The 61489-nt window shown below is 44.1% G+C and overlaps 2 protein-coding genes across 2 annotated transcripts; one reads left to right on the plus strand and one right to left on the minus strand.

Moving 5' to 3' along the window:
* Positions 1–4220: 4220 nt before the first annotated feature.
* LOC143829393 (uncharacterized) lies at positions 4221–48556 on the plus strand. The gene is made up of 4 exons (XM_077320189.1): positions 4221–4319; positions 22655–22720; positions 41607–41743; positions 48066–48556. Exons 1-4 carry the CDS (start codon positions 4313–4315, stop codon positions 48201–48203), a joined length of 348 nt encoding a protein of 115 aa, XP_077176304.1. The 5' UTR covers positions 4221–4312; the 3' UTR covers positions 48204–48556.
* Positions 35767–59567, minus strand: LOC143829392 (carnosine N-methyltransferase 2-like). Its single transcript, XM_077320188.1, has 9 exons — positions 59391–59567; positions 56118–56246; positions 55933–55991; positions 47149–47302; positions 45099–45151; positions 43956–44063; positions 43739–43869; positions 40123–40216; positions 35767–36311 (listed from the first exon to the last, which is right to left on the minus strand). The coding sequence occupies exons 1-9, from the start codon at positions 59414–59416 to the stop codon at positions 35956–35958; spliced, it is 1110 nt and encodes a 369-aa protein (XP_077176303.1). The 5' UTR covers positions 59417–59567; the 3' UTR covers positions 35767–35955.
* Between the last annotated feature and the right edge of the window lie 1922 nt (positions 59568–61489).

The raw sequence follows: 61489 nt of genomic DNA on the forward strand, positions 1-61489 counted from the left end.
ACAGGGATAAGACACAGAGTGGTTTTTCTTATAGTAACTTCCCCCAGAATAATCCCAAACCTAATAGAGATTCTGCCCCTCAGCAGCAGAATAAAATTAGTGACCGGATTTTTCTGTGGCGGGAACTTAGAAATGCTGGAGCAGACATGTCCCAGTATCATGACAAACCCACATCTGTGCTCATGTGTGCTTTTGTAAAGGTCATTAGAGAGAAAAGGAACAGAGACATACTTAGATATGAGCTACAGAAAACTAGCCCCCTAGAAAGTTCTTCTGAATCCCCTAAGGATTGGCAGAAGGAAATAGAGAAATTTAAAACTCTTACCCAGAAACAAGATTTAGAAATTAAGGATCTTAATGAGAAAAACAAGGAATTCCGGGGTGAACTTTTAAAAGTAAAAGCACATTTGCAAAATGTACTGGATTTCCAAAGCCACACAGATAGTAAATTGAAAAGAAAATACAGCAGATCCAGTAACCCAGCTTCACCTCTTGTCTTTAAAGAGAAGGAAATATTCTCAGTTCCCACATCTCAGAGTCAGGAAGGAAATCCTGCCTCTGAACCTGTACAGAGTTCCAAAATCCAAGTTGACAGGGAAGAATGTGTTGCAAGGACAACATTCTTTTTCAATTTACTCTTAGCTTCCCTCCTTCCAGTTAATGTTGCAAGCAAAGTTAACAGATTTCCAATTCAATGAGATAATCAGCTTATTTTCTCAACTTCCACAAATAGTTCCAGTGCCACTGAGTTAATTTACACAGAAAAATAATTGTTCAACATGTGTGCTTCCATTTTTACTTTTAAACTTCCAAATTTTAAATTTGGCTACAATTGGTAGAGCCTCCACTGATAGTTGCATTCACACTGAAACAGCCACTATTTTGCAACCTTAAAACAGACTCTCTTTGTCTAACTGCCTTCCTAGGCACTCAGGCCTATGACTCATGCCTTGCTCTCCCCCAGGGAAGCAAATAATCTACATAACTAAGGAACTTTAACAGCACAGAAAGTATTCTTTCTTAAATCAGGAAAGGAAGAAGTTTTGTTTCTTTAAAGACTGACCCCCACCTCAGGGAAGCAAGGGGGGGAAGTCACAGATCCTCTTTGGGAAATGCGTCCTTTACAGATTTTTCTTCCCTTTTACATTTTGTCTTTTTATTTTTAAATGGCAATTAGAACATATTCTTTTTGTCATTTTTTTTGTTTTGAATTAAAATCTAGCTTATCAGGCAGCCAATAAAGACCTTCTGCCCATGCACAGGAACAGTCTTTCCCTTTAGGGATACCAGGTTGCTCTGCCTAAGAATGGGAGCATCTGGTTGAAGTATTTCCATTGTGTCCAGTTCAAGGAATGGAAAGGACAATCGGACAATCCTCAGGAGGATTGCGCCACTGAAGAGCCCCTGGAGGTCAAACCTCCAGCCCCCACCACAACAGTGGTGGTCAAACAACTCTCACTGAGCAATTCAGGTGAGCCTGCTTTGGAAGGTGTGGCAGAAACCTTCCTCCAGTTGGATCCAGGGTAAAGGGAAATAGGGACAAAGACCTTGCCCACTCTCGGACGCGAGGGGGGGAGAATACCTTACACAGCTAAATAAATGTATCCATCTGATTAGCCCCAATTGGCATGGATGCTTCCCTGATGGATGTAGAACTGATGCCACCTCTTGACTGGCCAAACCAGTCCAAAATTCTCTAGATATTGTTGTAGAAGTACAGCACTCCATGAACGCAACGAGTGAATGTTTCCCTGGCACTTGCATGTGCGCAGGCTCACTCTATTAATTTGGCCCTAGTCACGAACTAATCAGACCTAAATCTGAGGGCCACATTAAGTAAAGCAGTTCATGATGGCAACCTTCATGCCGAATGAAGCTGCCCTATTTGATTGGTGGGCTCTCTTGCATGTCAAGATCGAGCCGGGATTGCTCCGCCTGTTCGTGGTGACAGTAGTTCCACAGGAATTTTTCCAAATTCACCCTGTAGTTCTTCTTGGACTTCTAACTCAGTCCGGAGACATTCTCTATGTTAGCCACTGGGCTAGGATCTCTCTTCTATGGGTTGGCAGACAGTCAATGTCCAAGGTTGCCAATACCGGAAGAAATAAGGCCTCATCTGTGACAGTGAAGCCCTAGAGGCACATCACCCGTGCCTTGCCCACACCAAAAACTGATCAGGAAAAATGCTCTTTTGGACGTGACCCAAGAGCATAATTCGGCCATTGGTTATCACCGGATCCAGCCCATGGCACCATTATTTAATCACTGTTTCTGTAAAATGTACTCAATCCATGAATGGGTCTTCGCTTACACCGCTCTCCTCTGGACGAAGCAAGAGTTCCCATATCTCTCCTGTCGTCCTGGGACTTGGTATGGAACCCCTCCACAACCTCCTCATGCATCCTGCTCTTTGGAAAACCCTGGAAGCAGTGAAAGCAGCTGGAGATGCTGCCATCCTGACCGTCACTCACAAAGGTACCACTTTAGCCACCAAGACTACTAACTCGAGACATCACCAATGGTGGGAATCCCTCCTAGGATGGTCAAGCAATGCTACCGGTGCCTCAACCTCAAGATGCACCCCATCATCATGATCATCCTCATCTACCAGATCACCCTGGTCATTGCCCTTTTCTACCTCTCCTGCTGGGCAAAGAGACAATTCAACAGACTGTACCTGATTGCCTCGTACCCATAATGGACCCTTGGTCTACTCTGCGCCCTCTACTGGCTGCTACTGCAATTCACCTCCTGACCTGGAGTTGGCTTTGAACTATTATGCTTCCTGCTTTTCCCCTGCCTGGGTATTCCAGGAAGATACTTCATGCAGCCCCAAGGACTATGGACTCTGTTCTGAACTGTTTTCTGCCTTTCACCAGCATGGACAGGATCCCTCCATTCCACTGCATTTTTCTTGTATAGCTGTGGACCTGCATCACCTACAGCTGCCCTTCCTGTCTACCAACTCAAGATGGTGATGGAATTAAAAATTCATCTTTGATTGGAAAAATTTTGACTCTAGCCTACACATGGACTGGACTGACTAGCAGCAAAGCAATTGCAGCTGCTAGACCTACCGGATTGGACATTTGACCTAAAGGGAAAGACACCTAACCCCTTTCCCGCCATGAGAGTTATGTATTTTATTTCATTTACTGTTATTGTATTGTTTTATTGATGTGTTATGTGTATTTCCCATTAGGATTTAAGCATTTGAATGTAATTTTCAGTAATGATATTTAGAATAATGTTTTATTATAGATTGTATTTGTAAGGTAGATTGCTGCCCGCATGTTAGAAATAACTGCCCGCACCTGTCAAAAGGAACAGTTTTCACTTTGCCAGCATATCTCCACAGTCACCTAAAAGGGACCAGCCCTTAGCTCCTAATATTATTTTTGCTTTTAATTTGGCTTTGATAGAGTAGGAAGTTTTTCTAGTGGCAAGAACTGGAAACCTACCTCACCCTCCCAAAAGTCTTTCTGACTATTTTCTTTTGTGGACAGTTTATCTTTGCTTACATGTGTTTTGGTCATTTGTGAACGTTCCAAAGAGTTCCACTCTTTGTAGTTCCCAAATGAAGGGGGGGATTGTTATGTGGGCTGTCGCCCCTCCATCAAAGGCTGGCACACCCGTGTCAACCCTTCCTGACACTCCTGAGCAGACCCTGGCACCAGAGAGAGAAAAGCCAGGTCAAGCCTTGCAAAGCATAATGGGAGAGAAACTAAAACCCACTTCTGGCTCTGAAGCAGGACTTGGAGTTAGGCTTCCCCCAATCGACTTGCTTGCAAACAAAAGAGGAGTTTGTCAGCACACCTGGCAAGTACAGAGAGACAAAGGCACCCCACCCAAGACTCCCCTCCAGCCAGCCAAGCACATTGTCTTGTAAAGGGAACTGGCCACTCTTTTTCAACACCAAATCTAATCCAAGATTTGGTCTTTGTCTTTTCCCTTACCACTATCCCCAGGCACAAGCAATCATCCAGGATTTGCCAGAAATGGGCCATCAGCCCTTCTAGACAGGATGTCTTCATATTCCCAGCAGCTAGTTTCTTTGTCTCAACAACCCATTTCTTTGTTGGGACCTGGCTACAGTCGTTACTGGCCATCAAACTCTTTGTCCAAGCCCTGGACAAGATAGGATCTGCCCCCTATCACCTCAGGTCACAAATTTCCTTTAAATATTGGGCTCCCACAGCCACAAATTGCAGTCAGTTTCCAGGCTACAGAAACTCTGTCCGACGTTCGTCTTGGTCCCTCGTCCGTCGCCCCAAATTGCTTCCCTGGACCTCCGGAACTCCGCTCCACCCAGATGACAGGTAGATATCACTTCCAATCAACCCTTAGTATAGGTTCTTCCCCTATAAGCCTTTTCCTTGTGTGCTAGTGGCTAGGAATGTACATTTCTTTGCTAGAGTACGCATGTGTTGTCTTTTATCTAATTAGTGTTTGTTAATAAAATCCTTCCATGTTTAGATCATTGTCTGCCTTGGTTCTATCTCAGTGACATAATTACCCAGTAAACTGTGCAATACAAGGTCCCACGTTACGCCACGCTGCCTCTTGCTGGCTCTACTAGCTGATTCCCCACAACTAAATTTAGACACGTGTCCTTACAGACACGCATTTGGCGTAACAACTTGGGCTCAGAGTACTTTGCACCTAATCCTTATCCCGCTGCAATTCAATTAGTCCCCCCCCCCCATTCTTTTCCTGGGTGGTCAAGGAGCCCTCCTGGACACCAAGGGAATGGTGGAGAACCAGCAAAAAAATGTTGCCCTCTTCCACCTACAGGAGTGTTATTCTTCTACCAGCAGAAGAGCTCCTTTAGATCCAACCCATAATAATGTCTGGCTGACAGTCTGAATATCCAAAGGGTGGATTATATATGTGGTCATTTCAATGGAAGATTATTAATTAATTAATTAAGAGAACTAATGTGGACTGAAAGTTTGTGAGGAGTGGCAGGGGTAGTCAAACTGCGGCCCTCCAGATGTCCGTGGACTACAATTCCCATGAGCCCCTGCCAGCAAATGCTGAGGGCTGCAGTTTGACTACCCCTGGTATAGGTAATGGCTTTTGGCTTAGTTTTCAGGCAGAAATTTTCTGATACTAAAAGAAGAATAAGGCTTAGAGTTTGCATATCCATCTTTTTATTACCCAAAGAAGTTCCAAAGCAGTTTATGGTCACCTTCCCACAACAATCACCCTGAGAGCTCTTGGAGAGAACTGGGACTGACCCAAGGTCATCCAAGCTGGCTGCATGGGGAGGACTGGGGAATCAAACTTGGTTCTCCAGACTAGAGTCTACTGCTCTTTAACCGCTACACTAATCTGGCTAATCAGGTCTACACCGACGTAACTTCCGTTTTATTCAATGGGATATACACCCAGGAAAAATGGCCACAACTTGAGGAAGGCACTTGAAAGGAGCTCAAAGCCAGCATCATGCTGTGTCTAGCCAAACATTTGTCCTTTTATTTAAAAAATGCAGTTCTGGCTATGGCCACTCCCTAGTTCAGGGAAATCTAGAAAAAAACACCCTAGGGTCCACTAGGCTTCCCTTTTTCCAAGACTGAAGTAAACTTGCTTAACAGATTATACAACCAAGCTAGCACGCTGATAGCCGTCTCAGTAACTGCCAGCCTGCAGGTTATTTTCTCCAGTAGTCTAGCCTTCCTCTCTTCCTTTCCTTGTACCCAACTGAGCCATATTTTGCTAAGCAGTATTTAAGGGGTATTACGACACACCGGTAAAAATAGCATTAAAAGGTAAAGGTAAAGGTATCCCCTGTGCAAGCACTGGGTCATGTCTGACCCTTGTGGTGACGCCCTCTAGAGTTTTCATGGCAGACACAATAATGACTCAAAAATAGCATTACGTAGCACTAAATATTATCGCGCCTCCCAGCCCCTCCTCACCTTTTTGTTGTCTCACTCTTGTCTGCCGCCTTTTTGCACTTCTCACCCTCCACAACTGCTGCTGGAAATGGTGGAAGAGAGCAACACGCTTTACACGTGACTCCCTTCTGCCTGTCAATCAATCCAGGCAACCAATCCCCTTTCTCAATGTTTTAAAAGGGCAAGTGATGCCCACTAATTTGTTTTTAATTAATACGTCTTCATTTAAATGCTTATGCATCTAATCATAGATGCATAATACTTTTTGAATGCCACCCCTTATGGAGTCATGAGTCTTGATACTTTTAAAAATTAATCTTGTTCCTGATTTTTTTTTGGGGGGGGGACTTTAGAGAGGCATGCTTTGTGTTACAACTTTTGGGGGAAAAATTATTTATGGTATTGCCTGCATGCTTATCCGCCTATTTGTTGCTCCAGGAAGTTACCCATTTTGAAAAAGACATTCCTGTTCCCGGGAACAAGGGAGAGGGAGGCAGGTGTGAGGGTGGGATGAGGCTGGTGCCTTTGAGCCGCCATACCTCCCCTCTGCTGGTTGCTCTCCCTTAGCTAGGTTGGGGAATCCACTTTATGCGATTCCCCAACAAGCACTTTAAAATGGTGGATATAGCCAGCTGGTGACTGCCCAGATGCTGGATGTTGGCGATGTCATATGGAAGGCACTGGTTCTGCTGGGCTTCCAACTGCCCCCCTCACACACTTGGAATGTGGTTCTGTGCTTGACATCAGTAGGCATTGCTATAATGATACCTGGTTTGCTGGGCACAGTGCACTAGTTCTGCTGGATTCCCCCCCCCCTTGTTTTAACTGTGATTCTGTGCTTGACTGACATTGCCATGATGTCACAAGAGTCCTGCTAAGCACTCTGTGATTGCACTGGTCTTATTGGGTAATCTGTACACTGCACAGATTCTACTGGGCTTGCAAAAATGCCTTCCTAGCAGTTTCTATTTTAGAGATTCTTTTTTTTTCAAACAATGGTGGATGGGGGCACCTTCTTTGGGTTTTCTAACATCCAGTCTAATGAAGCTTGGGTCACTATTTTGTGATGCTTTGGCTGGTGTTAATTAACAAAAATTAGTACAAAAACAGACTCGTAACTCTCGAATGGAACATTTAGGAATAATCAACTCTTGACCTTCAAAATGGAAAACAGAAGCCCTCTCATCGCACTAGTGGTGTGATGGAATTTATTTTTGCTGCTGAGTCACAGCTGACTTATGGCAACCTTGTGGGATTTCCAAGCCAAGAGACGTTTGAAGAAAGTTTGCCATTGCCTGCCTCCATGTCAGTCCTACTTAACTTCTGAAATCTGACAAGGCTATCCTGGGGCTATCGAGGTCATGGCTAGGCTGAGTGTAATGTAACTGGGTCCAAGGTCACTGAGCCAGCTTTCATGGCAAAGTGGGAATTCAAACCTTGTTTCCCCAGTTCCCATTCCAGCACTTTAAGCACTACACCATCTGGCTCTTGTGATGGAATAGCATGTTGGGATGTGAAATTTATTCCTTGCACAATTATATATACAAAGTTAATAAAAGAAATTTTTCACTGTCTGCATTTATTTTCTGGTCATTCAAACAAAGTTTGGGTCCAGTGACACCTTTGAGACCAAGATCTCAAAAGTGAAGCAGAGCTGACATGGAGGCAAGCAATGGCAAACCACCTCCCAATGTCTCTTGCCTTGAAAACACTATGGGGTCACCAGAAGTCAGTTGTGACTTGATTGCCCCAAAAAATGAGGATGGGATGTTAAAAATTATCCATTATGCACCTAAATCCTTCTGTTTTAATGGTGATAATAACCATGTTAGAAAAGAGGAAAGTGGATAGATGGTGTGTCACATGCCATCAAATCATTTCCAACTTTTGGAGACACCAAATCTATCAGATCTTAGAAATTAAGCCAGTAGGCCCTGGCTAGCACTTGGAAGAGCAATCTCCAAAGAATACCAGAGTCATGACATGGGGGTTGGCAATGGCAAACCACCCCCGAACATCTCTTGCCTAGCTGACAACTCTAAGATCTCCTGGCTACATTACACACATGCCCTACAATAAATACAAACCATCCTAGCATTAACAACCTTATTCAGGTCTTGCAAACTGAGGGCCATAGCTTCCTTTACCGAGTCATTCCATCTCATGTTTGATTGCCCGTTTTTGCTACTGCCTCAGTTTTCTCAATTTATCTTCTTGGGTGGGTCTCCCTATATCCTATTTCCCTGTTTGCTCCTGGCACTACTCTATAGCCTTGTTTCTCTGTAGGCAGCTGTAGCTATGTAACAATGTGTCCCTGTGGTACCTGTAAAGCTGAACTCAAAGGAAGAGTCTATTGATCAGATGGTTGTTGATGCTTTCAAAGTTGTTTTAGGCTATTGGCTGGTTAGCTTTTCTCTGATCATTGCTGCAATTCACATCCCATTTAGCTTAATATGAGTGCTCTGGAGTAAAGGGGCTATGGATTGATCAGCCTAATCACTTAAAGAAAGTATTTTCAGTATACCATTATAGGTGACTTTTTTCAGAATAGTTGATTAAGGTAAATGAGAAATGAATTAACAAATGGATCATCTAGTGGCTGGAACATTTTCTTAAAGGCCTTGCCACTCTCCAGAGGTGCAGATAGAATGTTTACAACAGTGCCTTCTACAAACACCTTTCCCTGGTGGGCATTATTGATGAAAAACCCACATTTGTAATCTGCATTTAAGGAATTAATCCATTAATCGCATTAGTTAATCTTACAGCTTTCAGCCTTAGCTTTTCTGTGGCTTGTTTTTTTTCTTTGTTGAAATAAACATAAAGTATGCATTACTGTTCAGTGTACAGCTTTATTGCTGACAATAGTTGCATGGTAAATTTGGGGCCTCCTTTATGCCCACTCACCAACCATGCGGGATTGTCCCACAGAGAATTGGCTCCCATGCTTCTTGTCTGAGATGCAAAGTATGGAATCTGTTCCCTCAAACAAAACTGACTGTTTGGCAGCTCTGATCATCCCTGTCTACATACACTCTAAATTGGCCACTCTATGGAAAGAAACCTGTTTAAAATAGGTCCTTAACGGTGTTGTCAAAAATGGTCACCTGGGATTCCATATGAAGGTGGATCATTCAGAGAGCCCCCTGAAAAATCCTTCTACAGCTCACCATGTGGCATAGGAATCCACTTATTCCCACCCATGTAGTTTTCTTTTCCTGGCATTTCTAACATTACCTGTGATTACTGATGCAACTCCAAATTGAGCTGAGCACTTACTGGGCTTAGTAACGACACACAGCTTCCACATGGTTCTAAAGGGGATCCATTCCAACAGATTATGGTCAGCATATGTATTACGGGTAATATATCTGCTTTAATCACTCTTGGGAGCAATTAATTAGAGAACCAACATTGATAACCCTGGAATATGAAGCATGTCGATGAGAATAGTGAGTGCACTTGCGCACCTTTGGATTTAATTCTCTCCATGCCTTAACCAATGATAAATGCTGAAATTATTTAGTGCAGATTTAGGTAATTTAGCACCATGCTTTTTGTGTGATTTATCCAAAGACTGGTTTTGAACCTATTAAAACAATCTCCATATCTAAAACACTTAGGTTTAGATATGGAACCCTAAGTGTTTTAGAAAAAAACTCATCATAACATGTATCCTTAGAGTTTTTAGAAGCATAAATGTTTATTAAAATCAGATCCCTCCCCCCAAATCTGGCAGCTGAATCTTAAATGTCAGATAGTGGCCTTCAGGATCTTGCAACAAGATATCAGCTTTGATATTTGGATTAACCAATTAAATTGCCCCGACCCTCTTTTTAACTGTGGCTGAAGCTAGAAAAACTTTTCCCAACCTTTTGGTATCTAAAACTTTCACATTTTTTTGTTTAACATGAGTCTCTTGTATACAAATGGTCAGCCCATGATTTTTTTAGCTAGTTTAAACATTTTGTTCTCTTAACAGAGGCATTCAACCCATTAACATTTACTGAGAGTAGTTTCTCCATGGTCTTAACCTGCGCTGGAATCACTCTGATCAAGTTGAGGTTAAGGTTGTCACTGATCTTGAGGAGCCAGTTGACCAGGCTCCTGTGAGAGTTGATCAGCTAGATCTTGTGCTTGCTGGAGTGTTTTGACAATCTTTCTTCCAGTAGGCAAAATTATTTCCAAAGCAAAGGGAATCTTCCAAAAGTACCTGATCTCTTTTTATATGAGTATTTGGCATAAGAAATGGAACTGAGGTCTTTTATGTAGAGTACCAGGTAAATCTTGACATGTCTTCACTTCCTGGCCTGTGATTTTTAGTGGATCTATATGGTTTTTCTGCAGAATTATGTCCTGAACTATTTTGCTATCAAAGCTTACCAAGATGTCTCTTGGAAGTTTCTTTTGAACTGTAGCTCTGGTGAAGACTCTAGGGTTGGGTGCTTCGGCACCCAAAGTGGCTGTTTACTCCTGCGGCAGCCAATGCCATGCCGTGGGGGGGTAGGCACAGGAATCAGCACGCCGGTGGGCGCACACACCTGCATGGGTGTGCCTGCCAGCACGCCAACACCCATGCCTCCCCTCCCCCTGTGGCATGGTGCTGGCTGCCACAGGAGTGAACGGCCACTTTGGGCACCGAAGCGCCCAACCCTACTGAATACCTTATCAATCCGAATATCTTCATTGGAAATATATTCTTCCAAAAAGGTCATTATTTCTTGCCGCAAGTCTTGTTTATCAAAATCTCCTGAAGCGCCCTTAATTCTAAGGTTCCTTGTCCTTGTTTGGATTTCCAATACCTCAATTTTTTCTTTGGTAGATGCTTTCCAATCCTGCAGTTCTGCCACATTGGATGCAACCTTTTGAACTTTGTTATGTTCTTCAATGCGCTTAGTGTTAGATTCCACTGTTTTATTTAAACCATCAATCTTCTCCAAGAGCTCCTTTTTGCAATCTTTTATCTCTTGTCTTACTCCTACAATTTCTTTGTGTAAGCCTTCTATAAGCATTCTCATTTCTTTGCTGTGTTTGTCCATGCCACACAATATTTGTACAGTGTCTGGGACATTTTATTCCATCTCTTCTTTGCCATCTCTCTTCTTGGTAGTTTGTTTAGAATAGGCCATCTCCTTCTTATCCCTTCAGTAAGTGATTAGGTCTGTGACTTCTTTTTAGGGGATTTAAAAAAATGTCTCAGTTTCACAGACATCAATTAAACAATGCTCAAAATCATAAAAATCTGTCAGTCAAGTAATTAATGTATAGGCAATCACATACAACAATCAGAAAAATAATTCAAATGTAGCTTTTTAGTACAGGTAAGCTAAAGTTAAATGTTTGACACTTACTAACAACGTTTTATTTCTGGGTAATGCTTTAAAGTTCCTTTGGTCCATGAATGTGTCAATTTATTAGACAAGAGCTTATTACATGCTATTTAAAGTTTTCAGTTTAATGTACGTTGGAGTTCCTAAAACGTGTACCTGTGTCACATCCACTTCTTAAAGAGAGTCTTCACTAGCCACAGAAAAGAAGCAGAGAACTGGAAATCTTCTGCTGGATCTGAAAATTGTAGGCTGGCATAGGGAGTAGGGTGGCCAAACTGAAAATTTCTGCCTGAAAACTAAGCCAAAAGCCATTACCTATACCAGGGGTAGGGGCTCATGGGAATTGTAATCCATGGACATCTGGAGAGCCACTGTTTGGTCACCCCTGGAGTATGTGATCACAGGCAGAGGAATAGATTTGATATCAGGAGCCAAGTAGTTGACTCTGCATTGCCAGGGCAGCTCTCCATAAGAGAGAGCCACTGATCTGCCATGCACTATACCTGAGCGTTATAAGGCAGCTAATTCACTATTGCAGCTCCTCATGCTATGTACTGGAGAAGTATGCTGTGTGTACAAAAAAAGAGGAGAAAATTAAAAGGAACAATGCTGGGGGCAAAAAGAGGGAAGGCTAGTCAGAGAGGGCAGCAATACTGAAAAATATCATTCCTTGTCTATGTCCAGATTGCTATTCTTAGGGGCAATATCTTCCTCCATAGGACATCTATCTCTCTATCATCCAGTGATGTAGCTAGGAACTTGTCTATCTCTCCTCTTTTCTATCAAGTATGTTAGTTCCTGAGTAAAGCTGTCGCTGCTCTTTAATCAGTTTGTGTGCTTCTGTTGTAATTACTCTGACAACCATCTACAGTAAAAACTCTCCAAAGCCCTCATCACACCAATTTCCTCATTTCTCCTCTTGGTGTCCAGTCCAGTACACTTATCAATATGGTTTGAGTAATTATTTCCAGTTAGGCTTGTTGGGTCTTTGGCCAGAGACATTATCCTGTTAAATGGACTGAGGTTCTCCAGCCCAAAAGAAATAGCAGTTGCTACCAGATTATTTAGGGGAGGGGAGTAAGTGTGCATTTTAATATGTGGCCATGTTAAACTGCAAATCAGGAAAATTAATAGGAAAAGAGACAACAGCAAGAATCACGTTTTAGGCCATATTGCCATCACAAACAGATCCACCCTTCATTTTCCACTGAAGAGAATGAACATTTTTGTTCCTCTCTAGTCTGGTTTAGAAGCTCCACACTGAACCTGCAAAATGCACCAAAGATCTCAAACAGGTTTCACTCATCTCATGCAGCAAGATAGTGAGACAAATCAGAAAATGATCTTTATCTCTTTGTCCAAAAGAATCCGTCAACTGGTCTATTTTTAAAATGGAATAAACAGAACAATGCTGACCTCTGCTGTCTACCAGTGGAACTGATACTTGTCCAGAATCTGTATATTTTCCCTTTTGGAACTTATTGAAAGGCAAAATCGAAGCCAATAAAGGAAGCAAGGAAATGATAACGGTAACTATGCTATGTTGAGAGAGGGATAGTATATAATACATATTATTGGAACATAATAGTTGATTCTTTATTTCCTTGCCCCCATAAAGGCATACTTTTCCTGTAAACATTCTAGAGTGATCTGTTGGCCATAGTTCATCCAAATGGTTTTCAGACACGTTCATCTGCAGTCCCTCAGGCTGTCTACCTTCCCTCTTTTTAAAAGTGATATCACAGCACAATCCAGCAATGAATTTCAGGGATTCCAGTCAAAGAAATCTGAATGCCCTGAACTCCCTAATTGAAATCAGTGGGACTTAACAATGTTCAACTTTGGCAATTTCACCAAGTTATATCCCCAAGAATGCTTGAAATTGTGGCAGCAACAATGTTATACATTTAATTTTCAACCCGGCCAAATCAGAGGATGTGTCGATACAGAGACTAGAGATACAAATGGGAAGGAAAAATCTTTCTACAAACCTGAAAAATGTACCAGATTTGCAGGGGGGGGGAATCTGAATTCTACCCCCCCCCCGAAAAAAAACCAAACCACACACCACTAATTAAAAAAAAAAAATGATAATAAGAGCCACAGTAGTTTTAACAACTGGACACCCCTAGTGGCCATTGCTAGGCAAGCATAACAGTTTTCCCAGCACAGTAGACTGGGTTTATGTGGAGGAGGGAACAGGACCTTTGAGGGAAGGCTCATTGGGACTAGGCCTGGCAGCATCGACCACAGCAACATTATCGACGCAGGCCTGGCTGTTTGCTCCTGTTCAATAGCATCTACCCAACTAAATCCAGTGTGGTGCTGTGGTTCGAATTTCCAGCTAGGATCTAGGAGGCTTAGATTTGTATCATCACTCACTGGGTGACCTTGGGCCAGTCACTCTCTGTGAGGCTAGGCTGCCACACAGGGTTGTTGTGAGGATGAAGGGGAATTATGTCAGCTGCTTTGGGTCTCCATTGTGGAGAAAGGCATTAAATAAACATTAAATAAAATGTAATAAACAATAAAAGTAGCGGAAGACGGAAGGCAGATAAGACAAGTGAGTAAGTGGGAGAGAAAAGGGAATGGTTAGGCTCTAGGTGTTGCCATGAGGAAGGAAAGTGGAAATAATGTGTGACATGGAATACAGGAGGAAATGAGGTGCATTAGGCAAGTATTTTCATGGTGCCTTCTGCACAACTGGACTACAGTTTTCTCAGGCAGTAGCTATGAGGGAGGGGAAAGAAAGGGTAGCTGAAGACAAGGGGGAGCCTCTAATTTGGAGAGCTAGGTTTGATTCCCCACTCCTTCACATGCAGCCAGCTGGTTGCCCTTCAGGTAGTTATATCCTTGTCAGCAGTTCTGTCAGAGCTCTCTCAGCCCCACCTATCTCATAGGGTATTTGTTTTGGGGAAAGGAAGGGAACGTGATTGTAAGCCACTTTGAGACGCCTTCAGGTACTGAAAGGAGGGGTATAAAAACCAGCTCTTCTTCTTCATATAAAGATGAAAGGGGCTGATGATGGAAAGGAGGGAAAGGAGGAAGAAAAGGCTATGGGGGCTTTCAGGTAAGGAAAAAAAAGAAATAGTAGGGAGAGAAAAATGAGATGTCCCCAGCAAGTCCTTCTGGATCTCTTGCTTTTAATAAGTATTTCTATAATCCAACTGGTTCAGGCAAGGCTTCATTCGTAAGTATACTTTCCAGTGATTTAACCCCTTGAACTCAGTGCAACTTGCTTCTGCATAGGCATGCACATTATTCTATGTGAAACAGACTTAAGTGACATTGCTCTGTAGACTGTGCCAAGTCAAGATATTTGTACTGTCCAGAATAGCCTGTAAATGTGTACTCCTCACAACACTATAAACATTATAAAGTTGAAGTTGCATATAGAAAACTTACCTGATTGGCTGTCCTTGAGGTGTGCCACCAATAGGGAGAGTGAACGCTGCCAATGAGGGCCAATCAGTTCAAATGACATGTAGAGAACTCACTCCTAACCTGATTAGCCCTCCCTGAGGAAGTTCCACTAATAGGGAGAGAGCATTCTGCCGATGAGGGCAAATTAGTTCAAATTGCACTCTGCCAATAAGGGCCAGTGACTTCAAATTGCATGCAGACAACTCACTCCCTGCCTGATGAACCCTTCCTGGGGTTGTGCTGCCAATAGAGAGAGAGGACTCTCCCAATGTGGGCCAATTGTAGGGCTTATCCTCTTCTTTCTATTTGCAGAGTTTGAGAAGTGCTAGCCTCTCTTAAAGGCCCTGCTGCTGGTAAGTTGTCCTATCCTCAGCCTCTTCCCATACTCCATCTCCCCCAGGCAAGAGAGAGAAGCCAGCTGCTTCTTTTGCCTCCTGTGTTGGTCTCAGGTTTCAGCTCTCTGCTGGAAGGAAGCACAGACAAGTATCAGTATTTCAAAAACAGAATGCCAAGGATAGATTCAAATGAGTAGCTGTGTTGGTTTTAGAATGCCAAGGGACAGACAGAAAGCAATGAATGTCTTAACTCATTCCAGTGAGTCAAGGGTTCATTCAGGCCATCCAAGGGCATCAGCAGAAATAGCAGTTGCACAACCCAAGCCTCCCAGCCTCAAGTAAATATAGGCTGTCAGCAGCCTCCCCATCCTTACTATGTGATGACTCATAGCTGGCATTGCTTAATTGGCCAAGTGAGCAACAAGGCAGAGAGCTGCAGCTGGAGGCTGGGCAGAGAAATGAGGAGCTCCTGCAACAACTTTGGAATCTAAGCCTTGGCTTGTCTGCAGCTCTATTCCCTCCTGCTGGTCAGAACTCTGCCTGTTGAACATCTGGCTGGGCTAAGTTCTCATCCAGCTGAAACTCGGGTGAAACTGAGAGCTCCTGGCAAGGCTTTTCCTTTGAGGAGTTCTCCCTAACAGGACCTAGGCTCACATCACCTCCCCATGGTTCTATAGCTGGCCATCAGTGCACTCTTTGCTTTTCCTCACCCTCAATCTCCTCAGAGGGGCTGGGGGGATACAGCAGCCTTCCCTGTCCAGCCTGGCCCTTGGGAGATATGGGGAGTGGGAAGGAGGCAGACTCCCACAACCTTTCCTGGCTGGCCTGGCCTTTGGGAAATGGGGGACAGGAAGGTGACAGCCCACCCCTCAGTGACCTGCCTGCCTGGCCTGGTCTTTGGAAGATGTAGGGTTTGAGTGGAATGTGGGGACGGTGGTAACCTGTGTAGACACTGTTTTATGAAGGTGGGGGTAGGAAGGCCAGTTCTCCCCCAAAGCACCTGTTTCTTCAGGAGAACTTAGCTTCCCTTCCCTTTTCCCTTCCTTCCATCCTCTTTCTTTCTCTGTTTCTCTGTCTCTTTCTCTTTCATCCTGTCTTTCTTTCATCTTAATGAAGGTTTCCAGCCCCCCCCCCCAGAAGCTGGCAACCAATCTGGCTGCATGTGGAGCTCTTGACATTAGAGTCTGCTGGTCTTTAACCACTTCAGCACAATGGATCTCAACATGAGTGGGGAGTGGGGTGGGGGGAGGAGGGCCAGAACCCAAGAAGGTCACATTGCAGGTGTATGTGCTAGTGCCGGTTGTGTTTCTGGGTGCAACAGTCTTTGCCTCCAATTTATATTATGTTTCTAGCCAGTTCTCATGTATGACTCTGTTCTGAAACCCTCCGTGCTTTAAAAATAGCAACCCTATACTACTGGCAATTCCAAAGTATTACTTCAGAATATTTTTAAAATATTGCTGTACAACAACAGCTGTTTTAAGACTGAGTTTTATTAGATGTATTGGATCAATGCCCAAAGTATGGATTTTTTTCAGCAATTTTAATATTCTAAGGAAATTTCAAGGAAACTGCTAAAAGTTTTGGGATTAATCCATTTTTTTTCAACCAGTAGTTGATGGATGTCAGCCAGGCACGGGTTTCTACCCTCAATAGGTAGGATTCATGGCATATTACAGCATTCGGTGTAAAGGCAGGAGAGAGAACATACACCTTACACTTGCCTTGCCCACCCCACATCGTCTCCTCAGCCACCACCAGGATTTCCCTTGCTTCCCCTCTCCTCTCCCCTCCCCCCAACCACCATGAGGCCTCCATGACTGACTGAGGGAAAGAGATCAAGAAAGAGGCTGGCTGGCCATCATGGCCATTTCTCTCCCTCAGGTGCCACCGCCTAATCGTTGTGCACTGCCTCAGCCACTGTCACCTCCTCCTGCTTGGCAGCAATGTGAGCACACTGGAGGGCACTGTGACGCGTGCCCACTCCCAGCAGCCAGTGCTTTAAGAGGTGAGCCATCACCAATACGGCTTGTCTTTTATATAGTAGAGGATGACAAGAAAATCAGATTAGTCCATTTTCTCTGTTACCTATTTTCCCCATGAATCCTAGGCAGAATGCCACAGCTCTTTAGGCAAATAATCAATTCATGTTCAAGGTGTGTGGATTTTCAGCTGATCAAAAGCAGACCACACTACCTCTAATGGGATATGCTATTGTTGCACATTAATATGCTAGTGACAACTACCAGAGCTGAGGCAATGTAGATTTCCATTAGTTCTTCGCCTTTAGTTTCTGGAAAGTTCCTGAAACTCATTTTTTTGTTCTTTCATACTTTTGGATTGAGGGTGTATTTAAACAGCTTGGACAATTCTAAGAATTATGAACATCATAACCACTTCCCACCAGGGTCCTTCTTACATATCTTCAAAGGAAAGAACGGGCTTTGATTTGGCTGACCTAGAAGAACTACTGCAAATCACGCAATGAGCAAGCACAGACTACTTTATTAAATTCCTGAAATGAAAGCAAATTGAAGGACAGAGCCAGAGAGCATAGCATTTCATCTTCCACCCCAACGATACTTAGCCTTTCTGGAATTGCTACACCTTATTTTTGTTTTTGTTTTCACAATACACCTGCCTCCTCTTAAAGAGTATCAATATATCTGAACATTTTAGCTGGACCCTAGACTGTGTTTTTGCTTGTGCAACATTTTAATCATGCTTAATTCAATATGGAACAGCATTTATGTTGCATTTTACTAGAATCATGGCAAGTTTTGTTAAGCGAATGGCTCTTTCAGACCTCCCCTTTCCCTCTGCAACCCATTGTCAGGGCTGTCATATCCACTAGGTAGAGATAGGAAGCAGCTTATGGCAGCAGTATTAGAGGAGCAACAGCCAGCACCATCTCTTAGCTGCAGCCAGCCATGGTATCAGTGGCTAGCTGTTAGAGACCCTGCTCCCTCTTTCTCCCCTGGGCCTCGCTACCCTACCTCACCTGGTGTGGGGTTAAGGATGGCTGGCAGTGTTGGCAGCTTCTCACCACAGTGCGGTTTTCCTGCCTCTCTGCCTCTACTGGATGTAGGGAGGGTGGGATGACACTGTGGCCATTCAGCCAGCCACCAGAACAAGGAGGGCAGGCAACATCTTCCTGCTTCCCCATAGCCCAGCAAGGAGAGAGGTGTTTGGGAAGACACTACATTGTGTCTTCCTTGTCTGCTGGGGGACAAAGAGAGAAGGCACCATTTTCCTGCCTCCCTGCAGCCTTATTTTTTCAGGGAAGGGGGAGATGAAGGTGGCATGAACTGTCACACCTCACTTTACTGACCTCTAGGGATGACAAGGAGCTTCTTCCTGTAGTGCAGGTGGGAGTAGGGAAGGCACAATTTTCCTTCCTCCATATCAGGGAGTAAAGGACAAGAAGAGCAAACAACATCTTCCTACACCCATGTGGTGGAAGGTGGTGGCTTGGGCATCCAAGCCTAGGGTGCTCAAAATCCTCAGGCTTGCTCCACCCAAACTTCAGCTCCTTTCCCCCATGAATCCAAAAGGCTGTCCTTTAGGAAAAACAGCTTCAGCATTGAATCACCTTTGAGAAGGGATTGATAGTTGGAGGGAAACACTGAAGGAGAGTTCAGATGAACAGAAAAGAGGAAGATTTGCCATAGCTTTCCTACCAAGGAGGAAACGTCTTTTAATTTCTTTGCTGCAGTCCCCATCTGCAGTGATCTTGGAGCCCAGGAAAATAAAATCCGTCACTACCTCCATTTCTTTCCCATCTATTTGCCAGGAATTGAGAGGGCTGGATTCTATGATCTTAGTTCTCTTGATGTTGAGTTTCAAGCCAACTTTTGCACTCTCCTTCTTCACCCATATCAAGAGGCTCTTGTTCCTCTTTGCTTTCTGTCATTAGAATGGTATCATCTGCATATCTGAGTTTGTTGATATTTCTCCCTGAAATCTTAATCCCAATTTGTGATTCATCTAACCCCGCCCTTCTCATGATGTGCTCCGCATACAAGTTAAATACGCAAAGCGACAGTATACAGCCTTGCCAAACCCCTTTCTCAATTTTGAACCAATCAGTGATTCCATGCCCGGTTCTCACTGTTGCTTCTTGACCTGCACAAGAGACAGATAAGATGCTCTGGTATTCCCATCTCTTCAAGAACTTGCCACAATTTGTTGTGCTCCACACAATCAAAGGCTTTAGCATAGTCAATGAAGCAGAAGTAGATGTTTTTCTGGAACTCCCTAGTTTTCTCCATGATCCAGTGTATGTTGGCAATTTGATCTGTAGTTCCTCTGCCTCTTCAAAATCCTGCCTGTACTTCTGGAAGTTCTCGGTCCACATATTGCTGGAGCCTAGCTTGTAGGATTTTGAGCATAACTTTGCTAGCATGAGAAATGAGTGCAATGGTGCGGTAGTTTGAACATTCTATGGCATTGCCCTTCTTTGGGATTGGAATGTAAACTGACCTTTTCCAATCCTGTGGCCACTGTTGAGTTTTCCAAATTTACTGGCATATTGAGTGTAGCACTTTTACTGCATTGTCTTTTAAGATTTTGAATAGTTCAACTGGAATGCTGTCACCTCCACTAGCTTTATTGTTGCTCAGACTTCCTAAGGCCCATTTGACTTCACATTCCAGGATGTCTGGTTGCAGGTCAGTGACTACCCCATCATGGTTATCAAGGATGTTAATCTCGCTCTTGTATAGTTCTTCTGTATAATTTTGCCACCTTATTTTAATCTCTTCTGCTTCTGTGAGGTCCCTACCATTTTGATCCTTTATCATACCCATCTGTCCCTCTTCATAATTAATTAAGGGGTAAGTAGGTGGAGAAAGGAGCAGAGCCTTTCCGGATCAATCTGATTTCTATGTTGACCGTCTGGTGTTGTCCATGTGTAGAGTCGTCCCTTGGCTTCTTGGAAAAGAGTGTTTGCTATGACCATTGTATTCTCTTGAAAACATTTTACCAGCCTGTGCCCTGCTTTATTTTGTACAAGGCCAAACTTGCCTGTTATCCTGGTTATATTTTGGCTTCCTACTTTAGCATTCCAATCCCCCATGATGATAAGCACATCATTTTTTGGCGTTGTTTCTAGAAGGTGTTGTAGGGCTTCACAGAACTGGTCAACTTCATCCTCTTCCGCAGCAGTGGTTGGGGCATAGACCTGGATTACTGTGATGTTGAATGGTTTGCCCTGAATTCGAACTGAGATCATTCTGTCATTTTGGGGATTGTATCCCAGTACTGCTTTTCCTACTCTTTTATTGATTATGAAGGCTACTCCATAATGCTTGCTAAAGATTAGCAAAAATCCAGATGATCTTGGGTCAATAAGCAGCAAATGGTGAACGTACATTGGTAACAAAGAAGATATTAAGCTAAGATCTGAGACTCCCAACTCATAACTTGTAGACTGAATCACAGTATTTGGAGCTATACATAAAATGTGTAAAACCATATTAGGAAAAATTCCAGTGTACACAAACTTGATCTAAGTTTCTAGATGAACAGTCTTGGTTTGTATCTGAACAAGCTTGCTCCTTTATTGTAGCACTGTTATAGATTTGGAAATCACACCTATGTGTCCTGTACTAAAGATTTTTAATTTTTAAAAAACCATACAATAAAATCAAAGGTTTGCCAAGGAACAGTGGCATTTAGATCTTGTAAAAAGGAACTGACAAAACCCATAAGCACAATGGAGTCTACAGAGCAGCAAGTGGCATGAAGCTACCTTCAAGGCCTGCCTTGGATATACAAAAGGATGACACATCCCCAGCTTTCAGCACCGTTACACAATGTTTGCTCCTTAAAAGTCAGAGACCTTTCTTTTCTACTTAGTGAGATGAAAGTAAGAATAGAAGAAAAAGCTACAAGGAGTAAAAGAGACATACTACTGAATGGACACAATAGCTATTAATGTAGGGTGTATATCCCATGAACAGGGCATTTAAAATAACCAACTGTTCTTTCTTTCAGATCAAAGGAAATTGCGAGAAATTAAATTATAGCTTTTTTTCCACAAAAGGCAGCTGAAATGATTTTGGGTGTCATATTCTTAAAGAATGGTTTCTTTTCTCTGCTGGTCATTGTGACAGACAGAAGGTTGTCCTGCCACTGAAGAGAAAAACAACCAGTCACTTGAGCCAATGGCAATGCTACTCAAGCATCCGATCACCTTTGAGAAGTAGGATGGAAGGCTGGAGGGGGACACAGCAGGAAAGTTCAGGAGAGAGCAATGAGAGCCCAGATCTGGCTCAGGAAAAGACAAGATGAAGGGTAGCTCTTCTTGGTAGTGTGGCAGAATGGTTTGGCTCTACTTCTGAAATACAATAAATACAATATCCAACCATAGGACCCATCTCTGGTAATGAGCAGACCTTGTCCCATTGAATCTGACTTTGGGGAAAGGGCATGCTGCTGTGGGTGGCATCCTGTGAGTGTGTTAGGATCCAACCTCGTAGACAGTTAGTAAAAGCCTGTTGATGCTTTAAAGTATTAAAGAAAATTGAAACTACTCTCTACATTACTATGCCTCAGCCAGGTTTTTCTTTTGTGAAGCTGAAGTTTTGTGCTCCTGACTGGTTCCTGGAAACTGACCTTTAAATGCATATATCTTCTTTGTGGTTAATTCCTGCCTCCATAACCTCCATATTCTACTTATTTGCCATGAAATTTACTTCACAGTAGTGGGCCCAAAGTTTATCATAGAATCATAGAATCAGAGTTGGAAGGGGCCATACAGGCCATCGAGTCCAACCCCCTGCTCTACGCAGGATCAGCCCTAACCTATATACTCACTATCTTCAAAACAGGGAAGGTTTATAACATAAAATAAAGCTGAGTTCCTCAAAATCAACTGGGTCCCTACAGATGATAGAAATGACTTGTCATAGTATTCACTGCTATCCATTTATTCTGTGTTGAGATACAGTTTGGAAAAGTGAGTCTTTATTATGGGTATATACTTAAGTAAGCAATGAGTACAACAAAAATAGAGTCCAATAGCACCTTTAAGACCAACAAACATTGATTCTAGGTGTGAGCTTTTGAGTGCATGCACTCTTTCTCAGACTAAAGGTGCTATTGGACTCTATATTTGTTGTGCTACTTCAGACCAACACGGCTACCCACTTGAATCTAAGCAATGAGTAGTTTCTTCCAAGAAACAAAGTTCCAATGGAAAACAAATTTCATGATGGAACTAATGCCTATATCTTAATCATTACATGTTTGGGAGTTGTTTTCAACAATTAATTTCATGCTTAATGAAAAACATGTGACTATACTGTACTGTACTGTACTATCCACTTATTTCACCAACTTACATGACACATTCCTCAATTAAATTCTCCACTGTCATGGGATATTTGAATAGGTAGATAGTCCATATAATAACAAGTAATAAAAGATGCCCACTCTAGAGGTAATGCAAGGCAAAATACAGCATTGCAGGCTTGCTTACCCTGAAAGATTTTACCAAATAGGTGGATTTTCTTACTTAATTTCTAATCTTCTTACTCAGCCAGAATAGACAATTCCTGAAAATTTAGGAGGTGATACTTGGGGAGGGTATAATTCATGAGGGGAGGGAACTCAGTAAGGATATGTCATGAAAATTACCCTCTGAATCTGCAATTTCCTACAGGGGAACTGACTACTATAGTCTGGAGAAAAGCTGTAATTCCAGGAGAACCCCAGGCCCAACCTGAAGGTAGGCATCCCTTCCTTGTAAAGGAATGCATGTGAATATATAAAGCACTGTGGTTCTGAAGGTAGAACTTTTCTTGATGGCAATATAGATCAATGTTGTCCTGCCCCTGTGGAAACATTTTTACCATTGTGAAATCCCTGAGGGAGAATTAATTGACTATCTAAATTAACTACTTGCACAGTAACTACTACTAAATTAACTACTTACTAAATTAACTACTTGATGTAGTCCCCAACAAGACACAGGATTGGGTCCAATGGAGTGTTTCTGTGGACAGAAAGATGTCTGTCCATACAGAGTGATTTTCTCACCATCTTCTCCCAATGCAGCCCCCAAAGGGCCCTTGAAATGCTGCTACTCCTGCCCCAGGAACAGTTATTGGGGCTACAGTGGGAGGACACAGGCAAGGAATATGTGCCATGCAGTTGTAAATCCTTCCATTCACAGAAAAAAACAACAATCCAACATTGTGTCCATTCTCCCTTTGTAGTATTTACTATCTTTCTATTTTTACTTTGACAATGGTAAGTGCTCAAGATGAAAGGCCCATGTGCTTGGGTTTATTTTTACAGTGAGAAAGGGGGGGAGGAAGCCTTTTTTTTTTTTTTTTTTTGACAACAGCAAGGCAGAGCTTCCCAGTCTAATCTTTTCTGAGTCAATATCTGTCCCACTCTGTTGATTAAGAATACAATAATAGTTCTCTTGGATACAAATGTATAGCCTATCTAGGCTATATATAGGCCTATCTAGGCCCACAGAAACCAAGGCTAATTGGAAAATGTCCATACCAGATGAGTTACCTGATTAGACAATCTCACCACAACTGAAGAAAGATATAGAGAAACTGGAGCATCTCTAGAGGAGAACTACAAAGATGGTGAGGGGTTTGGAGCCCAAGTTGTATGAGGGAACTTGGTCTGTTTTGCCTGGAGAGAAGGCAACTAACAGGTGATATGATAACCATCTTCAAGTACTTGAAGGGCTGTCATAGAGAAGATGGAGCAGAGTTCTTTTCTGTTGCCCCAGAGACTCAGACCAGAATCAATGGGTTGAAATTAATTCAAAAGAATTTTCAGCTAGACATCCGGAAGAAGTTCCTGACAGAGCGGTTCCTCAGTGGAACAGGCTTCCTTGGGAAGTGGTAGGTTCTCCTTCTTTGGATGTTTTTATTCAGAGGCTAGATAGTCATCTGACAGAAATGGTGATTTAATGAACCCAGGCAGATTGTGAGTGAGTGGGCAGGAAAGGATGTGCCAGTGTTTGTCTCTTGTGGCCCTTCCTTGCATACCCAGGAAATTGCTGATCACCACTGTGGGATGGTAGGTGAATTCCCTTCAGGCCAAGCTGGATTCTGGAGATCTTTGGTGGGAAGTGATCACTTGGGCATGAAATTGGGGTCACTGTGGGTGGGCAGGTAGTTGTGAAGTCCCTGCATTGTGCAGAGGGTTGGATTAAATGACCCTGGAGTTCCCTTCCAACTATGATTCTATTCTTTGATTCTTCACTCTCTCTGACAGCTAGGCACCAGAATAGCAGTCAGATCTGATGGTTTCCAGATATTAGTGATATTTTCCTCCATCCACGTTATATTGATATAGAGAAAATAATGTACAAGGGAGGGTTTATTAATATTTGTTATATTTGTTTACAGTCTGCCTAATTCAGATCTCGATAGCCCAATCTCTTCAGATCTCGGAAAGTAGACAGGGCCAGTACTTGGTTGGGTGACTACCAAGGCATTCTAGGCTTGCAATGCAGAGGCAGATGGTGGCAGACCACCTCTGAATGTCTCTTGTCTGGAAAGTCCTATGGGCCCAATCCTCACCATACCTGGAGGGCAAGTAGAAGAGTGACAACTAGAGCTCCCCTTTGAGTTTGGTGTCTTTAGCATGCAGGGGTGGAATGTTCTAATGATATAAAATAACTGCAACTTGATGGCAGAAAAATTGACTTTCTGGCTGAGACTCAGGGTAGATTATAAGAAATAAACATTCTAAAGTTCCCCATGGTCTGTTCATTCTTCTACAGTTCTGATGTCTTTTTATAAAATGCACTCTTGATCTGAATCCACATCCCCAAAAATCAGACCCATCCATTCTATCAGATCAAGCTGAATCCAAACAGAACTTGGCACAAGCTATTTCAAATGAAGGGATGTACTGCTGATCTAAAAGTTCACTGGAGAGGCAAGCTAGACTTCAATGCAGGTATTTTTTAATATAGCTTGCAATGTGGTGCAGTGCTGCGTATTTTACCCTGAGCGGAATGACAGTGCAACAGCTTCTAAAGAATTCTCAATCCACTCATAAAATTAAAATGTAAATTAGAATAAGAACACTATAAATAACAGTCCTGCAATGGCAGATAACACAAACAAACAGATTTGCCAGATGTTAGCAGAAAACATTTTCAATGTCATATTGAAGAGGTTGGTTTTTTCCTTCCCTATAGAATTAAAACTTTCAGTGAAAGGGACTTTTGATGACTTTTCCCTAGCTTTGTATATACCCCAAGCAGCACACACTCAAATCCTGTGTGGAATAAGTATTGTGATTAATCTAATATTTTTTTATTCTGCATAAAGAGCTATATAAAACTGTATTCTCTGAAGTCCGTACTTGTAGGGGCTCTCAGCATTCCAACAAGTAGAGATGGGGAGAATAAAAGATTGAGTCCCTGGGAAGAATGGAAGTAGTCAAATTATAGGAAACAATCTATCTGGAAAGGGATGGGCATAAACCAGCTCACAAAATAAAGTAGTGATGAATTTTTGTCTGGTTCATGAAGTGAAGTTTGTGGTAGGTCAACCAGCATGAATGTTATGCAAACTGTCAAATGCCTGTGGAGGTTTGTGCTGGTTCAAGAATGGATATATTTCCAGACCGTCTCTTCTCAATCTAAATGTTTATCCAATGCACATCAACTTGGAGGGCAGGAAGAAGAGGAGAAATCTCTTGTGAGTATAGTATCTCTAGATTACATAGGATCCATTCTATACATTCCTGAACCTGCTCCTGTCAAAATAACCGCCTGTCACTGAAAGATGGTCATTTTAAAAGGCACCAGTTCAGGATGTTCAGGAATGTATAGAATGATCCTATGTAAGCTAAAGATACTCAGGAGATTCCTGGCAAAGTCTCTTCCCTGCTCTCAAAGTTGATGAGTATTGGATTCATGGGGTCTGAGTTACAGCCCTCCAAAGTGTGTGTGGGGAACCTGGGGCCCATCCAATGCTTATCAACTTAGAGCAGTGGTCCCCAACTTGCGGGCCGCGGCCCGGCGCCGGGCCGCGAAGACCATGGCGCCGGGCCGCAGCTCCCTCTCCCCGCCCCCCCCCCGGCAGTAAAAAACTTCCCAGGCCGCAAGCTTGCGGCCCGGGAAGCTACTTACTGCGGGAGGGCGGCTGCGGGAGGGTGGGAACAGGGAATCAGGGCCGGGCCCGATCCGTGGGTGTGGCTCGCGGGCGCGGCCCGATCTGTGGGCGTGGCTTCCGGGCGCGACCCGATCCGCGGGCGCGGCCGGGCGCGGCTCGATGTGCGTGCACGGCCCGCGGGCGCGGCCCGAAGCGTGGGCGTGGCTTCCGGGCGCGACCCGATCCGCGGGCGCGGCCGGGCGCGGCTCGATGCACGGGCGCGGCCAGAAGCGTGGGCGTGGCCCGCAAGGGCGCTGTCCCCGCGGGCGCGGCCCGATGCCCTGCCGGTCCCCAGCCTAATAAAGGTTGGGGACCACTGACTTAGAGGTCAAATAGAGAATATCCAGGGCTCTTGAGCTGTTGCTTGCTAATGGTTGCTCGGAGACCATTGAGCAGGTTGCCAAGTTTTTGTCTATGGCGATGACCCACAGGTTAAAGAGATAGATGCCACTGTTTTTGTCTTTTTGTGTTTGCTGCTCCCTTGCCTGCTGTAATTTTCCTTACAGCTTTTCTAACTTGTATTATAGAACTGATTTGTATATTGTTTTGTATTGTGGATGCCATTAAAGGTTATTGTATTGTATTGTTGAATATCCAAGTCAAAGGAGACGTTTCCTTGAGAGTATGATGGGCTACATTTCATTGGATGGGCAGCAAACTCTAAGAAATCTTTCTTCCCAATGGTGCTTGGAGCTTTATTGGACTTTATAGCTAGAGAATGGAAGACTGGCGTAGCCTATTCCTCTGCAAAAGACGAAGCATATGTGTCCATCGCACATGATTCTTCACAGGCATTCTTGATTTCTTTCTTCATTGTTCAACTGTCAGGTTAAATATTGGTGCTTCTTTTATCATAGTCCACTTTAGCAGTGATGAGAGAATCCACAGCAGCAAGAGAGAATCCTGATTTCACTCTTGCTATCTAGGCAATGCTCAAAGTTTATTCTAAGATTCCTCCTCCACCATCCCCATGGGGCCCAAGCAGCTGGGGATCCCACACACTGTCCCTCCCACCTCCAAGCTCTTCGTAAACAAAAGAATAAAAGAAGGAGGGCGGAAGGGAAACTGAGAAACAGGCAAGAAGAGAGACAACAAGAAATAATGGAGGTTCCTTGAATACAAAGGGACACTTTTCCTCAGATTATTTTGGACTGAGATTATTTTTCTTCCCTAATTTATAGTTGGATGAAGACTGTCCTCCCACAAAATACAACTGATGGACAAAAGGAAATATTACTTTATACAGATAATAATTAAAATATGGAATTCACTGCCACATGATGTGTTGATAGCCACAGGAATAAACATTTTAAAAAGGGAATTAGATTAATGCAGGATAGGTCTATCAGTGGCTATTAGCCATGAGCAGAGATGGTTTTCCATAGCCTGCTGTCACATAACAACCCAGGACTTCCTTGGCAGTGGCCCATCCTGCTTATCTTCTGAGATCCGATGAGATGAGGCTAGCCTCAGCCTCCCAAGTCTGTGGATATCAGCATCAAATATATAATTCATGTAGATTCCTCTCAGCCTACACAGTCCAAACTGGAAAGGCTTAAAGCCTACTGGACTTAGCTGAAGCCTTGTCTTAACCTGGTAGTCTATGATGTTGCTTTCTGAAGATCTTGGGTTGAACTGGGCCTAGACATCTAGTTATGCATTATTTTTTTTCCAGGCTTGTTTCTCCAGGACAGATCAAGGACAATATTAATACTGGCAAACAGGAACAAAGCCGCAAGAACTGTAACATGATGCAAAAGAGACCTGTTGTTGTGTTTGAGGAATTTAGAAGGGTTGGAGAGGGAGAGACAAGGGACCTGCACAAAAATCTGGAAGGAGAGTTGGAGGCTAATTCCAGCAACCTGGTGGAAGAGAATAAACTGATGCTGCCAGAACTACTAAATTTTGGAGATTGTTAACCTCTGTGTTCTCCATAATCCCTCTGAAAAGGAAAGCAGATTTGTGCAGTTAAACACTGAGGAAGTCACTATAATTCACGTATTTTAATTGCATGCATCCATCGTTGCATTGAATTCAGCAAGTATTTCAAAACACATAAGATTTACTTGAGGCCCACGTTCCATTAAAAAATCTGCAGTGTCGTGTCTCTCCTGCCCACTTGTCACTGCAGTGCCATCCATCCTGAGTTTCATGCAAGAGAGGATCCTCAAGCCTCAGAGGAAGGGGCAAGGAGGATATCGCACCATAGCCCTTCTCCCCTCTCATCCGTTGTCTCCCTCGCTGCTTCAGGAGATGTGTTGAGTTCTCTCCTCCGTGGCTGTCACAGGAGCCTCTCTTTGATTGAGTAACCCCTGTCACCACTGTCCTCCCATCCCCATTGCCCTCTTGTCTTGTTAATCAGCTCCTGGGCCTCATGGCTGGCTGTACTCCCAGCCACCCCACCAGGGCTTTGCTGAGTTATTAAGCCTGGGCAGGCACAGCCCTGTTGGATTTTCCTCTGCCTGTGTCCCCATGTCCACACTCAACATCCTCAGTCAAGCACCCTACTTTCATTGCCCAGCCTCCCCACAGCCCTGTCAGGCCTCCATGACTGCATACGGCTCTGAGCCTAATGTGGCCTGTGGGGGTAGGCCTGCAGTCTGCTTGCATGCTCCCAATCTCCAAGGATCCATCCATCCTGCTCCCTCTCAACACGGTCTCTTTCCAGCCAATCACTCCCTTGGTGCTCTCCGGATGCCTGGGTAGCTCGTAGGGTTCCGGGGAGTTTGGCCATAGGGCTAGTTGTAGGCCTTGGGAGGGGGGCTCCCAGCTTGCTCTGGAATTCCTTGCCCAGGAAGTGTCAGTCGGGACAAGCATCTACTAATCTGTTTCCTTAATTTGAATGCCATCAGAAGGTCAGTACAGAGACAGATCTGAAGACATTTCAAGCTATCCATTGTTAAAGTTAGGCAGTTTGAGAGGCCGGTGCTTGTGCTGGAGCTCAGCATGGCCGGTGTGTGGCTTCCTGAGTGAACAGTAGGACAGGATCACAATAACTTAAATGAAAGTTCAATAAGATTTACGCTCACCTGCTAGGGGAGACACCATGATCAAGAAGAATGTTAAATAAATGTAATAGGCACAGTCCAGAGAAAATTGTAACAGGGCACTTCATTTAATTAGCTGCAACTTATATGCTCTAGAAATTTTAAAGGACTGAAGAGTGATTCTCTGGATCAGAACCATGGTGATTCATAATTGGGTGCTCCTTAAATCTCAAACACGTCTGGAGATATGCTAAATAAATTATACCTTTATCCTTGACGAAAACGGTGCCAAAGGTAGAAGCTTTTCAGAGACAACAGAACATTTCTCTCTTCCTCAAGAGGCTTCCAAGTACTTTTGGACTATAAGGAGCTGCAGAGAAGTATTATCAAACTATCAAGTACTGCTGCTACAAAGATGAAAAGGAAATGGGCCTACACATCCCCCCCCCCCCAGCTGCTGTCTTAGTCTAACCAGTGACCTTGGCTAATGAATAACAGCATGGATGACTTGCTCATTCCTTCTCCTAGAACTGCTATTATATAAGGAGTACTGTTGTTAACCCCCAATTGCAGAATTACATAAATAGTCCTGCTCCAGCAAGTAAAGTAGCCTTTGTGTCGGTTACATGTTGCAGAGTGTTTTAAGGGCAATGCACAAAGATTGCTGAAGAAAATCAACAGATACTTAGGCGGTTGTTTATACACAGCTAGAGGCAAAACCTGGTGCACCCAGGAAATCACTGGGCGCCAGGAGGCACGCCTGGATTGTGGCCTTTGTGGGTTCTGGCTTCATGGCAAAAGCATTAATCATGCTTCCCACTCGATCTTAACATTCAGTGTGGTGTAGTGGTTGAAGAGTGACAGACTCTAATCTCAAGACCTGGATTTGACATCGCTGCCATGTGCAGCCAGGTGGGTTGCCAACCTCCAGGGGAGCCGAGAAAAAAGAATCAATATTTAGCTGTGCAATAAAGTCTATTTTGAATAAATAGACTTAATCACACAGCTAATTATCAATTCGTATCTCGGCTTCTACTTTGTGAGATCGATAGGTTTTTGTTTTTGAATCTCATGGGGCGGCCTGGAAATCTTCAGGAATTATAACTGACAGCAGTCCCCATGGAGAAAACAGTGCATTTGAGTGTGAGCCCCCCCCCCCCCCCCCGTTCTGGGAAAAGCACTTGGACAGCAGTTGCTCATCTGTGGCCTGGTGTAGGTCTTTCCAGGGGGATTTCACGCACACAAACATGCATGTCATCTCAAAGTGCTGATCTGCAGAGTATAAAGATCAGCTCTGCCGGGGAAAAGGGCTGCTGTGGAGGGGAGACTGTGAGGCATTGTGCCATCGTGAAGCCCCAGGTCCAAACCTCCAGGAATACTCCCACACCAGGGGTCACTAACCTCCAGGTGCGACCTGGAGATCTCTGGGAATTAGAGTTCATGGGCAGACTATACAGTCTGGCATAAAGGGAAGCTGGAGAGGAGGGACTCTGTGGCCTTGCACTGCACTGAAGTCCAAGGAAGCCACTCTCTACATAGGAGCTAGGGACCCCCTGGAACCATAGCTCTTCTCCAGAACACAGAGTTGAGTCCCCCTGGAGAACAGGGCTGCTTTGGAGAGTGGACCACAGGTGAGAGGTGGAGATCTCCCAGAATTACAACAGCTCTTACCTGCAAAAGGCAGTCATCCCGGAGAAGGACTGCATGGCATAAAACTGCATGTGCCAGCATCCAGAAGGAGTCTGAGGCTACTCAGGTGACAAAATTGGCTGCTCTGAAGGAGAAACTCCAGAGGAGAAGACTCCAGTGAGGTCTCTGTCCAACCAAAAACTGTGTCCACTTTCAGCCCCAAAGCCAAACACTCCAGGTATTTTCCAACCCAAAGCTGGCAACTTTCCCCCACCCCAAAGCTTTCTGGCAATGGAGGAGGGAGTAGGGGGGGTGGGAGAGAGAGAGAGAGAGAAAGAGAGAGAGAGAGAGAGAGAGAGAGAGAAATTTTGGTAGCATGGAAGCTGGTAAGTATGGAAGGACGGAAGTAAAAGAGAAAGAGGACTGGAGCAAGGGAGGCAAAGAGACAGGGAGAGGGGGAGGCTTCCCCAGGGTGCCCGGCATCCCATAGGACTGGCAGGGGGCTGTTTCTGGGCAGAGGGCCAATCCAGAGAGTGTGCTACCATGGCCCCAATTCAGCACGTGTGCACAGTGGCCCACCCCTGATTCAGTGTGTGTGCTACCCTAGTCTTGATTCAGCATGTAAAAGCTTGCACCATGGTGCTGGCCCAGAAACAGGTGGGACCTGGAGAATGAAAGCTCCCCTCCAGACTGCAGAGATCAGTTTCCCTGGAGGAAAGAGCTGCTTGGAATGGGGACAGGGACAGTGGCTGTGTAGTGCCGCCCTCTACACATGCTCACAGAGAGAGAGAGAGAGAGAGAGGACACAGAAGGCAAAAGCATTCCTCTCTTCTCCAATTGCAAACCTTATTGACCACACAATCACCGTTCCATGTAGGAAATACTTGAGTGTCTCTCTCCTTGGCTTGCTCTGAGAAGCCATTGGCCAGAAGGTCCAAATTTAAAGGAAAATAATCCCACAACAGTCATTGAGCAAGTCAAGGAAGACTTACATCAGCCTCCTGCAACAACTTCTTCTGCCTGTGCTCTAGCCACACTGAGGCAATGACCATTTATACAGCTTGTTGTAGTGATTAAGTGCAGCAGATTCTAATGCAGTGAGGTGGATTTGATTCCCTGCTCCTCCACATGCTGAGTGACCTTGAGCTAGTCACAGCCATGTTAGAAATTGTCCTCACAGAGCAGTTTCTCTCAGAGCTCTCTCAGCCTGACCTACCTCCAAGGGTGTCTGTTGTGGGGAGAAGAAGGGAAGGCTAATATAAGCCACTCTGAGACTCCTTTGGGCAGGGGAAAGCAGGGTATAAAAACCAACTTTAATCTAATGGAAAAGTGCTACTGGGAAACAGTCCCTATGGCTTCATGATGCTTCTGTGCCCCATCTAGAATTTCCCCATCATCCACGCAATTGGTCTCAAATTTGCTTTGTTGTGATGGTCTTGGAAAGACTGCAGCAAGACCAAGGTGGTATCTACACAGACAGGTAAAGTGTACATCTTCCCAGTCCTACCCACAGAAATATTTTCCCTGCTGCGATTGCCTGCAATGGTTAAACCAAAACCATTATTCCCTTCTAAAAGTGCAAATTGCAAACCTCATATAACTTAAGAGCAAACATTCCCAGGGCAGAGACTTTTCCTGGCTGCCCTGTGTCACAGGGGGCTGTTTCTGGGCCTCCCACAGCACCTCCCCCTCTAGAAGGTATACAAAGGCTATGCCAGGAGGCACCTTGCTGAACCCCCTCATATCTTCTGAGTTGAAAGAGGCCAGAAGACCAGGGCAACTTTCTGGCAGCAGAGCATGCTTTGAGGCTGGCTCCTCTTCCACCTAAAAAACTTCTGAAACTGGCAAAATTTGGCGGTGGAGAGCTGACCACTTATTAGCCTTTTCTGTCTGTGAGCTTCCTCCTGATTGGGGCTCAACAACCAGGGTGGGCCATTCATGGCTGAGAACCATGACTTACTCATGAGCAAACATTCACAGGAGAGTGTCTTTTCCTGGCTTTTCTGGGTCCGAGAGGGCCAGCAGGGGACCATTTATGGGCTTCCTACAGCCCCCCCCCCTTCAGAAGGCACACAGAGGCTGCCCCAGGAGGCCAGGGCAACTATCTGGCAGCAGAGCATGCTCTGAGGCTGACTCCTCTTCAACCTCTTCAGGGCTCTCTTCTGATTGGAGCTAAACTGCCAGGGCAGGCCATTCCTGGCTGAAGTCCATCTCCTAATGGGGGAATATTTGGGGGGGGGGGAATCAGGTAGGGAGTAAATTGTCTGCATGCAATTTGAGCTGGTTGCCCCTCACTGGCAAAGTGCTCTGTCTCTATTGGTAGCCCTCCCCCTTGTCCTTTTGGAAAATATATGGTTTACTGTTTTTTTTAAAAAAAAATACTCAATTTGTTGTGCTACTTTAGACCAATACAGCTATCCACTTGAATCTAAAAAAATTACAGTAATTTTTAATTTGCTATAACTATAACTTGTATACATATCTAATATAGCCACCTTTTTTTCTAGAGGGCAGATGTGGGGGGAAAGTTGTTTTCCTTTCAGGTAGTACCTCTTAATTTCTTTTTACCAGATCACAGCAATTGTACAAAAATAATTTCTGGATACCAGTAGAGCAATTGGCAATAGGAAAGATCAACTAAAGAAGAACCCAGCTGGATCAGAGAACTGATCCATCTAGTCTAGGATCCTGCCTCACACAGTGGCCAACCAGTTCCTCTGAATGGGTGACAGCAGGACATAGAGGGTGAGGCCTCCTGGAACTGCTATTCAAATGTTCACTGACCCTTCACGTGGAGGTTTCTCCTCAATTCCCATGGCTAATTTGTTGTTGTTATGTGCGAAGTCGTGTCCGACCCATCGTGACCCCATGGACAATGATCCTCCAGGCCTTCCTGTCCTCTACCATTCCCTGGAGTCCTTTTAAGTTTGCACCTACTGCTTCAGTGACTCCATCCATCCACCTCATTCTCTGTCGTCCCCTTCTTCTTTTGCCCTCGATCACTCCCAGCATTAGGCTCTTCTCCAGGGAGTCCTTCCTTCTCATGAGGTGGCCAAAGTATTTGAGTTTCATCTTCAGGATCTGGCCTTCTAAAGAGCAGTCTGGGCTGATCTCCTCTAGGACTGACCGGTTTGTTCGCCTTGCAGTCCAAGGGACTCGCAAGAGTCTTCTCCAGCACCAGAGTTCAAAAGCCTCAATTCTTTGACGCTCGGCCTTCCTTATGGTCCAACTTTCGCAGCCATACATTGCAACTGGGAATACCATAGCCTTGACTAAACGCACTTTTGTTGGTAGGGTGATGTCTCTGCTTTTTAGGATGCTGTCTAGATTTGCCATAGCTTTCCTCCCTAGGAGTAAGCGTCTTTTAATTTCTTTGCTGCAGTCCCCATCTGCAGTGATCTTGGAGCCAAGGAAAATAAAATCCGTCACTATCTCCATTTCTTCCCCATCTATTTGCCAGGAATTGAGAGGGCCGGCTGCCATGATCTTTCCCATGGCTAATAGCCACTGATAAACGTATTTGTCATGGACTCCAAAAGTAGATGAGATCATGGTGCCTGAAATATGTCTGACTTGTCCAGTGAAGAGAAACCAGCCGTGCTGCCACCACCTTCATGTTTCAGTCTAAACTGGAGGAAAGTTTTGTAAACTAGCTGATCAAATGTGCTGAGCTGCATAGCCCTCTAGTGGCCACACTTGAGCTGCAACTTTAGAGGGAATGTGAAAGAAGTCAATCAAGGCTTCCCACAGAAACACAGAAGGTGTTATACGCGATGACACAAAACAGGCATGGAAATGAGACAGAGAGGCTAATTTTCATAATTAAGCAGCATAATGACAAACCTCCTCACTTGTAAAATATTTCTTTGAAACAAATGAAACAATTGCATATAAAATATGGGCAGTGTGCTATTTTTGTGTTTCCTTACCCTTGCTTAGCGCCTCCATTTTAATTGCACAAACTCCCGGGAGAATTGCCTCTGAATTAATTGCGGATATGTATTTTCCACTCTAGTTTCACAGTTCGACCCTTTCTCTGCCACATCATTTTCATAGCTTCTCTACATCCCCTTTCCCCCCCTCCCTCCCATGTCCATGAAAGGCTTGAAATCTTCAAGGACAAAAGCTTTTAGAGGTACCTTATCTGTTCCCACTTGCAGTAAAATGGACAGAGCTCATGACTGCAGAGTGCTAAAGAAGAAGAGCTGGGAGTTTGTACCTCACTTTTTACTACCCAAAGGAGTCTCAAAGGGGGCTTACCATCACCTATCCTTCTTCCCCCCACAACAGACACCCTGTGAGTTTGGTGAGGTTAAGAGAGGACTGAGACTGGCCCAAGATCACCCAGCTGGCTGCAGGGGGAGGAAGAGTGGGGAATCAAACCCAGCTCTGCAGATTAAAGGTCACCACTCTTACATACCAGTTCTTGATGAAGAGAGGAAGGAGGAAGTGGGTGAGCCTGTTGATGTCCCAAACGACAGCACAGGCTGAACCACCAGGTGTCTGTTCTTGCGGTCTGCAGCCAGATTACTTTTCGTTTGCACTGAACTGTGAATTCGCGTGAAACTCTGAGTGCTGAACTGTGAACAAATGCAGGCTCCTTTGCAAATGCCATGATTTCTGGGGGGATCCATCAGTTGAAGCCAGATGCCTATGGTTGTCAGGCCACCGGCAACAACCTCAGGGAGAAATTGGGGGTGGAGCCAGGCAAGCTGTTAACTGAAAGCTGCACCACGGATTTATGATCTCAGAGGCAAATATTAACCCCGAATGTGAAATTATATATTTTTAAGAGGAAGAACACAATATGAACATACAAACACTGAAATCTTTACAAATTACAAGCTGCCCATATTACGCTGATGGCAGGGATGGTGATGTTAAAGCAGGGGTAGTCAAACTGCGGCTCTCCAGATGTCCATGGACTACAATTCCCAGGAGCCCTTGCCAGCATTCGCTGGCAGGGGGCTCATGGGAATTGTAGTCCATGGACATCTGGAGGGCCGCAGTTTGACTACCCCTGTGTTAAAGTGTCTTTTAAGCCTCAAAGGATCTGCTAAAAATACATTTCACATCTATGAGGCTTTATACTTCATCCCTCCAGTCCTGAACAAGTTCCTTCAAACTTTACAATGGATTCTTTGCAGACTTGTTTGCTCTGTCCCTATCAAAACAGAGGAACACACCCTGTGATGTTTCTCCTGCTATTAGGAACTGACCACAATCATGCTCAAATCATTTCTGAATAAAATCCTCCCCTCCTTCTTGGTACTGCATTCGGGTTGGTCCAGAGCTTGTCGAAGCTGTTGCTTAAGACCTAAGGGAGCCGTGTTCATGAAGTCTTTTGTCCCTGTCAGGAAGTCTAGTGTATGACCTCCAGTGGTATCTCCATCAATAAAACATTCAGTGATATCCCAAACAGAAGGGAAATCATACACCTCGTATTTGAGAGCCATTTCTTCCAAGATGACTTTGATGTCATTGGCTGTGATGTAGTGGCCGGTGTCAGTTGGGGGTAGACAATGTCGGTATTTCTTCCAGATAGAAGCCCATCCACTGTCACCTATTGAAACGCACCAGAGGGAATTGTTAGTACCTCTAAATCAGTGATATGCAATGGTTTGGAACCACTTGGGGCTCTTTGACATGCCATCTGTGGATCTGCTGAGCATTGTTCCCCATTATGGCTCCTGAACTATGTTGCAGGTAATTGGGTAAGGCTCATGTGATTGACATGTGGTTCCCACCTGGAAACACCTGGCACCAGAAGAACAGGTAAGCTGCACGCCTCTCCAAGGAGCAGGTCCCATGCCAGGAGTGGAAGCAAATGTGGCTCCATTAGTTGACAGTAACCACAGATGTCAGTGCCACTGTTCTAAATACTATACTAAATCAAAGGAACTCTCTATGTAGTATGATGGGCTTGTGCTTTGTCATTGTAATTTGGCTGCAAACAGTAAGTATCCTGGGAACTGGCAGTCTTCAAGCAAAGGTTGGATACACACTTTTCTTGGATGCTTTAGGATGCTTAGGGCTGATCCTGCATTGAGCAGGGGGTTGGACTAGATGGCCTGTATGGCCCCTTCCAACTCTATGATTCTATGATTCTATGAACAGGAGAGACTATAGTACTAGAGAATAGGAAGCCTCAACTCTTCTCCCAGACACCATTAGCCAGTCTGAAGTGAGTCCTTGGGGCTATTTTAGCTCCAGGGGAGAGAGAAAAAGTACAGTCCTCCATATTGGGCCTGTCTCCTCCTCGTTAGAACTTTTAAAGGGCCAGTGGGACATTTCCCACCAGGAAAATGTTGCAAGGAGGAGATATTCCCAGTATGCAAACCTCAAACTATGTCATCCATACCATCATACCTCTTTATTTATTGATTGATTTTTCATTTATTACTTGCCACTCCCAAAAAGCTGGCTCGCAGTGAGTTACAATGATAAAACTCCAGAATAAAATGATAAAACAAAACCCCTTAAAATCTCTCCCACCTGAGTGATGAAGTACTAATCCTCATCCCACTCCCACTAGTGCCTCAGAGAAGATGTTCATGGGAACCTGCCATCATGGCTAAGCCATGGAAGGGCTTCTGACCTCAACTGCCTTCGCCTCAACTAAATGCCTGTCTGGCACAATATGCATCTGAAGAGTCTGATCCCCAGCACCACTGGTAGTTTTGATCTGAAACTAAGCCACCATTTTAGGCACACTTCAAGCATTGATATTTGCTTCACTAAGGGCCAAACTAGACTTTACAATGTCTACAAGTCTGTAACATTAGATCCATGATCACTGATACCATTTTAGAGTTGAACATGGTTGTTTAAAAATGCCACATGGATCCAATACTGCTTGGGCTTACACTATGCCACGACCAGGCAATTTTGCTTCCTCCCTCCCTCCCTCCCACCCACGCACCATTTCAAGTGCCAAAGCATTCTGTTTCTGCACTTGAAGAGGCATGTGGGAACAAGGTCCTACTGCTCTGCAGGCCCAATCAGGATTTGGCCCTTGCAGAATTTTTAAACAGTCAGGTTCAACTCCAAAATGGCGCCCATGTCCACAGGTACAAATAATGGGTATTGTTAGCAGCTATTTTTGCCCCTAAAAGGACTAATATCATTAGATCCATATGATTAGGATCAAGCGGTCAGACTCTGGTTCTTATCCTCCTGGAATGAGTAAAGAAGCAAGCTCCTGTTATGCACAATGAGTCATGTGCCTTTTTGTCTTTACTTCAGAATGATCATATCCAAAGTTGTTCTTAGTCAGCTCAAGCCATGTCCAGCAGATCAGCACAGAAGCAATGAAGAGTGAAAAAGAGCAAATCAGAAGGGCAGGGCCAACCGCTTGCCTTTTCAGAAGCAAGCTGGCCCATTTACTGACAATCAGTCTTGCTTGGGGGCAGATGCACCAGCTTGCTGCTTGAAACAGAAAGCTTGAAAGGTACTATGTTCCTCGTGATATTTGTCCATATGTTGAGAGGAAAAAAACAGCATTAAAACAGAAGCTCTTCAGTGAACAAATCCAGATGTGAGGCCTGACCCTGAGGCATCACTTGGGATGAGGTGTGAGCTGCATCTGCTGTTACTGGCATGTCAAAGGACAGACTACTAGATTAGAGTTGGATACGTGTGATAAATGTGCAGCATTAGAAGGGTAAGAAGTACTGGCTTAGTCAGTAGACAAAATGCATTACACATTACCTGTTATTGTTCCAAAACATGGAATATGCAATACAATGTTGTTCAGCCTTTCTCCTAAAATCTGTATTTAATTCAAGCAAGTGTCTGATCCATAGCATCAGTTCTTCAGCGGATGATATGTAGCTTTTGCTTTAAAAGCTGGACAATAAGGGACTTCACAATTATGTTTGTCATTGCCTTCTTGTTGAAAACTGTACAGAATTGCATATAAGGGCATATGAGTGGCCACTGCAGATCTGATGAGATCTGCAGGTTAAATGGTACCCTGTTAAGCAGAGGACCTGCCTGAAATGTTCAAGAATTATTATTAGCATTATACATAACCATAGTCTCTGCCGTGTTGTGGTTTGCTCTCTCTCTCTTTTGTGGTTGTGCCTTACCCACCAATCTGGGTAAGGATTTCCAAGGTGTACACAGGCTCAGAAAGGTTGGAGACCCCTGCATTGTGGTATATCATGGAGTCTGCCCCCCTCAAAGCTCTTTCCTCCAGTGAAATTTAACTCTGAGGTCTGGGGATATGCAGTAATTCTGGAAGAATGTCAAGGCCAACCTTAAATGTAGGAATTCTATAAGAAGCCCAGACAAAGAAAGGGGGCAAAATGATGACATTTTTATTTTGGGTTTTTTTTTACATTAATTTCCATTCCATTAATTAAAAAGGCATGAGCCTCTTGTGGCGCAGAGTGGTAAGGCAGCGATATGCTGTCTGAAGCTGTCTGCCCATGAGGTTGGGAGTTCAATCCCAGCAGCCGGCTCAAGGTTGACTCAGCCTTCCATCCTTCCGAGGTCGGTAAAATGAGTACCCAGCTTGCTGGGGGGTAAACGGTAATGACTGGGGAAGGCACTGGCAAACCACCCCGTATTGAGTCTGCCATGAAAACGCTGGAGGGCGTCACCCCAAGGGTCAGACATGACTCGGTGCTTGCACAGGGGATACCTTTACCTTTACCTTTAATTAAAAAGGCAGTCTCTCCTGTGTGAATGACTGGTGGTCAAACTGAACTGTAAGAGCTCAGCAAAAAATATGGCTCATGGGTGTCACAGGACCCTTTCGCAAATGGCATTGGTTCACCATTAATTATTATCCACTTTGAGGATTTTTTTAAATGTGGGACACATCTTCTGGCATGCCTCGTCAAATGGAAATGAATATGGACATGATGTCCATAGTCCCACCCATGTAGTGTGCCGGAATATGTAGGGGGCCTTGGCAGTGAGGGGGGGAAGAACCAAGGGGGAGGTTGGGAAAACAACAAGTAAGGACGGAAATGGGAAGGAAGGGAGTCTCTGTAGGTGTTTGTCTGTTTGTGTGTGTGTTTGTGTGTTTGCAAAAGAGGGAGGGGGAGGAACCAAGGAGGAGGTTGGGGAGCCAACGGAAAGTGGGGAAAAGGGGGGAGGAGGGTATCTGTGTGTGTGTGTTTGCAAGGGTGGGAGGGGGCCCTGACCAAGTAGCCCCAAAGCAGGTATGTGTCCCAAATACCCTCTAAGAATCAGACTGTCAGCTGATTCTTTTTTTTTTTTACTCCAGTGCCTTGAATGAATGTGGATGTTCATTCATTTCCAAATAAAATACCTGATTTTTTTAAGCCAACAGAATCTGAAATCTACTGAATTAATGTAGCAGAAGCTCTATAAAAACAGTCAATACATTTAAATACTTTTACCTGATAGAATTATAATCAGAAGTTTACCATAACGATTGAGGCAGCTGTGGAAAAACTTGATAGTACTTGCAATATCCTCGACACGGTACAGCATCTAAAAGAGACAGTTGCAACTATGAAAACTAAACATAGTGTTAGCATTGCAAGTGGCACTGAGAACTTCTGAATAGTCATGCACATGGGGGGGGGGGAGAATTCAGACCATTTCAGGTTTGGCCTGAATCGATTAGGCCATCTCCAAAAGGGTCCAAAGCACCCTTTTCCTTGGATTGAATTTGACAGAATCCAAAAGAGTCAGGAAGCATCTGGATTTTTAAACTTCAGGAAGGACATGCACGGAGTTCCCCATGACTCCTTTCTCCAAGGCAAGTTGGCTCTCCGCTTCACTTCACCAAACCAAGATTAAAAAAAAAGAAGCTTCGGTCTGATTTCTATATGAAAATTTAAACTTCCAGGTTGGTTTATGTTCCTCTGGATATGTTGATATTTATTTCTTAAGGCAAGCATAAGGGATGTTATTCAGTGTTTGGGATAAAATTAGAGCTGTGAAGTTATTACAAGAAATATATACATTTGTTTTTGGGTCCTGCCATGGTTTGTCCTCAGACCCATGGGTACATTGTTCTAGCACTTCAATCTGTTCCCAGCACACCTAAAATTAGCTTACAGAAGAACGATCAGCACTTCCGACATATGTATGTTTTCATGATTAAGAGTATCACAGGCACCTACTTCCTTTAATGGGAAACCAATTTCCCCACTGTGTTAGGTACAGTTGTGGAATTATTTTCAAATGTCATTTTAGTTTTAGTTTGTGAAGAATGAGATGTTTATTGATTGATTTTATGAACTGAAACACCACAGCAATACAATATGCAATATTGCAATATGGATCCCTGTGACAAGTAAGACAGGAAAGCAATAACCAGGAAACCATACAGTATGTAAGGGAGGGAGAACACCAAAAGCTGTGGCAAACACTCAACATGGAAAGTCCCTTTGCCATCCATAAGGAATTAATTTTCAACAACGTAATTTTACAGTCCTATTAGCTCTCCAAACAGTAACAATTTTCCAGAGACAAAACAGGAGAGGCTACTGTATTCCTTCAACAACAATCTGCCACATATTTTTTTTTTTGGGGGGGGGGGTGGAATTGGATTGGAGAGAAGCTACTTGCAATCAAATCTGTCAGTTATTTGAACAGTGTGGAATTTAGGGTCACCAGATTTCCCAATATAGTGGGAGACCTCCTGCCAGCAACCCCTAACCCACTCTAGGATTTCTAGAGTCAATTATGCACTGGGTTTTCTGGTGGGTCTGAAATTCATTCAACTGTTTTTTAACTGCACATCTAACCATATTCTGGGTGCAGTTCACCCCCCCCCATCTTCACTGTTTCCCCAAAGTTCAGGCTCAGCTATGGAGTCAGCCCACTTTCTCCCCACAATATCTGAAAGGGGATTTTCTCTGTTTTATCTTAGAAATGTGTGCCCGATACACAGTCTTCCTGGAGCAGATGGGATTTTCTCCCCCTCCCCAAGGCCGCATCTCCCCAATCAACATTCTGCTGCAGTCTCTGCTGATTCATCCGTTTCCAGCAGGGGCGACCTCTGAAACTGTAAGCAGAGAGTAGTCTTAGAGCTGCTTTCTCTCCTGGGTTTCCCATTTTAATACTACCTTAATTTTGTCTTAGGAGCCTCTTGTGGCGCAGAGTGGTAAGGCAGCAGTCTGAAAGCTCTGCCCATGAGGCTGGGAGTTCAATCCCAGCAGCCGGCTCAAGATTGACTCAGCCTTCCATCCTTCCGAGGTGGGTAAAATGAGTACCCAGCTTGCTGGGGGGTAAACGGTAATGACTGGGGAAGGCACTGGCAAACCACCCCATATTGAGTCTGCCATGAAAACGCTGGAGGACGTCACCCGAAGAGTCAGACATGACCCGGTGCTTGAACAGGGGATACCTTTACCTTTAATTCTGTCTTAGTTTCTGTGCTGCTCCCAGTTACTCATAACTAAATCCCATGAATGACTTTTTCCAAACTGGTTTCAATGGCATTGAGTCCTGACTGAGGTCAGTTTACTTCTTTTCCCCCTTGACAACATCTGTTTATAGCAGCTCAGCACCAAATAGTAAAAGGGGTGATTCTAGGCCTACCAGGATACCCAGGACAACAGGCAATTTCCAGCTCCAAGCCCTCATCTGGGTATACCTGGCAAGCCTGATCTAGTCAGATCTTGGAAGCTAAGCAGGGTTGAGCCTGGCTAGGCTCTCTATGGGAGACCTCCAAGTAACACTAGGGCCATGATGCAGAGGCAGGCAATGGGAAGCCACCTCCAGACATCTCTTGCTTGGCTACCAGACTATGCCATAAACATGCCACACAGTAAATACAATTAAATAAATAAAATACCATCCCAAATTCCCGACCCCATCACGGCTCTTCTCTCCAGTGGGAGCAAAAATGGAGGGTGGGAAGCAACATACAACCAGAAGTGATGCTGCCACCTCCCTCCTCCAGTTTTGCTGCTGCTGCTGGAGCAAAGAAGCTGTCTGACAACTCAAAATGACTCCCTCTTCACTATATTAATTCCTCAGGATGGGGAGTGATCAAGCCTAGTCTGGATAAGAAGCTCTATTTAAATGAGCCATCAGCATCACCTTCAAACTCATGAAAACCATGGAAGGATTCTGACTAATGGTATTTAGAAAATATTCCACCTGAAGGGAAAAGCTCCTTTTTTGATCTCTGTCAGGCAAGATGTATTTAGCACGTAACAAAAGAAGCTGTCACCACTTCTATGCTACACTGGGATTTTTTTTAATGCTTCTGCAACACATTTGGTCCAAACATCATGGGCGAATTTAATGGTAAAACTGGCTGACACTTGTATGGATGGCAAAAGTCACAGATCCAGGATAACCAGAGGTGAGACAGGAAAATAAAACAAGAGTTCTCTGGTACATTAAGGACTAGCCCCCCCCCCCAGTGTAAGTGGCCATGAATCATAATGAATTTAATCAGCCTTCTATTGAATTTGTTCATCACTTTTGATATTATGGTAGGTCATGCCCTTTTTTTGCTATCAAGTCACAGCTGATTTATGGCACTCCTGTGGTATTTTCATGTAGGGTTATCAATGTCCTCTTTTTACAAGATAGGTTCTCTTTTTAGGGGGAGGGGAGAGGCGGGGCTGTCCAATCTCTTTGGGGCTCTTAAAAAACAAACTGATGAAAATGTCCTGTTTGGGAGTTCTCAGCTGTCTGACTGTTTTAGTTTGGGAAGCAAGGGGGTCAATAAATTAAGAAAATAAATAAAGTGTTCATCCATTATGAAGATATATTTGTATAAGTTACGCATCTCTATGCACTCGAGGAACTCCTCAGAGATGTAGAAAGATATGGCTTACTCAATCAAAAGGGGTGGGGGAAATCCTTAAAAGCCAGCTTAATGAGGACTGAAAACATTTGACAGTAGGTGGAATAGTGAAGCAGTTAAATGGGGAAAGTGAAGGTAGAGAAATTATCCCGCTCAAGTCTCTGCAAGCCAACAAATTAAAAGGCATGAGATAGTACCATAGATACTAGGAAATCTTATATGGTTGATGAAGAATTTACCTGGATCATGTGTATGAAGTCATATTTCTTCCCGGTATTCCACCCCTTTGCCTGCTTTTCATATTCCATGGATGTCAACTGGTGCCAGGTAAATGAGACATTGTTGAGATCAGAAGAATTCTTAATTGCTTCTGTTTATGGGAAAAAACCACCAAAGAAATTTAATATGGCAAAATATGTTCTGATATCTTCTGGTGATGGTTATGCAATGATATACCTTTGTATGCCAGAATATGTTGTGGGTTAGGCTCTATGACTTCATTTTTAATGAAGACTCCCGGATGCTTGGACTGGATTGTTCTGATCATTTTCAAGTCTTGTCCTCCTATACAATAAATGCACATGAAATCTTTATTAAGAACCTTGCCTTTTCAAAATCACAGTCTATAACTCATAGTGTAGCTTTAGATGTTCCACATAAGCAACAACAGGCACCTGCATATCATTAGCTTCTAGTTTTATAGGCCATCCATCCTACTGATGGATAACCACCCAGATTCTCCCCCAAAAGTATTAGCCAGCTGCTTAGAAGCAGAGACAAGGTGGATCTATCAGAATTGTCTGAAGCTCAATCCTTTAAAGACATGGTTCTATGGCTGGGCAGGAAGGGTCCAAGAAAGGAAGTGCATCTGCCCAACCTGGACAGTATGCAGCTATGAGCAGCTTGCTCCAACAGGAACCTGGGTGTGATCCTAGATGCTTCCCTCTCAATGGAGGCTCAGGTCACAAGAGTAGTGTGGCTGGCAATGTACCACCTCCGCCAGGCCAAATTAATAGAGCCCTGCTTGGCCCCAGTATACCTAGCCACAGTGATCCATGCAATGGTTTAGACTAGACTTCTGCAACTTGCTGAACTCACAGGGTGACTGCTGACAGCAGAGGAAGGCAAGACAACTGTAAATCACTTTGAGATTGCTTTGAGTAGTGAAAAACAAGGTATAAAAAACAGCTCTTCTTCAACCAATATTCAGAGGTGGTTTGCCATTGCCTGCCTCCATGTCACAACCATGATATTCCTTGGAGATCTCCTATCCAAATACTAGCCAAAAACAACCCTGCTTAGCTTCTGAGATCTAATGAGATCAGGATAGCCTGGATTATCCAGGTCAGGACCAGACCTGGTGGTATTTTACAGTTTGTGTGTGTTTGGTTAAAATGTTGTTCTGATATCTGTGCTGGCCTGTACAGATGGAAGCAATATTTAATTTAACAAACTGGTAAACTTACAGTGAAACACAGTACATTGCTACAGTAAAAACCTTTTAAATATGGCCACTTGTTACCCACAAGAAGCCTATTCCAACAAAAAAATCATGACTGAGATACTGTATAATTTTACCTTAAAATGTGTATGCCTTACCTGTGCCACTTCCCACACCTAGCACGTTGATAGTAGAATTTCCATTTCCAAGACTGAAATTATAAGCATTTATTATTAGATCATGTTTTACTTTAGTTTATCTATCTGCTTGTTTTTGCAATTAATGCATTCACAAAAGATCCTAAAACTTTGGAAAGGAAAATATTATTGACAAGGGGCAAAGCCCGTTGTCTTCAAGAATACAATGGGTGCTAGAGCTTGGCAGTGGGAAGAGGAAGGGGAGGAGTTGTCCAGTCTGTAAGGGCATGGGGTTGAATGTTGAGGCCTACTGCACAGGGTTGTTGTGCAGACAACACAAGGAGACAAAAGAGCCAGTTTCCTCCGCAGAATAACGCTGTGCAGTGGCCTCAAACCTGCAGAGAGTTGCAAAGAAGAAAGACACATGGCTTGGCTGTGTCTAACCCCCGGCCAGAGCAGTATTTTAAGTGAGAAGGGGCTTTTCTGTGGCCTCCCTGTCAGGCAACTGTTTGGTAGAAGGGGAAAGTCCCCCCCCTCAAAAGGAAGGCCCTCAGATTCCCCTGCATTGCTCTTGGAAAGGCCTCCTTCCCTCAGTTAAGGCCTGTCAGAGGCTCCTTCGCAGCAGGCCTGAAAGGGGGGGAGTACTCTGCAGCCTCCTGCCAGCTCTGTCAGGGTTCTGAGGCAATTTGCAGTTGGACATGACAGTTAGGACAGCCTTGAGGTGAAAAGGGCTGGCGCAGCCTCTGTTCTCATCCCTCTTGGCAGCCCTACTGACCTCCTCTCCCTTCAGTGGTCAGGAGCAGACTGGCAGCCAGACTGGGCTGGGTGAATGGAATTTTGGTCTGTCCTGGTGAGGGGCCAATAGGAAGGCGCTTCGCGTGCCTCCCCATTGGCTGCTTGGCCCTGGATGGACACTTGGAGGGCCCAATCAGGAGCCGCTTTGTGGCTCCTGATTGGGCCCTCTGAGTTTTTATCCTGGACAGGGCCCGCCCTAACTCCTCCCCAGGTGGCCTTACCCTTTTATTTAACCGCAGGAGCGGTTAAAGATGTGGAACACATCTTCTGGTGGAAATGGCTACGGACATGATTTCCATAGTCCTGCCCCAGGGAGCATGCCAGAAGAGATAGGGAGGCAGCTGGCAGAGAATGCCGAGGCAGCTGCCGCACCTACCATGGAAACCCAGGCAGTGGCTGTGCCACCATCGCCTGTCTTCTGAGGCTAGTCCCACCTTCAAGAAAGCGGGAGCGACCTCAGAAGATGGGCAGCAGCGGCAGAGCAGTGAGGTCCACTGCTGAGCCCTGCTCGGTGCTCTGCTGCTGCCCATCTTCCGAGGCCAGTCCCATTCTCAGGAGAGTGGGGACGGCCTTGGAAGATGGCCTGCAGTGGCAGCAGCAGAGCAGCAAGGCACAGCGCTGAGCCCCACTTGGTGCTCTGTACCACCAACTGTCTTCCAAGACTGGTCCCACCCTCAGGAAAGCAGGGACGGCCTCAGAAGAGTGGCACAGTGGTGGTGCAGCCAGCAGGGCTTGGCACCGGCCCTCACTAGCTGCCGCCTCATCCATTCCGTGGAATGTGTTCCATATAATGGCCGAGAAACTGTTTGTCGGAAACAGTGTTGTTATTGCATGTTATAAGTGTTCTTGGGACTGGAATTTTACCAACACTAGGAGTGCAACTTTATATGTTTACCTGGGAATAAGGCCCATTGGAATTAATGGAATTAGCTTATTGAATGACAATCATTCTAGGAGGCTTGTTTCCATCTTGAACAATAGAAAAATTTAGGGGGGTGGTATAGAGATTTGGTTTAAATTATCTTCCTGACACAAATTGACCATAATGGGAGAAAAATAAAGAACATTTGGTGACAGAGTAGTATCATTTTAAATTAATCTAACGAATATATTAATCAATACATAAATAGATGAAGGCAGTTTTATCCTCCCCAAACTGGATCCATGGAGGTGATCTACAGCAATGGGAGAATAGGAAGCCATAAGCATTTGACCATCAATTTAAGTGCTGACACTATGTTCTATCTTTTCCAAACATTTTGAAATTGTTCCTTACCTGGCTACTATATTTGGCAGCTCCTTCTTATTGAATTGGTCCATGCACTGGTGTTCTGTTGAATGGTCTAGGAATGACTGGAAGGTCTTTACGTATTCCTCCGCTGTTAAGCTTCTCATGGGCCTCATTGTACAGAGCTCTTTGGGAAGTGAAGCTGGATTTGGCAGCCATTAATAGATGGAGAGAAATATCACTCATCACATGCCACAATGGAGTGCAAAACCACGCGGTGCATTGACAGTGCAAAAACCAAGCGGATCATGTTATGCAAAATAATATTGAAGAAACTCCATTGGAAATAACAGAACTTTATACATGGAGAAGTGTCAAGAAATTGTGTTATTTAGCATTTAGTTACTCTTTGGCACACTTTTGATTTCCAGAAGCTGGGGACCTTTTCAAACTTATCTATTAGGCAAAAAGTGATTATTCTCAGTTAATTATGCGTAGCATTCCACAATTTAGAAGAAGGGTTGGTTTTTTATATCCCACTTTTCACTACCCGGAGTCCCAAAGCAGCTTAGAAACACTTTCCCCTTCCTCTCCTCACAACAGACACCCTGTGACATTTCTCCCCGGTATTAAACCCCAACAAATGGTGACCATATAAACTGAGCTTGTTATTCCAGGTTAGTCCTTGCCTCGGTCAAAACAACATTACTATGCTGGATGCTAATTTGCTGCTCATCCTCTACCTATACCTATGGACTGGCAACTTCCATTTCAATGTATCCAATGAAGTATGTGTGCACATAAATGTTTATTCCGTGAATAAAACTTTGTTGGTCTTAAAGATGCCACTGGCCTCAAATTTTGTTTTGCTACTTCAGACCAACACAGCTACCCACCTAAATCTATATGTTGCCGGTGATTTCAACTATGCTCACTATCACCATGTTCTCCTTATCTTTCTGCAGGTAACCAAGCAGCCATTCCTCACCCACACTGGAAGCAAAGCTGTGGCAGCAGCAGTTGCAAGAAGGAATCTACTGGCAATGGCTCCTATAGAGGGAACCCTTTGGGGCAGGGTCCTGTTACCTAGGGAAGTGGCTTAAAATAAGCAATGCAACAAGTGCAGCTTTATCATGCATGGAGATACAGGAATACACAAAACTGCCCCTTATTTGGCTTCCCTGCAGCATTCAAAGACATAGGAACCCTGAAAGAACTAAGGAACAGCAACCTCTATTTCCCTAGGAGGCATTTGACAGATGATGTTTAATCAAAATACAACAGAGAGTGTTTATTTCAGCTGATATCTTTGTGTTATTTTTATATCTTGCTCTTAAGGATTTAGGTTCTATAGGAACAGTGTGCAAATGACCAGAGACTTTATAAGACTAAACAGGATTTACTCAAGTTCTTTATGAGGAAGCTTATCATCATGTAACATGTAACACACATTGGAGATACAATGCAAAACTGATAAAATAAAGATTGACTTACTGTCTTGAGTGAGATAGTGCTCTCCTGTTCCTTGAAGAGAAAGCTCCCTCCCCTTATTCCCCCATCCCCTTATCTCCAAGCCGGGACAGATCAGATGTTTCTGCCCGGCCAATCATAGGACAAATGAGACTTTCAAGGTTAGAATTACTCACCCCATGAATAATTAGTGAGAGCAGGATGACTTGTTTGATACTGGGCGAGGCCTAAGTGTTGAGCTACGAATTAATCCAGGCAAAGGCAATCAACCTTTCAAGTTGAGGCCCGCCAAGAATGAAGGGGGGGGGATGCTTTGCTTCACATGCCTCCCTTCAAGAGGTGCAGATTCATAATTCATTATTATGATCTAAACCTCAAAAAAAAAACCCCAACATAACATCAGAAGGCAGTCCCAAACAAAAAGCAATACCAAACCCTAGCATATAAAAGAAGGAAGCGGGGGGCCTGCTCTGACCAGATAAACCATCTGCCAGAACCTTTCACTACCTTTGATATATCCCACCTGAAAATGAAAATCCTGCAGACTCAAGGCCCATCTCAGAATATGCACATTGCTCCCTTTCCTCTGATGAATAAAGGATAAGGGATTATGATCAATCTCCACTCTGAACTGAAGACACAAGTATGGTTTCAATTTTTAATGGCCCAAATGAGAGCTTAGCCCACCTTTTCCATGGTGCAACATGCTTGCTCCCATGACAGCAGCTTCCTGCTTTAAAAGGCTATACTATTTAGTTTCCCTTTGTTCCCCATACCTCTTTGCAATAAGGCAGCACTGAGGTCTCTTTCTGAGGCATCAGTTCAGATGACAAAAGATTCTTTCTAATTAGACAGAATCAAAATGGGACCCCTGATCATACAATCCTTCAATTGGTGAAATGATCCCTGACATTCAGGGGACCAATTGACGTTGACAGGTGACCTCTTTTTGCACAAATCAGTAAGTGGGCCAACGATCTGTGAAAAGTGTGGAATGTACCTCTGAGAGTAATTTATGACTCCAATGAAAGCTTGAATATCCTTCTTGGCTATAGGGAAAGGCCAATCTACAATACTTTTTATCTTATCCTCCTAAGGTCAGATGGTGTTTGACCAAATCACATGCCCTAGGTACATTACCTAGTTACATATGAAATGACATTTTGATAACTTAATAGTGAGCCTATCCTGCTGAATTATTTGTAGAACCATTATTATATTATCTAAATGTTCCTCCCAGGTTGCATTATAAGATAGCAATGTATAATGGTGTTAGGCTGCAGCAAAACTTAGACCATGAAGATCCCAGTCCAAAAGCCTCTGAAAGGTCTTACCAACCTGAAGGAATCTTCACAAACTGATGATGCCCCCATGGTTTCAAAGGCACCTGCCAGTATCCTGCTAATAATTCTATGGTGATGACAGAGGTGGCCCCTGCTAGTTCCTCAGTCATAATCTCTACCCTTGGGGTGGGATAATGTTCCATGATGGAAAGTTTGTTTAATTTCCTAAAATCTACACAGACCAATATTCTAATAATGTATCTTTAACCCACTCCTAGCGGAGCAGATTAAATAATTCGGTAAGGGCCCCGAGGGTGGGCCCTGTCCATGATGAGGAAGGATGCCGGATAGGCCCCTTCCCCCGGACTGACAATTGAAGGGCCCAATCGGCAGGTGCGAAGCCGATTGTCAGGCCGGTGGCTAAGGACCAATTGCGAGCCAGTGGCTAGGGACCAATTGCGAGTCATGTCCCGGCCGCCCCGTCGCTCCCTTGCCGAACGCCCAGGAAGGGCCAGCCACCGCGGCCCTGCCGCTGCCTCCTCCTCCGCCACAACTGGGCCCGCTGCTGCAGCGGCCGCCCGCAGCACCGCCCACGGCTGCGACGCCGGCCCCTATACCGCAGACACACGCCCCACCCGGCCCACATTTCCGCCACCACGGCACCACACTCACACTCACGCCTCGGGCCCGCTGAGCACACTTCCCCAGCGCCGCCGCCACTGTCACCTCCTCCAACTAACAGGAACGCCACGCCGTGGGACGGGCAGCCCCAGCCTGAGCCGCCTCTGCCCCAGCACGACCCACCAGACTCGCGAGCCCCGCTAGCGCCCGCTGCATTCAGACTGCAGCGGGCTTATTTACTAGTCTTCCAATAATTTCTTCATGGGCACCATTACGGTAGGTGCTCTCCAATCTGAATGGGCTCATTTATTAGATATGGACTATGTCTCAGTTTGTTTCAGTTTGATGGACAGTAAGGCAACTTAGTATAAAGAGTGGCCAAAAATAATCAATTATCTGTTTCAACTCAGCCTGCTCCAATGTACAGAGCTCAGGATAAATTTACATCTCCCCTCCTCATTCATCCAGACACTAGCTCATCATCCTCTATGGTTTGGACTGGGAACATCTGGGCTTTTGGTTTCCAAAACTATGTAAGACGATTGGTGTACATTGTTTGCACTTCCTTCGGTGATCCCAGCTCACATATCCCTTCCCAATTTCTGTTATCACCAAGAAGTACCACTCCAAATCACTTCTAATTTTTTAACATAATCAGGTTTTAGTAAGAGAACTTTGTCTCACTCAACAAACTCCTTAATCTTAGCCTTGTGGTCATAATAAAGTTTCTGCTACTCCTGAGCTTGTTTGAGGCACCCCCCAATACTTTTCTACTCTGCTCCATTTTTGCTTTTAAATTTTACATGTACACCACAACATAGGAAGAGGTGTCACCTTCAGACTGGCTGCTTTCCCAAACACCCTTTAATATTTTCAGCGATCCAACCATCCTCCCCCCCCCCCCGATTAGCTCCTTTGGGTAATACCTTCTCATGTTTCTGCTGCGCATCTCTAATTGCTGACACCAAGGAGGGGAGCCCCACATTACATTTCTTTGAATACTCCAAGGTGTAAGCTTTAAGTATCTTTCAGAGTGTATGCACAAACCTTTCTATGATCCCATTTGAACTTTGGTATGGGCTACCATGGGTGAGTGCTTAATTCTGGCAAGCTCATAAACATTTTGCATTAATTTCAAAGTGAAATTTGTCCCTTTATCTGATATTAATACTTCAGGCAGCAGCATATGGAAATCTAGATATGTGATCTACTAAGAGAACCACATATTGCTTGCCTGAATGTGTCCCTGGGAAAGGGACCCAAAACATTGATTGAGACACATTGAAACACTTGATCTACCACAGGGAAATGTCTTCAAGGCACTTTAGGATAATCCTGGGGAAAGCCCATATTTTGGCATATTTCACAGGTACTACAATTCTCCCTTTTACTAATATTTGGCCAATAAAATGAATGAGAAACCCAGGCCAGAATCTTTTGTACCCCCAAATGCCTTGTGAGTGGTATGACATGTGCAACCCTCAAGATTTCCAAGAGGGATGGTATATAAATCAATCAATTAATTAATAAACCTCAGGTCACCACTAGCTGTCTACTAATCCCTGTCCCCTTTAAGCCACCTTTAGGCACTTATTCATGGTATAGCAATCTATCATTCCATATAAACCTATTTGTTCCCATCTCTCCCGGTTTCTGTGGCTTGCCATCAGCTTCCTTTCTACACTCTGTCAAGATGGAGCAATTATGCTGAGCAACTTTAAAATCTTCTGAAGAATACAGTGTCCCTCCCCGCTTTCTCATTCATCATAGTTGCCAGTACACTCCCTTTCCTGTAGCCAGGGTACACATCATGGTCCCTTTTTCATTTCCAAGTCCTTGGGACATTGCTCTACTTTCTCTGTCTTCTCCAGGGAAAGTTCTACTGATGCTGCCTTCTTAGGGAGGGGAGTCTGTGCCTGCAGTGGATTCTTTACTCGCATCCAGCAATGCTCCACTCAAGGAGGCTTTGCTGCAAGCTGCAGCCTTCCTCTAACATCTTGCCTTATAGTCATCTTTTGCTTTTCCCATGGCATGGCAAAATAACAAGTCCCCTCCAACCAGGAACTAAGGGTCTGGTGTAGAATGGACCAAACAGGAAGCTGTCCTCTCCATGAATGGAGTTGAACATCCACATATGCCCCAGGTTGATTTGGAATGTAGAAGAAGAAGAGTTGGTTCTTATATGCCGCTTTTCCCTACCCGAAGGAGGCTCAATGCGGCTTACAGTCACCTTCCCATTCCTCTCCCCACAACAGACACCCTGTGGGGTGGGTGAGGCTGAGAGAGCCCTGATATCACTGCTCGGTCAGAACAGTTTTATCAGTGCCGTGGCGATCCCAAGGTCACCCAGCTGGTTGCATGTGGGGGAGCACAGAATTGAACCCGGCATGCCAGATTAGAAGTCTGCACTCCTAACCACTACACCAAACTGGCCAGAATGGTACATATATCACTATATCGCTACGCAGTTCCTCCAGCCACTCATGATGTAATTGGGCAATGGATTTTTCTTCTTTTAACTCTTTCTTCTCCAAATTCATAAGCAGAAAGTCCCTCTCTCTTCCCTTCTCTTTTGGTTCCGTACACTCCTCCAATCTAGTTTTTGTCCAGTAACATCATTGGCATTCTGGGCTGGATCTCAATACTACCCCAAGCTTGAGTGGTTGTCTTAAGACAGAGTGCTGCTGTTCAGAGTCTTTATCTAATTCTCTCTCCTGCTCACCTCTTGGCCAAGTAGAAAGCTGATAAACAAAGAATGCCATCTCCTCTAGAGAAGCTGGATTGCATGCCTGGATCAGGGTCACCTTCTCTGGCACTAAAACTTGAAACAATTGGTCTTTGACTAATAAATCTTCCAGCTATGCATGCACAGCTTCTAACCAATGATTCTGGAGTATTTTTGAGAAGAAAAGCAAAGATAACATAGGTCTCCTCTGGTTTTAAATCAGACCCAAAGATTTCTTGCCTGAGATGGTCCTCTGACATGCCTAAACGTTGCCTGACCAGCCTCTTAAAGTATTCATAGCCCTTTGTCTTTGGGGCCCATTCTGTGCATAAGTCCACAAGCTCTCCCCTCGTATGTGCAATCTCTTAGTAGGAGAAACCAAGTATTGTTGGCATGCCAATTCAAACATTGAGAGATATAATAAAATGTCCTTATTGTCATCTATTCTATAGGATATCTTTTTCTCCCAGGCATGATCACATTCCTCATCAAGGGCTGCCATTAGCTGCTCCTCCCTTGCTACAAACTTCTCAAAATGTTTCCATGCAGTGTTCTACAAACCTCTGGTTTCTGTGCATTTGTGCTGCCTCTTGGCAGTCTCCTCTCATACCCAAGTGCTCTAGCACCTCTGGAACGAGATGTCCCACATGGGCCCCAGGAGATGACATCTCATTGCCATCAGTTGCCCTTCGATATCCTCATTCCATGTTTGTGGGTGTCGGAAGGTGAAGAAGATCCAGCTTTCAGCATACATGTCTTCTTCAGTAATGTTAACTGGCAGTTCTATTTGCTCAGAAGTAACTTCCACAATACCATTATGGCCTATCATTTGCTACAATGACACTGGCCATTCCATCCTACTCTATAAACAATTTAAACTTTGCAAACTCCAGTTGTGTTGCATCAATTCCAGTTCTTACTCATTTGCATACCTAGTCCCAATCCAGTCACTAGTCCCATGTCAAGGTGTTAGAATATATGGGAATGGTGTGCAAATGATTAGAAACTTTATAAAACTAAAAAAATATATATTCAGACTCCATATGAGGAAGCTTATCATCATGTAACATGCAACACACATAACAGATACAATGCAAAATTGATAAAATAGAGATTGGCTTACTGTCTCGAGCAAGACAGCACTTTGTCCTGTTCTTCAAAGAGAAAGTTACCACTCCTTATTCCCCCATCCCCTTGTCTCCAAGCCAGCATGGATCAGATGTTTCTTCCTAGCCAATCATAGGACAAAGCCATAATGCAAGGTTAGAATTACCTCACCCCACAGGTTTCCTGCATTCATGATTAGTGAGTTCTTTGATACCAGGCAACACCTAAGTGTCAGCCTACATCAAATGAATTCAGCCAATGGCAATCAAGTTTTCAAGCTGAGGCCCACCAAGAATGAGAGAGTTTCATCTCCCAGGGGGAGAGCAATGCTTTGCTTCACACTTGCATTTGATAGTGTTTCAACTCCATGTGTTGATTGATACTTTCCAAGTGGGGTAATTTAGAGCAAGGGAAAAATCAATTGGTGCCTACCATGCATGGGTCAAGCCACTGGGGGAGTTGACTGTGATGCCTTGAGATTAACGGTCAGTGTTGCTGTACTGCCTTTCTTTTCTAGGTGTATTATGGATCACGGAAAACTTGCAAAAAGACTGCCAAAACGGATTATTTTTAAATGCTTAATGTGGCATCATTTTAGCAGTGAAACCAATCGTGTTATTTTCATTTTTGTATTGCAAACGCTGGCCACAGTTCTGGCAGCATTTTAGCAGTGAGGCTTCCGAAACTAGCTTTACGGTGACTTTTAATGTGTTATGGCACTGAGAATGGTCTTTTTGTGATTCATAAATGTCAGCATGCTTTTGGACTCCTCCCCTTTTGTGCTCTCAGTTCCTTGTCTACCAAAGGGAGCCCGAGCACCTGCTGCTGATACTCTGCCTTTGTCAGCGATCATGTGAATATGCCATTTGCCCTGGCAACCCAGCCAAAAAGGATGTCTTATTTTTAAATGCTTAATGTGGCATCATTTATTGTTATGTAAATTAGTAGAAATTACCCTATGGGTATGCATTTCCTCCACAGCCTTTCACAAACGCTTTTGAGACTACAAAGCTCTACCACTGATCAGCGAACATGGGGAGAGGGGGAGCTTGAGGCACCTGCTGCTGATTTCTGCTTCCTCAGTATCAGCGATCAGGTGAACATCCAATTTGAATCAGTCTCCCATTGTCTGTAATAGCCTGAGGACGGCCTGGATGATTTCCTCAGACCAAAGCTCTCTGTCTTAAAGAAACTGGCTGCAATTGAAATGCTTATTGCGGACAACATTAGATGGAATGTGAATGCTATTGTCTAGCAATAGAATTCCCTCCTCCAACTCTGATTCACCTTCCAGAGTTATCATAGGAACTTTTTAAGGCGCATAATCTCTGGGGGAAAACCAACACAGTATCACAACTCATGCATAAAGGGGAATGTTTTTTAAATGTTTTGTAAAAAGATGTTTTAAAAGGGTTGGTGAACTGACTGCATTGAAAACTGATATATACATAATAGGCTCTACTGATAATCATGTGCCTTTGAAGCTGGGGGAGAAGCTAGCTGTTCTATTCTCAGTTCTGCTGTAGCTGGATCAAAAGATTGCCCTATCCATCATGCAGATATTTTTTCCAAGTAGTAACTACATTAGAACAAAAAATAATGAACATCTTTGCTTTTCAGAAATACCTGAATCATCTGAAGAGGTTAACAGTGTAACTTTCTTGAAATTTTCACTTTTTAATCTCCTATAGCAAAGAAGGGAGAATAGTTCAGAAAACTTAATAACAACTTGCCTATCCCTCTATTGTCACAAGCAGCCCACAGTTAACCTCCCAACCCTCTGAAAAGGGATCATATGGTCATTGGCATACTTGTCATCATCTTCATTTATAGTTCTAACCACAGGCCACCTGGTTCCATTCATAGGACAAGATCCTTTGGTGAATACTCCACCCCTTATGCGGCAATCTGTAATCTTGCTTGGCTTTGTTTTGCAGACTCTGAAATCAGAATGATAAAAGCATTGTTAACGGCTAATTTAGATTGTCATTAATTTACCACCCTCTGCGATTTTACCATTCCCTTGCCATATGGATGATATGTCTCAAGAGAGGCAAATCTCTGAAGTGTAGCTCACTGATCAGATTTTGATCATAAAATACAATTTTATTCAAAGGTACAGTCATAGTACACAGTACAAAGCCATAAATAGTGCTCAGCATAAACATACTTTGGTCTGTCTAGGCAGGTATTTTCTATTTTGTCAGTCAGTGACTCTCCAAGGATTTGAGCAGGGATCTTTCCTGAGACCTCTTTAGCTGGACTAGGTGGGGTTTAAATCTTAGAGCCTGAAAATAATAGGCACTACCTATAAACTATGGCTCTTCCAAAGCAAAACCTTCCCAAATAGATAGTTTGAACTTATATTCAGTATAGCACAACACCATTACTGGACCCAACAACATCATCTACATCATCTCTTTCTTATTCAGATACTTATCTTCTAACATCATATATGCCATTAAATGCCAACAGTGCCCTTCTGTTTGCTACACAGGGCAAACAGGTCAAGCCCTCTGCAAAAGGATAAATGGAGAAAGATCTGACATCAAGAATCACAAGGCTGAGAAACCTGTGGAAGAACACTTTAATCTTCCAGGACACTCAATGGTTAACATCAAAGCAGCTGTTCTATAACAAAGAAACTTCAAAAACAGATTGGAAAGTGAAATTGCTGAATTGCAAGTTATTACAACACTCAGAACAATGGAATCCCCAGGATTCAACAGGGTTATTGATTTCTTATCTCACTGCATATGCTAACCTCATTCAGCCCTTACATCTGTATTTTCAACAGTCTCCCCAAAAGTGCCACACATTCTCTTTATTTTATCTCTTATTTGGAATAATAGATTTGAATAGAAGATTGTAATGAATATGATATGGAATGTAATTTGGAATGATAAATGGGTATGTCCTTCTGTGGCCTGGGAACAGGGGAAATGGCTTTGCACATTCAATAACCTCACTTCAAAGAGGAGAATGCAGTAGAGATGCTACCATGCTTGAAGACATTAATGGAGTATTAGGGTAGGATCTGAGCTAATTGTTCTGAGTACTCCACAATCTCCTATTTTGTCATATTTATTTTCTTCACTATGTTTTACCTTGGATTAGACTAGTGGTATTTCCACACATCAGTAAATAGCGGTTTGCCAGCTGAATGACATAATGCTAAATGATTTCGCGCCTCCTAGCCCCTCCTCACCTTTTTGCTGTGTCGCTTTCATCTACTACCTTTTTGCTCTTCTCACCCTCCACATCTGCTGCTGGAAATGGTGGAAGAGAGCAACGTGCTTTATACATAACTCTCTTCTACCTGTCAATCAATCCAGGCAGCCAATCCCCTTTCTCCATGTTTTAAAGGTCCTGTGATGCTCGGTAATTTTTTTTTAATCCATACTTCTCCATTGAAATGCCTATGCACATAATCTTACATGCATAGTGCTTTTTGAACACCACCCCTTATGGAATCACAAGTCTTTTGATACTTTTAAACATTAATCTCATTCCTGATTTTTTTTGGGGGGGGGACTTTAGAGAGGCATCCTTCGTGTTACAACTTTGGCATTTTTTCTTTTTTTAATTTTCTGGCATCACATGCTTGTCTACCTATTCATTGCTCCAGGCTGTTCTCCATTTTTAAAAAGTGCTTCCCGTCCCCCAGAAAAAGGGAGGTGGGTGCAAGGGCGGGACATTGGAGGCAGATGTAGTGCTTCTTTGCCTCCATACATTTCATTTGTTGGTGGCCTGATGGTTGTCTGCTGGGGGATAGTGCTTTTTAGGTTGGTGAATCCACTTTTTGGGATTCACCATCACATGCTTTAAAATGGCAGATATAGTGAGCAGTTTGCTGGCCAGACACGGGAGGTTGGCAATGTCATGTGGAGCAGCCGGAATATAACATCTTCACCAGGCAAGTGTGACATTAAATTTATGGCGTGTGGAAAAGCCCTATGTTTTCTCCTTTATAAACTAAGTTTATTGCCCCTCTTTGATCCTGGAATCTGTTAAACATTTTCATGATTCTGTATGCTAATTGACTGCTCACACTTTGCCTACAAGCATGGACTGGTAACTCCCATTCATTGTGTCTGAGGAAGTGTGTGTGCACATGAAAGCTACACCTTGAATAAAACTTGGTTGGCCTTAAAGGTACCAAAACTTTGTTCTGCTGCTTCAGATCAACATGGCTACTCACTTGAATCTTACTATTTTCATAATAGCATTCAAATAAGCCCCATATTTGCATAAGATCATCCACCAAATATATTCCAAACAGGAAGATTTTCCAGTTATTATTTAAATATGCTATTTTGAATGGAGAAAAGCTGGATTGCGAAAGACTGAGCATTCAGTTTTTTCACTTAAATGAGGAGGATTCCTGTTTCTGATTTTTTTTAAAGAAAGACTCATGTTACCATCTTTCTTGCAATTTTGTGCCTTCACCTGAATTGCTGCCAACTGGAAGATATTGAAACCATTATCCCAAAGGTTTAAATGTTCTCTGGGTCCTGCCAAATCACCTAGTATTGTCCATTCCTTTTCAGCCCCCTCTTTAAAGCCATAAGGCTGGTCACTTTAAAAAACATTTAAATGAGATCTATGCATTGGACCAAATCATTAAATGCACAGGGTATTGGAGTGGCTCTGCACTGTATAAAACTAAACACTTTGTGTTCCAATGGGCTAAAAGATAGCTATCAACATCCCTCCAGAGAATGTGGGTAGAGTCAAGGAAGGTAAGCACTCTAAAACTCAGCTCACTGCAGGTAACACAGCAATGTATGGCCAGCCTCCAAATGATGGTGTTGGAATGTTTGTTAAAAACAAACAAAAAAACCCTTTCACAGTGTGAGACTTTAAGAAGGTGAGCAGTCCCTGTCGATTGACAGTGCAGCCTACTTCTCTGTTGTGGCAATTATGTTTGTTGATCATCATCATTAAATCAACAAAGCAGGTCTCCATCTTGAACACTTACAAAGTGTTCAGCTGGTGAGCACTTACAATGGCACACAAAAACAGTACTCTCTCCTGTGATACTCTCTTACAAAAATCAAAATGATTCACCATATATCTCTTACCTTTTCACCTTTGCCAGTGGCTCCATTTTTGTCTATGAACGTTCTGCACACTCTTTCCTTCTTTAGTATGTCAGTCTTCTTGCTCTCCTGTGGTTTATATACTCCAGCTGAATGTCAGTATATGAAGTACAGTACACAGAAGCAGCTGGTCTCTCTCTCCCTACTGGTTCTTCTCTGTTTTCCCCTCATCTATTTCAAAGCGATATCTGATTTGGATCAGCAGTGCTAAAGGTTAGGGACAGATTCAACTCTTAAGGTGATACTTTCATCTGTTACTGTCACTGTATGCCGATTGACTATCCAATGAGAAGTTTTCTGTGACCTGTAGTATCTGAGAATGTCCTTCCTCACACCTGTTATGACACCCCCCCAAGTTGCTTGAATTAGTATACTCTAGAAGACATCTGATCCTTATAACCATAGATAACTTATGATGTCATAATATTAGAGGCCTCTTTAATACATATAAGAGCCCTGGCAAAGGAAGTGTCTGGAGACTGTCTGGAGACATTTCAGTAGGAATAAAGAGCATGCCATTTCTCCATTCTGTACAAAACCAAGCTCACTGCAGGTACTAAATATACACGGAGTAATTGTGGGTACTAAATATACACAGAGCAAACAGTAGAGTCTGCAGATTTTAAAGCAAGCAGTGTACTTAGCTTGTTGCTAGTATGGGGCAGAAGCATTGTTACAGTAAGAGTATTGGACTTTCCATTCTCTGATCCACTCCTTCTGTTAGGTTCTGAGGTGACTGAGGTCTATATATTAAGTGATATTCAGATTTGTAATCAGAACCAACTTCTTAACTTTATGGAAGGAGCTCGATTTTGTTGGGCGGTTGGTAGTTTTTGGATGGTGAAATTTTTGTATTGTAGGTAGGGAGGCCAGCTTTTCTTGATGTTAATTTCCCAGCCTCAGCCTAGTGGGATAACTCTGTCTTGCAGACCCTCTGGAGGGTCCTAATCTCAGGAAGAGTGTTCCACTAGATTGGAGCTAGGACCAAGAAAACCTTGGCTCTGGTCAAGGCCAATTTTACTTCTTTGGGGCTGAGGACCCTGAGCACCCACTATTCTCTAGATCTTAGTGCTCTTTTGGGGACATAGCAGAAGAGGCAATCCTGTAAGTACAGGGGTCCCAGACTGTTTAGAGCCTTGAGACTGAGCAGTCTCTGATCTGGAGCCAGTGCAGTTGGGAGAGCACTGCTGTGATATGAGCTCTTCATTTAGTCCCAGTAAGGACTTGTGCCACTATATTCTGGACCAGTTGGAGTTTTTGGATTAGCCTCTATGTCTCCCAGGCTCCTCCCACCCTCTGGAGAGTGGAGTCAGCCTCAGAAGACTGGTGGGGGCAGGGCCAGCCCAGCATGACAAAGCTCTGTGTCACACTGGGCTGCCCCCCCCCCACTATGCCTCTCAGGCTGCTCCCTCCCTCAAGAGAGTGGGGCCAGCCTTGGGAGACAGGCAGGGGCAGGGCCAGCCCAGTGTGACCAGCCAGCAGGTAAGAAGAAGAAGAAGAAGAAGAAGAAGAGTTGGTTCTTATATGCCGCTTTTCTCTACCCGAAGGAGGCTCAAAGCGGCTTACAGTCACCTTCCCATTCCTCTCCCCACAACAGACACCCTGTGGGGTGGGTGAGGCTGAGAAAGCCCTGATATCACTGCCCGGTCAGAACAGTTTTTATCAGTGCTGTGGCGAGCCCAAGGTCACCCAGCTGGCTGCATGTGGGGGAGCGCAGAATCGAACCCGGCATGCCAGATTAGAAGTCCGCACTCCTAACCACTACACCAAACTGGGGTGGGGCTGGGGGGAGAAGGGGTGGGGCTGGGGGGGAGGATGGAGGGGGCAGGGAACAAGGATTCTCGTCCTCATGTAGATGTTCCACATAAGGGGCGAGAATCATTGTGGGTATATTTTTTTACACCATTACCCTGACCTGAACATTATCCTCACAACTAGGGATGGGTATGAACTGGCTCACAAACTAAAATTCATGATGAATTTGGGCCAGTTCATGGTTCACATATGGAAGTTCATGGCAGGTCAACTGGCACAAACTTTCCATAAACTTTGAAGCTGTTTGTGGTGGCTCATAAAAGATC

Source organism: Paroedura picta, chromosome 2 (assembly GCF_049243985.1).
Source record: "Paroedura picta isolate Pp20150507F chromosome 2, Ppicta_v3.0, whole genome shotgun sequence".
NCBI classification, from domain to species: Eukaryota; Metazoa; Chordata; class Lepidosauria; order Squamata; family Gekkonidae; genus Paroedura; species Paroedura picta.

Bases quoted from the DNA above. Each gene is read 5' to 3' on its own strand.
- LOC143829393 (XM_077320189.1), top strand. The intron at 22,721-41,606 runs GTAGGCATCCCT...GTTTTATCTTAG, and splicing joins ACCCCAGGCCCAACCTGAAG to AAATGTGTGCCCGATACACA. The intron at 41,744-48,065 runs GTAAGCAGAGAG...ATCTTTCTGCAG, and splicing joins CAGGGGCGACCTCTGAAACT to GTAACCAAGCAGCCATTCCT.
- LOC143829392 (XM_077320188.1), bottom strand. From the start codon at position 59,416: ATGGAGCCACTGGCAAAGGTGAAAAG. The intron at 44,064-45,098 runs GTAAGGCATACA...TTTATTGTATAG, and splicing joins AGGTGTGGGAAGTGGCACAG to GAGGACAAGACTTGAAAATG. The intron at 43,870-43,955 runs GTATATCATTGC...TCCCATAAACAG, and splicing joins ACATATTCTGGCATACAAAG to AAGCAATTAAGAATTCTTCT.